The sequence below is a fragment of the Pelecanus crispus genome, chromosome 2, assembly GCF_030463565.1.
Source record: "Pelecanus crispus isolate bPelCri1 chromosome 2, bPelCri1.pri, whole genome shotgun sequence".
In the NCBI taxonomy this organism is placed as follows: domain Eukaryota; kingdom Metazoa; phylum Chordata; class Aves; order Pelecaniformes; family Pelecanidae; genus Pelecanus; species Pelecanus crispus.
The window spans coordinates 148,024,689-148,096,777 of NC_134644.1; the positions used below are offsets into that span (position 1 = coordinate 148,024,689).

The 72,089-nt window shown below is 39.7% G+C and overlaps 1 protein-coding gene across 1 annotated transcript; it reads right to left on the reverse strand.

Moving 5' to 3' along the window:
- Positions 1-14,258: 14,258 nt before the first annotated feature.
- TRIQK (triple QxxK/R motif containing) lies at positions 14,259-57,111 on the reverse strand. The gene is made up of 5 exons (XM_009490167.2): positions 57,088-57,111; positions 56,811-56,850; positions 56,528-56,608; positions 24,912-24,997; positions 14,259-14,372 (listed from the first exon to the last, which is right to left on the reverse strand). Exons 1-5 carry the CDS (start codon positions 57,109-57,111, stop codon positions 14,259-14,261), a joined length of 345 nt encoding a protein of 114 aa, XP_009488442.2.
- Between the last annotated feature and the right edge of the window lie 14,978 nt (positions 57,112-72,089).

Consider the following 72,089-nt stretch of genomic DNA (forward strand, 5'->3'; position numbering starts at 1 on the left):
GGAAACCCCAGCGGGGCCGTCCAAAGCCCACTGGCTTCAGGGGAAAGACTCCCACTGACTTCAGGGGAGGCTGCATCAGGCCTAGGTTGAAGCAGAGCCATCTTTCCTTCAAAACTTTTACTTGACAGTTCATAGGCTGGCGCTGGCCGCGCATTAAGACTTTTGGGGACTTGCTACAGTGCCTGCGAGGCGAGCGCTGACGCCACTGCTGGATCGCTCCTTTCATCTGATGCCTCAGATACGAGTGCGTCTCACAGCTTCCCTTTCCCCTCCAAATCAAAGCGACTGCAGCTGCACAGACCGGCGAGTCTGTTTAGTTTCTGTGGGCCAACAGCCACCAGCTGTAGAGGCTGCTGTGCTTTTTGCTGGATGGGAGCTTTTAATTCCAATAGACAATGTGTACAAATATTTCCCATATCAAAATTGTTCCATATCTTCCTAAGTTAATTAAATGCTAATTTTCTAATGAGGTGACAACAATGGCAACAACCTGTTATCAGCATGCTAGCTAGTGCCCGTAACCAACGGGTGAACACAGAACCCTCGTGCTGTTATTAAACTGCATTCCTATATTAATTAATTACTTTTGCAGCTGTATTATTCTGAAGCTGGACAGAAATGTGGATAGTAATTAAATGAAAAAAACACATTATTTGGAGATTGCAGAGTTGCTTTGTGGTATTGATTATTTCACAGCGTTGTTATAGAAACCTCTCATGCGTTTTCATGCCCACTGCATGCGAGTTTAGCCAGAAATGGTGGAAGGAGAACTCAGGATAAAAAGTGCTGTTCAATATATGTGGAGCATAAATTAAGATATAAATGTTTCCTGAATTGTGCAATAAGAATGAAAAAACCACCCGGAGGTCAGACTGAAGGGTGGCGATATATCCATCACATCTTTGTACTCAGAAAAGGACTTAGGCGCTTAAAACCTGGCAGAGATGGAATTTATGTGCTTACATCCAAAACACAGATTCTGCTGTCTACTCCAGGAGGTTTCCAAATTCTCCCTGACTTCAGCTGCCAGTACAAAAGCTCCCCAGACATCTTGAATTCTGGTGATACTCAAGAGCTCTTCAGTCTTAAAAAGCTCAAGTTGCCCAACATGCAGTTCAGGCACCAGCTTAGTTGGGACCCAAAAAATACATTCCTCTGTTTATCTTCCCCCAGGGCTGGTTTGAGCGCTCTGAAAATTCCTCCCAAACAGCTCTGAAATTGGATTTTACATAAAACACAATGGCAGCTATCAATTTCTTTTGAAATGTGGCTGCTGGAGTCCTCTTTTCTAAGCTACTGCAGGATTTGAATGGGATATGAGAGACACAGTTCAATGCCTCACTCCGCTCAGTCAGAGATCATTCCTCCTGTGATACACTCTAGTCAGGCGGCTTCATGTCCTTGGAAGTCAGTGTGAGATTTTCTCATCCCTTCTCACAGAAAAGGAGTGGTAATTTCCATCAGGACTGTGATTTAGAGATGTGACAGCCGCTCCACCTTTGACAGAGATGGTTTAGGAACCTACCATCAAAAGAGCGTTCAGATGGCAGGGAAAGGGACAAGTCTTCATGATGGCACAGCAATTCAAAAGCCTATTAAAAAGCCGTTCAAAAGTGGGAAGGGCATGGGATTTCAGATGGGCTCCTGGCATCCACACCTGTGTGTTCTCCGATCAGTTAAGGCATGCTCCATCCTTGCGCACCTGCATGTGCTGCTGTTCACGAGCCTGGGTACCCAGCCAAGGATAAGGGACTGAGAAATTGCATACTGCAATGCTTGAGTGTTGCAACAGGTAAAACCTTCACTGGTCTTTAATCCCCTTAAACCCTGGTCTTTGTATTTGGGAACTTCCAAATATTTTTCTGCCATCAGCCTGCATGTTTCAGAGGTACAAAGGACAGATTTTTTTCCCCACTCTTTGAGAACAAGCTACGTTAACAAAGACTGATCCAGATTTTATGAGGAATTAATTATATGCACCATGTTTAGATAATCAGGTAGCGGATTTCCATGGAGAGCATTTTGCAGCCATCCTTTAAATGGCATGAATCTTGTCACAAGGAGCAACAGGTGAGATGCACCTGTAAACCATCTTTCTGAGTGCTTCACACAGTCAGTGTAATGATGTCCTACAACTGAATAATAAAGCCTGCCAAGAAAATGAAGCTGTAATGTGAAATTCATGTTCAAAACTATTTAAAACAATTTGTTTACTGAATTCAGACAAATACCTCCACACTGTTTTCATTACATTTAGTGCTACCTGAGCCAATGCAAAAAAACCAACACTGATAATAAACTATGAGTCCATTCACATTAAGCAATAGGTAGACAAATACCTTTGCTGTATTCCTCTGTGTGCGTCTTTCTACTCCAAATGCGGATAAATAAATTCTTATTATTCACTCCTACTAGTTGACAATGATGATGATGATAATAATAATAATGATAATAGTAAAATAATTTACATTTAAATAGAATGTTTCCTCCCAAATCATTCTACAAACTTTGCGAAATGATGCGGTGGGACCACTTTATCCAGTTACTGAAATGCAGCCACCTCTGGAGCGAATCACAACATCTTTTTAAACACGGATAATATCATGCTGTGTGATAGACTGGGATCAGAAGGGAGAAGTACTATAACTAAGTCATAATGAAAGGGAAATTATTTGAGTTGAGGTTTGTAGGAAAACCACAGCTAAAAACCTTTAGCTTTGGAGAAAAGTTCTATGGCGTGTTTAGTAATTACTAGGTTTTTGAGATTTGCCTCATCTGAACAGCAACATCTTAAGCTGTACAGTTATCTCAACACCGTGCTGGAGGAAGGAAAAACCTGCCAGCGATGGGCCAGCATGGCGGCTTCCCAATGGCTGCGAAACATATTCTGAGCAAGTCTCAAGATGAAGCCTGCCAGCACCACGCAGTGAGCAAAGTGAACTGCTTTTTAAGATGCCTATATTCATCCCAACCTATCGCTTTTATCTTAATGGAATTAGTATTATTCAGCGTGGTGGATTTAATTAAAATATTTTAAAGTATTTAAATTATTAATGATTTAATAATTAGAAGGAAGTATTTTAATCCATGACTGAATAATATATATATAAAACTACTTAATTTCTTTTTTGGAAATGAGGGTCTAGGTGTGTTCTTTTCCCTATATTTTCAATTCAGAACTATTCAGAAGTTGCAACTCCGCCATAATGGCTTCCTGTAAAATCAAGTGAGTGCAAAACGTTTTATTTGATGCAGCCCAAGAACGCACACGTGTGTGGGAGACAGAAAGTGAAACAGTCTCGTAAAGTTCTGCTAAAATCTCAGTGGTGGTTACAGACACAGCTGTGTGAAAAACATCAGAAAAAAACAAGTCACAAGTCATAAACAAAAAGGATATAATTATGCCAAAGCAAATTTAGAATCTTCATACCAAAAGCTGAATTACTTTGAATGTGCCCACAGAGTCTTTCTCAATGCAATATTCATGCATATTCATGCATATTCACCCTTCATACCGGCACCAAGCATGGGCTATCCTGGGAGCAGCTGGGGACAGCCCTTCAGAGATCACAGGCCCACCAATCCGAGCAAACCTAGAAGCAAATTCAATATTGCCATGGCGTGAAGTAGGTCAGGGTGTTACCAGACAGACTGTTGCGCAAGTCACCTGTGGTCCCACTGCAGAGAGGGAGCAGACAGCCTGGAGGGCAGCAGCCCTTCGGAGGCATGTTCCCACAGCTGCAACCCCAGGCTGCCTGCGGCTCTCCAGACACTTCTGGTGTGGGCACCTGTGCACTGCACATTCAGGATCAGCCGAGAATCAACCCTGAACCAAACCAACCTCTAAATTCCCTTCATTTCTGACTGGAGCTGGATTTCGACACCGTCCTCCTGACAATTTAGCATATAGGCTCTGTGTCCCCTGGGGCTTTTGCTCATCCTCCCACGTGCATTCCTGCCTTGGTTTTGCCTCCAGGGTATTGCTTGCTCAGGTCTACTGCACAGATAAGCCCTGTCAATACTTAAACTGCTCGGAGGGCTGATGCAGCAGCAGGGAGCATCCTCAGCCGCCCTGGCCCTGCAGGGACTCAGGACTCCCAGAGCAGGCAATGCCACTGGGAGAAGTGCATCTCGAGGGCATAACCATGATGAGACTCCTGCCTTCTCCAACACAAGCTCCCTGGAGGCACTGCACCCATCTCTGTGAGCAAGGGCAATCTGTGCCAGCCACAGTGAATCAAGCCACTATCTGCGTGGGCTTTTTTTTTTTTTTAAATGCAGCTGCCATATATCCAAAAAACAAGTCATTAAGGAACACTACAGTATTAGTCAAATCAACTTTGTTTTTCAGAAGGATGAAATCCAGTGATATAATTCACAAATAGTGGGTGTTGGTGGGTGGTAGTATTACGCAGAGGTTTTCAAGTTCTCTTCTCCCATCTGAGCAAATTTTTGTTCTTGGAGAGACATCCTGTGTGATTGCTGTTGAAGGGTCACAGAAGGTTTGTTTTTCTCAAGCTCCCAGCCAGTGAGCTGGCTGAAGGCTTGGGCTTCAGATGGAGAAGCAGTGCTGCTGTTCCTTTGGGTCATGGCACTGCTGTGGATTTGAGGCTCTGGAAGAAGGGGCTGCTCCACTTGCTGGTTGCTGTCCTCGTTTCAGGACCATCTATTCATCCTTCCACATCACTGATTATTCCTCCACTGGGACATAGATAGCCCAAAGCTTTTTCCACTGCGCTTTCCAAAGAGGAACAAGTGTCTTTCCCAGAACACTTTATCCCAGTTCCACCTCCAAGGATGGCTGTGATATTTGCCGCTAAATGATTAAGACTTGCATATAGTAGTTTTTACAGAATATCCTCTTTTTCCTCCTCATTAGCCTGCAAACTTCAGCTCTTGGCCTACGCTAAGGTCAAGGAACACTTTGTGAGAGGAGCAACATAAGACAAAATCTCTCACACATGTGACAGTCTCTGTATTCCTCAAGACTTCTGAGACACAGAAGAACTTGACAGCACGTGAACATGTTGCTGGTGGATCTGGTTTTGATATTTGGCTGTAAGGCACGTAATAGTGGGATATCTATATAAGCTATAATTTAATGAACTGAGAGCTTTATTTCTGCAGCTCTCTAAACTGGGGCAGTTAGGTAGCCTGGTGTTTTGTAATCCTGTTTTACTTAATTAAAGTATTCCTGTTGGCTGGGTGGAAAGATGTGTTACCCTGTTACTAGCACATGATGAAAGGAGGCAGACATCATTAGTGTACATGACTGCTTTTTCAGACCCCATCAGAGCTAGGGCCTCTGTAGTTCCTCTGGAACAGAATTAACATATTTCTCATTGAAATGTTTTTTCTCTCCTATTCAGCTGCATAGATTTCCCCGTTACAAGTATTAAATTGTTTGGTTATCCATAATGTGCCTAGACTTTTGCAAAGGTTCATTTACAAATGAACCCCTGCTGTTACATTAGGGAAGGTTTATTTTAGCACTTGCAGTTGCTATAATCCCGAGTTGTTAATGAATTGACCAACTTTTCATCATCAATCTTTCATCATCATCCTTAGCATGAGAGATACATCTCATGATCTCAACTCTTACTCCTGAAGAGCAAGATAGCACTGGGTCCTCTCATAAGTTTTCTTGGGTTTGTGCCATTAGAGGAGGGAGTGCATAAGAAGCAGCATCTGGCAGTACATCTGCATCTAGTCCCTGCTGACATCCTGAGATCCGTCTGCCCAGGCTCACTCCTCCCTTCGTATAGAGCTTGACATATCTGGTACCCCACTGCCAGACAACCTCAGCAAATACTTCTCTCTCCAAGGGAGGCTGAGTCACTTCTTCAGTGTCTTCACCTTGTGTTATCTCATTGCTAACCTGATTGAAGAGTATGTGGTCTCTCTGCAAACTGCTCATGGCTCTCTGGAAGGAATTTGCCAAAAAGCCTTGATCTGAGTAAGCTGGAAGGCCTGATCTAGGTGCAAAGATCAAAACCATCCTTCTTCAGACCAATGACTCTGAAGTTTTAATTCTTTGTAAAGGACACAAATGAGTGTGATGTGACAGATCTGTTCCTCAAGGCTTTGCAAGGAAGCACTAAAGGCCCCCAGGCCAGCTCCATAGTTAGCTGATCAGCTGAAAGTCAGTTATAATTTTTTTCTGTTATTCTACATCACATTGCCTTATACATTACTGTACATAGCTTCTGGTTGACCCTTTCAAAGCAACTGAATAACTCAATGCTTAACAAGGATACTTTAATTTTCTTGTTTAAGTTCTGGGAAATACAAGATCATTTTTCATTCTGAGTTGGCAATGATGATCCCCAAACTAGTGGTGGAATAGGAGGAATAACAACTTTGTGGAAACTACTCTAGAGATCTGTACTGTAAGGAATGATGAACATATGACAGAGGAATGTCTACTTTTATCCTTTATAAATGTGCAATGTAATGAAAACTTCCTTTCTTTATTTGTATTATCTCTTAAATTTAACATGTTTTATGCCTGTGCACAACTTATGTGCTGCAGGAATGACTCTTGTTTCCAAATGCCCTTGATCACAGGGAGCATTTTTTCTTTCTTTTATCTGTATATTTTATGTGAAGATGTACAAAACAGAAGTTATCTTCTTCTGTACGTAGAAATTAATTTAGCAAGAGACATCTCTTCTGTGTATAAAAGCATAACAGAGTGTAGCAGAAACACTTGCGCCTGTGAGTTTGAGGGTGAAACAATCACAAGCAAAGCAGATTGTCTCAGATGCGTTGCCTCTCCATCACCCTGTAATACTGACATAGTCCAGTCACAGTAGTGTGTATACGAGAGGTTGAATAATGCATGTGAAGAGTCTCTTAAGCTTTTATTTTGTTCTTTTCAGTTGTCCTTCAGGCATTACCCACTCCATCATGATACCGACTTGAAAATTTCCTAATACAGAAGGTAAAACTCATTGACAAAGACAAATTTCAAAACCGTTGCTCTTGTTAGAGTCATAGATCTGATATTTCTGTGGAGAATTTACCAAATTTCAGCATCACAGTCTTTGGAAAAAGTCATACATATTACAAGTAATTCCTGTTTTGAGGCAACCCTTAACCAAAGGGAGGTAATTATCATTCTGTAACATTTCAGATGAGAAGCTACATTTGACCAAACTGTGTCACCTACAAACAAAGACACTTTTCTATTAATTAAAAACAGCTGATGACTGGTTTATGAGAAAAAAAAATTCTGATGTATTCTCATGAGTAACACAATCATGTTTATAACTTGTCTTTTTTTAAACTGAACTCACAAGCCTTCATGTATATAGGCAAGGACTGTGAAATGGCATTCACAAGAACAGAGCAGGTTTAAAGGGCTGCTCTTCAAAATAAAAATCTATACAGCACACTGGGAAAATTTCTCCCACATATACTGCCTAACTTTAAATGAATTTGTGGCTTTGGTAATGATCTGAAGAAGCCACTCTACTCTCTTCTCTGTTCAGCACATCCCGTTATTACTGGAGCAGCAGAGACACAGTGGCACAAAAGTACAGTACTGCCTGAGAAGAGCAGCTCGAGAACAGCTACGATTAATGAACAGATAAACACAAATATGATTGTCTGCCTTTTAAGAAGGAACAGTCACGAGCTCATTAGGGCAGTGAGAACCCATGATACTGTTGTTAAAACAGCCCTGCTTTAAGTAGACAACCATAGCACCTTAGCTCATCTTTTAAATGAGAAGCTGAAGGAAGCCACCAAAAGGGAAGCAAGCAAAAACCTGACTTTCACCATGCGGGCTGCTCTGAAGGCTCCTCAGGCAGGAAAGGCTAAATAAAGCTGCTCTCAATTCAGAATTTGCTGTCCTTCCCAAGCCAGAGCAAGTCTTGCTATATTACACAGCAATAGCTGCTTGAGGCCTTTTCAGCTTCAGCCAGGCGAAAGCAGGGGAGATGGCAGGTCGCTCCCCAGCCCCTCATTGCAAAAGGATAATGTCCACAGTTTTCCTACGAAAAGCAGTACGCATGAGCATGGCATTCTTTGACTGGAAAGCAGTCCCACAGAAGCTAAGGGAAACAACTATGCAGGAACAAGTTTCAAAGGGACAACAATTTTTCTGGCACCTCCCTGAGAACTTAATAAATAAAAGTAAAAAGCCTGAACATCTCAGCTTCTCTTTATTTGTGGCAACAAATCAGGCACCAGTGATGGTAGGAGACTCACCCTGTAGGTTAAGCTCTGCTCTGTTCTTTTTTTGTAGCCTGTCCAAAGCAATCCAGGACCGCAGTTTTACTCTAAACACCAGCAGCTCCCCACTGAGCAGGGGTGATGCTTTAGGAGTGCAGAATCAGCAAAAGGGCTCCCCTGCCATTCCCTTCCCTGTCCATTCACTCTGCAGATAGTATCACAGGAGAAGAAGGTGTCTCTAGAGAAATGGGGACATTGCCAGTACCAGTACATTTACATTTAACTCAATAACAGACGTACAAAGCTACTCTAGCTTGGTGTAATGTGACTTTTTTTATACATGAAGGCAACAGCAATTAGCCTGACTTATGTTTTGTGTAAATCCCCCAAATCCTGCTTATTCCTTACTTAAATAAATGAACCATTGATCCAATGAGAAGCTGCTTCATTTCAGACATCTTTATCTCCTCCTGGCCCTTTTTTTGCCCTATGAAAAATAAGAAGTTGAGTTAGCTCTGATTTGATATTAGAACTAGCTTTTCTTCCACGCTCCTCTTCTTGAGCAACACGGCAAGTTGTGAGGTGGTTGTCTCCTGGAAGAACTGGCCATTTGACTTCAATTTTCTTCCACTCTCGTTCCCAGAGGAACTGTGATAGGAGAATGACATCATTTTGTCACCAAACTCCATACTCACCTCCTGTGGCTTCGCTCTTTAAAATTCCTACAATCTCCTTGTGAAATGGCAAACTCCCAAAGATCTATATGCTGCTCAGTTTTTCCAAGGTTCAGCAAAATGAAGCTCTTCGTAGCTCACATTCACAACTGACCTGAACAAACACCTTTTAGGGAGAATTCAGGCAAGGCATGAATTGTGCTGCAGGGCTGTCAGCTTTTATCTGCTTTTTTAGTGATTCAGAATAAGACAACACAATCAAGCCTATTGTTTGACTAGTCATGTATTTATTTGTGGTTTTAACATGCAAAACCAGTATAACAATTATAGAAGTTAGAAAAAATATAGCACTGAAAAAAGTATTCATGCAGAATGAGCCTTCTACTTGAACTATCCTCCACAATCACCAGTTAGTCGATTTGTCCCAATATTTATAGTTCATCATTACAACTGCCAAAACTGGCAACCACCAGGATTGTTGTCTCAATTAAGGACAGTAAACAGATTGTCCCATTTTTTTTAATGAAAAATCTAAAATGTAATACTTCACAGTTTAACATGTTTATTCATTTAAACGAGCTAAAAAATAGTGGTGTGACATCTGCTTGAGAGACACTGGTACCTAACATTCTGGCTGTCTCCCCACAAATTTGGTTGTGATTAAGGGGGGATAAAAGGAAGAGTAGAGGATTCTGTCAATTAAATGCATTGATGAACTACAAAAAAATATTTTTCCACTCTTGGAAAAGTTTAGAAATACATCTACAGAAGAATGTATTACAGCAAACTAAGAGGATGATGGGGACAAGTGTTGCAAAATATCTCCGTTGGCTCTTTCAGGGAGAAATATTGTAAGGATAAGATCACAGAAAATCTTTGCCAGTTTATATATTCATCTCATGGATTCATTCCCCAAAGTGTAGGCATAATCCACTACAAAATCTTTTAAGAAGCAGTTCCAACATCACATTTCTGCTGTCTTATTGATGTGCCATATTGTTACTTTCTTAGTCATAAGCACCACTAATTATTATGCTACTGTAAGTAAAACTTGAAATGTGATCAAGATCTGTAGTATCCTGTTTGTTGGCACTCTAAATTGCCTAGTCTGCATTTCAAGTACAGTACTTTACCGAGAATTGTCCTGAATGCATTTGACCTTCACCAACTGGCTCAGTTGTGCCTTATAGGCACAATCCTGTATCAGAGCAAAATGAATCATCACTCTACCGGGAGCTGCTAGCAAGATTTTCCTTCCTGAAAGGGCAGCATTCAAAGTGTGGCCCTAAGTCAGCAGATAAGCCTCTTCCATGGCAGCAATTTTCATGGAAATGGGATGAGCGGTTTTGTAGGGCTTTCACTGTGCTTTCATTTAGTAGGGTTGTTTAAAAATCGTTTGTTTTCAAACACAACTTGTTAGGTCAACTACTCTAGACGGCACCTGAACAGATGAGTTTGCTCATGCTGTGTATGTTCGCAGTTACGTGTTGCAGTGTAATCTCACAGTCTACGTGTCGTCCCTGCTACAGCTGGTCTGATGCATGGAAGGAGCTAAGACAGATCCTGAATCACATGATGTCTACATGATATGCAACAGCGAACTTTAAATAAAGCGTTCTTCAAGAAAAGTTTAAATATATCTCTAGGGTCCATTAGGGAAATGCTTAACATGCCTCCTAAGCTTCCAGTAAAATATATTTATGGACTCTAGGAAATAGAGTTAAAGCCTTTCCTTGGCAATGTTCACCAGCAGCACTAGTAAAAACTACTGTATTGAGGCTTCTGTCCTGAGATATCTACATGCTGGTTCTGCTTTTGAAGGATCAAAGGGAAAAGGAAAACTGCTGAGGAAAGATTTACTGAGCAAAATCACTGCTGGAAGACTGTCATGCCTTCCTAGCCAGAGACTCTTCCAGATGGGGCATCCGCTCCCACCCACAGCGCAAGGACTCGGTACAGGCATCTCCAACACTACCTCTGCTGGAAAGAAATTCAGTTTACTCCACAAGCAGAGGGCAACAACAACATTGACATCTACCCTTTCTCCAGAGGTGAATATCCTTGAAAAAACCTGCCTGTTAAACCAGGGCTGCTGCACAAATGGTTTGATCATCAATCTTTCTTTGAAACAAGTGTATAAAAGTATTACTTCTATAATAAAGTCAATCTGTCTGAAGTTGACTGGAGCTACACGGAACAACTTTGTCTGCAGAAAGAGATCTGCTCTGTTGGTATTGGGTAGGGTACCAAGGGAAGTTCCCTTTATTGTCTTTTAAGTACTCATAAGGCTACGCTTAGTTTTAGTATGATCTTAGGGGCTAGAACTGCCTACAATAATCCAGATATTCTAAAACTGGTGAGTATCACTGCTCACATTTGAATATCATGCTGTTTAGATTGCTTTAATGTCCTTTCAAATGTATACATAATTCAGTGTGACACATCCAACATTAATAAGAGCACAAAAATAGTAAAAATACATTTATTATTAAAATAGACACTGAGCAACTCATACAAAGATAGGTGGTCCAAAAACCAAGAGGCATTCAATCTCAGACACGATTAAGGGCAAAATAAGCCACGTGTTTGCAAGATTAAAATCAGTCTCTACTTTAAAATATCAGGCATGGACAATGTAGTGCTCCAGAAAGCAGAAATAACTTCAGGTCAGATTCTGATTTTCCCTTGCAGTAAATCAGTTGTAATTTCAGTGAACTCAGGGGAATCATAAATTAGTAAGCTCAGAATCAGACCCCATTGCTAATATTGTTGTGCTTGTGCCTTTTAGAAAACCAAGGATGAATAATTTGATGAAACATGCGAGCTTTTAGCTTTAAAAAACTATTGACATAGTCCCATTAGAAATTATTGTACTGATAAGAGAAAAAGTATATTTGCTGCAATATTTGCCATGTATTTCTATGTACACAGAACAGAAGGCTATCCAGTTTATCTAAGCAAAAGAAAATTTTCGTGTGAACGAAAACTTAACCTAAATGAAGCCAACAGACAAACTGCAAACTATGGCATTTGTGGGCAATATGGACCGATAAGCCACAAATCAGGGAAGCTGCTTCAATCACACATATATGCGCTTCAGATTTTGTCTGTGAGTCATAATTATGGGAAATGCAATCTTCCTGTTCTAGGAACTTCATGTTCATAAATCTGACGGTAAGAATAGCTTGCTTTTTCATGTAAGTAATTCAGAAAGCAAGTTACGAGACAACCTGCATGAAGGGAATAACTACACATCATTCTCAGGCCACACATCACCCAGCGAGCTACGTGCAGACATTAACAAAGCAATCCTTCCAGCATTTTATGGAACAAGAAAATTGCTCATGCAAAGTAACAGAAGAGGTCTGCAGCTTCTGTGACATGTGGTGTGGCACTGGTGAAGTGAAAGGCATGTCACATCCAAGGAGACAGCTTGTGATACGCTTTTCTCTCCACTGAAAGTCAGGCCATGTGTCAGATAACGCTTCGCCATAAATGCAACATGTTGCTAAGCGTTTGGTCATGTGTGCGAGTATTAGCAGACTATAAGTCATATGAATGCATAAATGTTAGGATTTTGTGTCTGTAACAGTCATAATTAGAAAATGAGAAATATTTGCACATACATGTTTATGCTTCTCTCTCATATTCTTCTTGGAAGACTGTTGTACTCTGAATTTCTAGAGGAGTTGTTTTGCATTGCATAAAGTGAATGAGGAGTATGACAGACAAGAAGTGGATCCTTAGAGACTCATAATGTATATGGTCATAGTTACTGTATGGTTTAAAAATTAACTGTATTGATCTAAAGTTCCTTAAGTGGTGATAATGGGACTGTGTCAATTTAAAAGAAATATATCTTCCATTATAATATTTGCTATGATTTGTATCCCTTTGTCTTCAAAATCACTGTAAGAAATCTTAGTCAGGCATTTCTGGAACAAGTCAGTAAATATCTGTTGCAACTAAACCTAACATTCAGCCCTGAAATTGGTATCAAAGATAAAGCCAAGCTAGTTTGCTAATAGAATTTCAGAACTATGGTAACTTTTCTGAAAGTCAATCTGCCTAACTCCCTTGCCACATTCAGCACCAATGGCTCTATGCTTTTCTTGGTATCAAAGTGAACCCAAACTAGAGAAAGACTGACCACATTTTTAAAAGGATCAAAACTGAACCTTTACAACCACAAGCTCAGTTATATGCCAAAGACGAAGCAGAACAGGATGAAGCCAGAATTTTACAGCTCCCTGCAGCTGCTTTGACATACCAACTTCTTCAAGTGGCTTGTGGTTATCAAAGGGATCAGAAATGTTATCTACAGTGCATATTCTGAAAGGTACTTTGCAAGAACTGAAGGATGTCATGGGGCCAAGATTTTCCCAATTATTAGTACACACACAAAAAAAAAAGCTTTCTTAATACTTACAACTTCTCACATTAGTTTGACGATTAAAATGATTGTATAACTGGAAAGCAATTTTTTTTACAACATCCCCCTAACAGGTAGAGCAAGTTGATACCACAACCAGCAGGAAGAGTATAATTAAAATATGATTTTGTCTTTATATTAATAATAGAGCAATACACTAATTAAACCCAACATCGACTGAACTTTCTATTTACACTAGTTCAGACAGCACAGGAGGCAAAGAACTGTGTTTCAGAGGCATATGCGAATGTTAGAGCTTCTGTCATCCAGGTGCCATTTCTGACAGAACACATGTGTGCTGAACAGTTGGCAAAAGAATGAAAAAGATTACTGCAGATATATGGGCACACAGAATCTGGGATGACATAAAATTAAGTCCATATAGGAGGTGACAGACTGCTTCTAAAAAGATATTTTTTTTCCTACAATTTCTTCCGTCTTCGTGCGCGCGCGTGTGCACACATGCACAAGAAAGATTAAAAGGGAGAGAAAGGATGAGGGTTTTCTGACGTACTTTAAATACAAATCAAGAAAAGGCTTTTTATTTGGTATTTCTGCTTTCTTTTTGGGAAAGGAAAAGGAACCTAATTTGGCTATTAGGAAGCTTTGATTCCTAAATTTAGTCAAGGCAGACTCTCCTCCTGTGAAGTCAGCATCAATACCCATGATAATAATAGCACCTGTCTTTTAACATCAAAGTTCTCTGCCCGAGAAAAAAACAATGTAAACAATAAACTTCATGTATTGTACTGCTGCTCCTGGCTTTGGTATTAACCAAATACACTTGCCGGGCATGAGTGTTCTCTTATTTTGGAGATCTGGAATGTAAAAGTGACTGACATATTGCAAAACTTTCTTATGAATTTGGACTGCAAGAAATGGCATCATTTACTGTCTCACAGTGAAGGGACTGTGTGTTCCTATGTAGTCTTGTTCAAGCTGAAGAAATCTTGATGATAGATTCATTGCATCTGCTAGTTTTCATCTGGATCCAGATCAAGGTCAACTTCATTGGAAATGTTAAGATAAAAGAAAGCATAGAAAGCCAACAAAAATACCAGTATAGCTGCAAGGACAAGGGCAACTTCCTGTAGAAATAAGAGAAAAAAAAAACAAAACAAAACCTGTTAGAAATAGTATCATATTTTCAGATAAGTCAGGAATAAATATTATTTCCATTCTATAATGCACATCAAAATAACATCAGACATATATAATTGCATAGGGCATTGATACTTTAATGATTTCTTCTTTGTGATTACCATTTCAGAATGTTATAAAATCCATTCACTTAATAAAGGTTTTGGTGAGTCTGATATACTGCCAGAAATAGGATATTTGGCTTAAAGATCTTTGGTCTGACCTAGAAATAGGAGCTTTACATCCTTTTATTATGCTATTCCTTCTTTTTTAATAGAAAAGACAGAATTCACAAAGCACAGTTTTGAACACAAATTTAAGTTATGAATTTACACTGTGAATTTTGATGTTTTCTAGCAATATGTTACTGCTTTTTGCCAACAAATTTGTAATTTTTTAATGAAGCAAACACAGTATGGTGGAAGTCAATGAAAATTGCTACCTCTACCTCCCAACCTCCTGGCATGCATTACAATATGGAGCTACAAAATCCTTCAGAATTGGACGAAACTTTTCTTCCTTCCCCTCTGCAATAAGGCAAAAAGCACAACAATTTGCACTTGCACTTGCCTCTCTTCCCATAAAATATTGCAACTTTCTGCATCTTCCTTAATTAACATAAAAGAGTCTTCCAAAGTATACATGATTTATAGCAGCTTTCAGAAGCAGAAAAATGTTTTTGTACTACACGTCATACTCATTATGTGACTGCCTATCATCATATTCTATCTTAAGGCTGGACTCTGTTAAGCTCCAACTTTAGATCTCAGACATAATAAATCATAGTATGATCATCCTCTTTATAACACTACTTCTTTCAAAGTCACAGTATTTCACATTTTTAAGTTTTTATTTTCCTGGAAAGCACAGCACACTTCCTATAGTGTTGACTCTCATTTTGCTAGACAATGAAAGAAGAAATACAAATTTGAGAAAAATCCTTATGTTCCTTCAGCTCACAGAAAGTGCCACTTCCACAGCTAACAACATGCACTGTTTCATTCCTTATCATCATTATATATTTTTAAAATCATGCACTGAGGTGCTCAAAAGGAACAGGTTAGTTTGTAACCCCAAAACCATTTTCCCTCTACAAAAAGAAGCAACAACCTCCCCTCCAAATCTCCGCTTCATGTTAACCTACAAACCATGTGCATCAAAACAATCCAGCTGTATACTTAAAAGGAGAGAAGAAAAACAGTCCAGTGACTTTATAATAACTAATCTGAATTGAAACAGAAGATGCCACATCAAATCTACTCTGCCAGTGGGACTGAAAGGAGATGCCTACACCGCACCTAGACAAGCAGACACCCTTTACCATCCAAGGAGAGAAGCTGACACTCTTTGGTGTAACATTCATTGTGCCCTCTAAAAGAGGTCAGGTGAATTCTTCCTAAAAATGCCTGTTTCCCCCCTTAGACTAGAAGGGGAGTGGAGATGCTATCTTTGGTGTGGAGACCTGCACTGTAGGATGAATTCCATCCAGTATCTCTAGATTGGTGGTGTCTTTGTGACCAACTTTGTGTGTCCACCACCATGAAGGAGTTAAAAGTGTGCCAGCTTCATTTTTTTTAAAGTCTAGCCCATAATCTGGCATTCTTCTATAGAACAGCATTTCATTTGCATTTACATGAATGCATTATATAGTTTATCAGAATGTTGGATCAATAATTCAACATATGCCATCTAATAAACTTTGAAATACTACTGCCTAGTTGGCGTATGCTCTATAGGAGTCTTTGTTCTATAGAAAGCTTTGCTTTACATTTTATATGGATGATTAATTGAGATGTACTTTAAATTTATTTTACCACATTAAAATTGCTCCTGTAAATTTGCTGAGACTGTTTGTTACAGATTTCAACTACATTTTCCTCCTAGAATTGTATCATCCTCTGAACCTCATCCTCCTGATTTCATATGATTTGATTAAAAAAAAGAAAGTACATCTAATTCACTAATATATTAAAGGAAAGTGATTTTTGCTTTGTTGCAGTTGCAACACGTCAGTATCTCACAAAAGGGCATGGCAGCATCAGACAGGTTTCATTTATTTCCTTGTATCCACAGCTGTGCTCCCAGACCCATCTGGCCACACAGCTACTAATCTTAAGAGGATGTAATAAACAAGTGACATACAACTGCAAGCTCCATCTGCTCAGGAGAGTGGACAACAAAACCGTACAATGCAGGCACCGTTCACACTTGACACAGAGAGCAAATTCATTCCAGTATTAAAAAGTTTTTTCCCTTGTTTGGATGCCATGCTTGCCACGTTTTCTGCTTTACAATAGGCTCACCTTCCCTCTCCCTTCTCCCCAGCCTCCCTGAAACGCTGTGGTAGCAGCAGCAAAATCTGGGGGAATGTTAGCATTAAATATTTGTTTTCTAGGAAGTGGAACTGGGAAAATCTTGATTTTTATTCTCAGGCTGCCCAGTAACTGCTTCGACGGGAGTAGTTCTTTAATTCCTCTGCCTAAGTTTTACAGTGAATAACACTGAGATAACAATACTACTTTCCTTACACAGGCATTAGGAACTGGGTGGCTGGACCGGTATTTATTAACCCTGGGAATGAAAAGCCTTATTGAAATTCTAGGTTTGTAAATTATGCAAGAACCTTAATTTTGAATTACTGAAGAAGGCAGAGTAACAAAAATCTAAAATAAATGGCCTAACAAAGGACACCTGGCTCTCAGCTAGGGATATACAGTCTCTTAAGAATTGCATCCGGTTTATGAACTTTTATAAACATAAATTTTGCAATGTAAATAGCAAATGAGATGCTACACCACTATACTGTCTTTGCAACAACAGTATATATTGTAATTTTAATTTGTTTTATACTTATCAGGCCTTGCTATTTGTATTTAAAGCCATGCATAGAAATGAAATGTTAAAATTCTCCCTGCTCAGCTCCCTTTCTCTTGCACTTTATGGATCATCCCTATCATCCCTCTGCCAAATCCATTTACTCAGAGGATTTCACCATGAATAATTAACCAATATAGAAACAGTCCTATAGAAATAAACTTAAAATGATCACAGGGCTTTTTCTCCTTTTTTCTTTTATAACACGGTACAGAACTCTAGGAAATAACATCCCTGCTCTCAAATCCCAAACTACAGTCAAAGAAGCCTTTAAAAGGAACAGTATTTTCTATTATGTTCTCTTGTATTTAGAATAATGTCTGTAGAACCCTACTGATTTCAGCTTGGTTAAGTTTTTTCAGAAACTTTTACATAAAGGAAACACATGCCATTACAGCATACCGTAGATTTAATTGTCCTATCATTTTTTGTCAGTTTTATGTCTCTCATGCCAAAATACTTGGATAATGTCCTCAGATTCACCCTGATGGAGCAAGTTGCAGAGCTGGGATCTAAACAAGACTAATCAGGAGATGAAAAAATAGGGGTGAGGAGAAACTGTTGGCTATAATAACACAAATCTGGACACTGTGTATGGCAGCATCATATCCTACACATACAGGGAAATATCACACTTTCAGGAAATTTTGGATTTTTTACTTATTTTTTATTGTCCCCCAAAGAGAATCGTACCTTTTTTTTTATCTGAAACCAGCTTAAAACTAGGTGAAAGAGTACCACAAATTGCTGTCTTTGAAATGCTAAACTATCCCTAGCTATTTCTGAAAAGAGATGAAAAGAAAATCATGCTAACCAAGGATACCTGTAGAAATAAAACAAATGTACATGAACTTGACAATCAACGTTTTTATCCCATATAATTTCTAACTGGAAGACTTTATCTGGACATTCACTGTGACCATTTTTTAGAGTTTCAACAAAATCGTATTTAAAAACGGATGTTTACTTCCTTAGTGCAGGACATTCTACATCTAATTCAAGGTAACAAAAACAATTTATTAACTTTCATCAGTAATTTTTATGTTATACTTTTTTATTGTAAAAATTTCAGATGGAACAAAGATCATTATTGCCTCAAATAATGAGAACAAGGTACTATTACAGAGTCATCTAAAAGGCCTGGCTATATGATCACAAAGCAACAGGATTCATTTTAATATAGCTAAATGCAAGATAATACATACAGGTATCAAAGATGTAGATAGTACTTACAAACTGGAGGACTCTGCCTTGAAAAACTGTGACTCTAAAAAGGTCTTTGGATTTAAGGGGTAACCACTCCCTCTGTGTGATCTCTGGATGTGCAAAGGCAGAGGGATTTCCAGTAGGGGGATGAATGGTATTTATTTTATCATAGAGAAAAATGAGAGGTAGCTTGGTTACAGCATATAACTATATATGCCATACACCTGTATTTAAGTAAGGCGCTTCACAGTGTGGGGTCCTTCTATCTTGTTTACAAGAACCTCTCAAGGTCCAGCTGCGGTTAGATAAACTCAGTCTTGAAATAAGATGCCATTTCCTAGGAGTAAGAACGATTGAACATTCCAGTTACCTCTTGGGGAAAATATGGACTTCCACGGCTGTGAGTCTTTTATGGTCAGATCTCTCAAAACCAGCATATTTTTATTTAGCTATTGGGAAGAATACTTCAACTTGGGCTTGTGTGAAAAGGAGATCCTGGCTGCCAACCTTGGAGTTGGCAAATTCAGCCCTCCAGACTGCTCCCCTCCTTCAGGGCCCTGGGAAGATGGGGATTACTTACTTGGTCAGTGCTATATTCTGAAATTCTGAAGTACCAGATTGTTAAAAGTAATGGCACCTCATGCTTCAGTGCTTTAGACTTTTCTATATAGGATCAAAAGAAGTTTCCTTCTTTTTCAGGAAATTTTCCTCCAATTGTATTGATTTTATTTCTGGAATTTGAGGTTTTGTTGTTGTCAACTATCCTTTGAAGTATTACAGATTGGTCATAAGTAGAGACCAAAGCCTGAGAAAGATGGACTATGGCTCTGAGATGGTACAGAAAATCCTCCCTAAGCTCCTGCTTGGTGCACCTTGTTCACATGCTCAAACCACCATGACTACTGTACTTACGTGTCCCGGTCAGGTCAGGGTCAGATGGGAGCAACCTGATTTTGTTTTTCTCTTTGTACGGGTTTTTTCCCCTCTCTTCCATTTCAAGGTCAGGGATCACGGTCTGACTACTGGGATCACTGGGAATATCACACTTTGTTCATTGGTGGCACATTAAGCTGCTCTGCTCTTTATGTGAGGCACATAAGCTGGTTTGAAGACCCAGTATTTTGGCCATTGTAAAGTGCTTGGACTTCCTAGAAAGTATTTGGATGAAATTTCATGATCTGTAACATATAAAGAAGGCCAGATCAAATGATCTAATAGTCCCTTGCGGCCTTAATTTCTGCAAAGCTATGAAACTATATTCCCGACTTATCTTGGCAACACTAACTTAGCAGATTATGAACAGCGTGAAATCAGAGAATATCCTTTGCCAAAATACACTAGGAATGTCTTGTTATCTATTCATACATAACTTGTTCCAGATGAGATAAACTCTTAATAGTGAGCTAGCTAGCTACACAATAGATTAAGCAGATATGCAAAAGAATGACAGACAGTAAGCTCTCACATTTTTAGGAAATATTTTTTCCTTAGCTCAGTTGATGTACTACGTTGCTAATAATTCTCTATGGAGTGGTATTCTGCAGTCAATTATGTCTTTGCAAGTGGGTGTAAAATACTACTGTTCAGATTTGTGTCTACCTTTCAACAAGAGAGAAAACTTCGTCCTCTATCTCACGGACCACTGATTTATTCTTGCAGCCTGTGAAAAAAACCTCTCCCCAAGAACTCCCATTACTCTCAGCCTCCGCATACCAAACCCCAGCTATCTGGGGCTGAGCTTCCACATTCCTCAAACCATTTTCTGCTTGCCACCCTCCTGCTGGCACCTTTTCCTCACCCACTGAGAGCAGAGTTAGCACCGGTGGTGCAGACCCCTTGCTGCTCCACCTGGTAAGGACGAGCAGGTGGGCTTCCACCAACACGAGCCCCCCATGGGGGGACAACAAAACAACCACACAGAGAAAGTTCAGAGGCTCCTTTTTTGGTACTGCTACAAAGAATTTTGTCTTATCCAAACACCAGGAGACATGCAGCATACTGCTTTCGCTCCGAGTTGTTTCTCAAGACAGGGGTCCTGCTTTTCCAAGAGACACCGTATATTTTGGCACTGTCTGCATTAGTGTCACATATACAAACAGAGCCAGCACAATAGCTCTGCTACAATATTTAATTTTTAAACATGTTTAAAGACCAAATATTACACGCCAAATACTAGCATGGTCACCCTGCTTGAACTAACTTTTGATAGTTATTAGTGCTTAGCTGCTTCTCTGACATTATCAACACCGATAAAATCTCTCATTGGGGAAATTAAAAAGTACTAAATGCTGGTGACTGAAAGAAACTTTGTTACTTTAAACCTTGCATTAAAATGACAAGGCAATCAAAGTTTGACAAGACAAGCTAATTAGTATGCCAACGATGAAATGTGAAGGATCTCCAGGGGATTGGTTTTGAAAAGTTTTATGTCATTTATAGGGCCTTTTTTTTTTTTTTAAGTGAATGTTGTCAGCTCTCATGGTGAAATATACAACAGTTCAATTTCGTTATCTTCATAGAAATTAAGGACTAAAATCCCTTCACTATTTTCCAGACCTCTTCCCCCCCCCCCCCCCCCAAATGCTACACCAAGTCTTAGTTTACAGCCAGGAATATAAGCTCTTCACGACACTAGTGCAAAACAGCTCCAGAGGTATCAATGAGCACTAAAAATCCTATCGTTTTACGTGGTAGTATGGTACTTACTATGTTAGGTATTTCACAGAATTATAAAAATATTCCTCTTTCACAGAGAGCTTGTACTTTTACATGTATGATAAGGATATCCTTCGTCTACAATATTTTTATTAACTGCAACTTAGCTTTTTATAAGAAAATGTTAATATATTTTGAAATGCTGCATAGTGCATCATGTACTGAAACCTGGATAAACAAATAAAATATATGGTAAATACACATATGTATGTGTTTTCTCAAAGATTTACAAGAACTTTGGACATTTCTATTTAAAGTGTTGCCTACTTATTACATTGCACTGTGGTTACACCACTTTATTTTTCCTCAACACAGACTGAAGTTAATCAACTTGTCATAGCACAGAATTGGGGCCTACATCATATAAAAAGACTAAAATCCTAGCGTTTGGAAGGTGAGTCGTGTTGCTTATCACCATCAGAAAACTTTGTTAATATGCAGTGACAACTGTGATGGTACCTTCCCAAAGGAAGGTCTCAGGCACACTCAAAAGCTCTGAATATTAGGAAACTATTAAAGGAATGCACACTCAAGCCTCAAAACAGTTTCACGGAAGTACATAACCTGACGGGACCTCAACTCTGCTGACTCTTCGGACAGCCACAGACATGAGGAGCAGTTTAACACCCTACTGTCACACTACGCAGGAGACTTGAAGAAATTCTCATTTCAAAATTTATCCAGAAGACAACGGAAGAGTATCTGGGATAAGCGTGAAGGATGAATGTAAGAAGATTTCTCTTGGACAGCTGGAGGAACTTAACGACGGACTGAGCAAAACAAGCCCTGCCTGACAGAGCGGGAGAGGTTACGGTGCTTCACAACTCAACAGCCTCTCCTGGGGTAGGGAGGGCCATTTCCCTGCAGACACTCCAGGCATATCCACTGCCCACGGTGAAACTCTGCGGAACTGGAGGGATAGAGCAGGGTGAAGAGTTCTCACTGCGAGACGGGAAGAGGTGCAAGTTTACCCCGAGACATGAAATAAGCCTTGCTTCCATGCTGAGCGCTGCAGGGTCTGTCAGTAGAAGTGCAGAGTTTTATTCTACAGGGATTGCCCACTTTCTGGTAGAAGTATTGTAACATTTAGTAAGCCTGAGGTTGTTGGCATTAAGCAGGCTCAGTGAGAAGGATGCATACAAAGGCCCTGCTTTCCTTCCCCACAAGCATATCCCCCGAGGGAAAGGTGCCCAACTTACCTTCCCTTTTGCTTCAGCTCTGTCAGCTTTCTCAGCAATTAGGAAGTAAAGCAAATGACTATGATCTGTTTGGGGATGATCCAGAGTCATAGAATTGTAGAATCATAGAACAGAATCATAGAATCGTTTAGGTTGGAAAAGACCTTTAAGATCATCCAGTCCAACCATTAACCTAGCACTGCCAAGTCCACTCTAAGCCAATCAAGCGTAGACTAGACTAAACCATGTCCCGAAGTGCCACATCTACCCGTTTTTTGAACACTTCCAGGGATGGGGACTCCACCACCTCTCTGGGCAGCCTCTTCCAATGCTTGACTACCCTTTCTGTAAAGAAATTTTTCCTAATTTCCAACCTAAACCTCCCCTGGCACAGCTTGAGCCCATTTCCTCTCGTCCTATCAGTAACTACTTGGGAGAAGAGACCAACACCCACCTCAGTACAACCTCCTTTCAGGGAGTTGTAGAGAGCGATAAGGTCTCCCCTCAGCCTCCTCTTCTCCAGGCTAAACAACCCCAGTTCCCTCAGCCGCTCCTCATAAGGCCTGTGCTCCAGACCCTTCACCAGCCTTGTTGCCCTTCTCTGGACACGCTCCAGCACCTCAATGTCTTTCTTGTAGTGAGGGGCCCAAAACTGGACACAGTATTCCAGGTGCGGCCTCACCAGCGCCGAGTACAGGCGCACAATCACCTCCCTGCTCCTGCTGGCCACACCATTCCTGATACAGGCCAGGATGCTGTTGGCCCTCTTGGCCACCTGGGCCAAGTCATATTTTAAGGTCCAGTTGTGCAAAAAATATCACAGCCGGAAGACAGTATTTTAAAGAATTTTTTTCTTGTTTTTTTTAAAGGCAGAGACAGAATTGCAAATCTGAGACATTGCACGCTGCAACTAGCAGAACCCCAGGAACAACATCCCATGACCTGGAGAACACGGGTGTGCCCTGATGGCAAAACTCATTCTTACCTAGAAGTCAGCTGGTGTTCTGCTATAACATGTAGGAACATATCTGTACAAAATAAAGTGTTCTTGATTTCTTTACTCGCTAATACTTGATTCTTCATTATACATATGATTACACATATGCTTTCCTATTTTCCCTCATTTTTAAGTAACAGCTATTTAAGAAAATAAGGAGACAGAACTGGTTTTGAAGGACCAAGGTTCATATTTTTCTCACTTGCCAAAGACATACAAAAAACTTGCACATTTTAAAAAAACTAGGCTGTACAGTAAAAGTCTCCAAGTAGAACATCACTTTTAAAAGGTCATGTCATTGAAAGTAAAATGAAAAGAAAAAGTAAAATTTAATAAGAAAGGAAGGAAGAAACATTGAACTCAAAAGGTTAATAATCTATCCTTTAAACAAAAAAGGCAATCTACTTTTTCTCATTAAAACCTGACACACAGCACTAACTGAGGAGATTATGTTGTGAAAACATACTGCATCGCATGGTAATGCTTGATCGAGATCAGCAATCAGGAGCAAAAAGAAAGCACTGTTTCGTGATTATAATAGCAAATTCTGGAAGACAACCAAATACATCATCTGGCAGCTCAACAGCTGTTACAGCTTGGTAGTAATACCTTGGCATTTGCTATAAGCTATAACTTGAAAAAATTGATTTCTCATCTGCCAGAAACAAGAAAATGTTCTCCTTTTAACATTTCTGCAATTTCTTTCACTAGAATAGCCAGGTATCTGATGCACTTCTTTATTTTGCTTGGTTTTTACCCTTGCTGCTAAGCTAATTGTATATCAATTTGATTCAAAAATAAGTTTGAGGGAAAAATACCAGATGCAACTTAAATAAACAATGTGCATTCAGATAAATCCCGTTTTGATGACACACTGCGTAGTAGATAGCACAAAATATTCCAAACTGTCCTCCTTGCTCATATTCACAGCTGTGATCAAATAGTCATTATTATACTTCATACCAGCCTGAAAAAGGGACATTTCCAAAATAAAGTTCAGTACCTCTCCATGTGTTTTGCTGTTAGTTAAGCTTTCTTTATCCCCAAGTCAGACGCAATACACAAGGATGTACGCTGAGATAATAATGCTAAGAATTTGTATTACTTAACAAACCCAGACTTTAAATTACTCCTGGGTATAGGATAGGAGGAGGAAGAAGGAAGATATTTATTGTAATTTTTATAACTACTTGAAATCATTAAAACATTCATTCTGTGTGTAGACAGGCTCCCTGAAAAGATCAATTTTCTAAGTATATAGTACTTTATTGACCTTAAAGTAAGTATACATCATAACAAGGACATGAACTGCTTAAAGTCTTTTAGCAATTCAACTATTCTAGTTATTTTAGGGTTAAGTAAAAGTAATCCATCATAAATATTTTAGATTCTGGCATTCCACTTAGATTTTGAAGTGTCATAATATCTCTCAGAAATCAATATTCACACATTACATCTATGGGGAAAAGAAACAACATATACACAAAGGTGGTATAAGCTATCAAATAGATCTCTACCTTTACGCCTAGTGCAGTTTTCTTGGCCTCTGCTTTTAATCTTGTAGCTCTTAACATAGGCCTGGTTTTCTTATAATCTTGTTTTCCTAGAGTAGAAAAGCACATTTAATGAAAATTATGCAAAAAGAAGATAAAGAACATCTGCAATTATTCCAGTTGAAAAGTCAGATTTAACATTTTGAAAACATCCCACAGCCCAGCACTTTAAGCAGGAGCTACTCTGTAAGACAGGGGCCTGATCCGTGGCACAACGGTCCTTAACATAGACAATAACAGCAACAAGCAAGAGTTGACAAATCAGCACAGAACCTATTACTCCAGACATCAAAATACACGTACGGATAGCCATCCACTAGTACAGGTTTATTAAATTGTTCAGTAAGCATCAGACAGCAAATAAGTAGATTAAAGGTGGGTGACGTTTTTCCCCTCACATTTCAATCAAAACCAAATTTTCATTATAATTTTTGTTGGTTAGTGACTTCTAATGCATATATAAATGTGTAATACAGGACACTATGGTGAGTGTAAATGTTTCATCATTCTGAACCGGAACAATATTTGCAAGCTGCAGAACTCGGAGACATGCAACTAGTCCAAGTAAGCGCTAATAAAACCATTGCTTCACACCATCTGCTTGTACAAACATGTTACACAGAATCTTCTAGAAGTGTCTTAGATGGCCGTTTAAAGGTTACAGGGACTACCTCTTGCAGTCACAAAGAGTGCAGCCAAGCGTGTGGTTACTGTGAGTCTGTATGAACTGAGTTCAGAGGAGGACATGCAAGTACTTAGAAATGGCATAAATCATTTATCTCAATAATAAAGCATAAAACACTTGATATCTCAGGGTTATTTTTGCTGTCTGAAGGGCCTGTTACTGCTGTACTATGTGCTATTAACCACAGCTTCTTCAAGTCAACAGAAGTCAAGGCACAGATACAGTCACAAAAGGAGGAGAAGGAAAAGAGGGATTTGTGAAGAAACTGCTCAGAGGGGTAGAGCCTCAGTACAACCGCTTTGGCTTTTCAAAAAAGTCCTTTCCATTTTTCCCCCCTTAATGCATGTGCCTTTTTGTCCTTTTTTGCCTATTTCTGAGCTACAATGCTTAAAGCAGAAAGCTTTGGCCATTTTTAACCACTAATTTTACCCAGTTTTACATTTAGCTTTCGTCATTGTTACATTCAAATACTTTAACTTTTTCTCTAAAACTCTGCCCAGTAGTTTTGTGCATGCCACACTGCCATTTGCTCAACCAGATGTGGTTTTACATTCACAACCAATAGTGCAAGCTTCTTGTTTTATGGTCACCTTCAAAACCGGGATATTGTAGCGCAGTGGTGAAATTCTGAAACATGGACTGGAAAAGAAAGGTCTTCTCCACTGGATTCATGGAGACACACCTCTACCTTTGTCCACTCCTTCTATCACTCTGCTCATATTCAATATGGAGCTCCTCTCTGTAGCATACGGTGGATGCTGAACTCGCATTATGAATTTGCTTTCATTGTATAACCTCTCCTCAGCGCTAGGGATTATATACTGTGAAGGTCTCCATGTTATCTTTTGGTCAGATATTATTCATAAAAGACCTGAAATAACTTAGAAAATAGTCAATGACAAAAGGAAAAAAATAACTGAAACCATGTCTATTGGGGAATAAAAAAGCATATATCAAAGGAACCCTGGGGACGGAGTGAAGAAAAGATGACAGAATGACTAGTTATGTCTGATGCCCCAATGTATTCATCCAGTCAATGTATCTCATTTGCAGGACAGGACCACTGCAGCATTATTCTTCAGAAGTCAATTATATCCAATAATAGGATGCATCAGGAGTACAATATTTTTTTGGAACAGTTAGAATTGCAGGAACCACCAAAATGGCTAAGTCATGAGACAAAGCCAGCCAGAAAGAGAACGTGTACTGCAGTCGACTTTTGCTATGAAATAGTTAAAAAGCTGTCAGAATTTCCATTATAAATGGCAGGAGTTTATAACTCATAAAAATTCAGTCCAGGCTGAAATTTGGCATAGATATACCCCAGCCTTGAATTTTTTTGTTTGTTTGTGAGAAGCCAACTTTCAATAAAGTGACGCAGCTGTTCTTACTTACTTGAGAACAAACTATAGAAATTTATCCATCTGAGATGTTTTAAGCATGACAAATACCTTTGTTTAGAAGTATATAACTGACAAGGACTAAGTTCAATTTCAGTTCTCATAATTCGGGTTTGCTGCTTTCCCGTCTGGAGTAAATAAAGCAGGACAGTCTGACGTTTCCCTTCCAGTGATGCAACAGAATTAGATAATGAAAACTAGAAAGCTTTGTAAGGCTCATAAGAAATGGGAAACAAGTCAGCTACTGAAACCCACCTCCCTTTCCTCCCATTGCCCAGTCTCCCTCCTTTCCAAGGCTCAACTGTGAAGGTGACATGAGCAGGGTTAAACATTGCACAGGCAACCCAGCCTATGAACTCGATCTATCTGTAGGACCAAGTCTACTCCTAGAAAAGGGAAAGCTTATTGGTGTTCTTTCCCTCGGTTTCAAGCACTCTGGTACTATTTATTCCAGTATTGTGGCTATGGCTAAGACTGGATTCTACTTATCTAGAGAATACTTCCAGATTTATATTGAATCTGATATGAACAACTAACCCCCCCTATATAACAAATAGGCTATTTTAATAATTACTTTAGAGCTGGTAGTTCTCCAAATCTATGCACCTGCCATTAATTTACCACTCTCCTTGCTAAATGTGATAGCCAAAAGGAAAAAAAAAAAAATATGGTAGGGAAAACAGTCTGAGTCCGCCAAGTGCAAAAGTTTAAAAAGGGCATCTGTGGAGTCCTTTGTAATGAAAACCAGATTCAGCAATTGTACTAAAAGACTCTTAAAGCATCTGAACTTTCTGAGGCCTTGGGAAAGACATCTGCACTACAGGACTATAAAGAACTATGAAATGCAAAGTCCCTACCACGTGAATACTGATCGTTACCACCTGGAAAACAAGCAAAAATAAGTAATACAGGCTCCCTATGTTCTTTTGTGTCTGCAAATTCAACCAGTTGGAGTACGTATATTCACACTCCCAATGTCTTCTAGTTTTATCTCACTTATCCTGCAAGCTTTCTTGTACATTTATCTGTCAGAGTCATCAGCTTAAGCTGTTTCTTCTTCTTAGGAACTGACCATCAAAGCCAGTCGAAGCCAGTTAAGATGGACTCATCAGACAAAGCCCCATTTGTCTGCTTTACCCAATGTCTATTCAAGACAGGCACTGAGTTTTCCTGAGGGAATGCAGGAAGGCAAGAAGAAGCTGCCAAAAAGATAGAATTGGAAAATTTCCAGACCAAATTTTGTATTACTTAAGCAAGACCCTTTCCTCTTCTACTTCACATTATCGTTATCAATTCTTCATCTCATCTCTTCTCTCAAACTCCAGCGTCAGCTTTCCTTAACTTTTTTTTATAACTACCCCAATTTCCATTTTCTTTTTTACAAATTTGCCACTTCTTTCTTTAGAACTTTTCCCAAGTCCATCACTTGCTTTCCATTTTTAAGGCCAAAGATCTAGTCCATGATAAGGCAACTTTTCTTACTGACTACAGCCATCATCTCCCTGCTTGTCTTGCCTCCTGCCAGTCCCTCCCAAGACCAGGTGCAAAGATCATCCACCTTTCCACTTCAGTGCCTGAAGTTGCCTTTGCCCTTCAGAAGCTCTCCAGAGCTCACCTTTCATCCCACCCCTTCCTTCCATCCTTCTTGCACAGTTTTTTCTACTCCTTTGGCGGCAGAGTGACCTCAGCAGCAGCTGAACCAAGTTGTGCCCTTTTTACAGATCCTGCTTTGAAGACTTTCCACAGGTAGAAATGAAGACTATTCTACTAGCTGTAGAATGAGAAAAGGGTGAAGATAAGGGTGAAATATAGGTACTTTTTGAGCTACTAGACACAACTGGATTGTGAAAAATGCCAAAGTGTCTCCCTCAGAGTAAATATTAGGGATTCACACAATATGCAACATGAGTTTGTTTCTCCTCATGTAACTAGGATTAAAAATCTACAGATTTATCTCTACTCACAAGGGAAATTGAGATCCCATATATCTTCTATTCAATAATTTTAATAACAGATTAGAGACAACCTGATCTTGTATATTCAGTATTCTTTTTAACAAAACCTCCAATGACACCATGATTAATGCAAAACTTAAACCAAATAATACATATGAGCTAGACAAGTTCATTAAGTTCTGGGTGACCATTTTTTTTTTTAGTCTACAGAAATACTGTGACATTACCAGGTAGTATGCGTAACATTGTACTTTTGCATACATACCAAGCTCTGTTATACATGTAACTGAGAATATAACATGCCGAGCACTATATTTAAGAAAACTAACTACATTTAAGATTGTGTTTAAAGATGCTGCTGTTTAAGATACAACCTGAACAAATCTTCTATAGAATAACGTCACAAGAAAGAAAAAAATCAGATTCCCAATACTTCTAGATATTTACTCTTTCATTCTAACAATAGCTCATTACTGGAATTGAATAACAGACTAAAGACTGCCTCTCTGCTTTTCAATTCATCAGGCTTTAGCAGAAACAGGACTGCATCTTTGGCCTTTGTTGATGCTGCTGTCCAATCTTATTATCATATGAATATCTAGTTATTGTTTTATAAATGTTCACATTTCGGGAGCTCCCTGCTTTCTTTTCTCTCAGTAGACTTTACAATATCCACCTTCATTATCATCATGTGGCAGCATTGCTCTCTGCCTGCATTTGCTACTTTAAAAATTAATGCACTGCTATTTTTTGAATACTGTACTGTGTAAGCTGCTTATGAGTACATTATGCTATCAAGCAAGCGCATGCAGAAAAGCTTCCTAAACTGTTATTCTTTCAATGAAAATACAGCTGGTTCTGCTTCAAAGGCACTTCTTTTCACCTGCAAATGGACTCGCTCCTACACTTATTCCTCAATTCATTGTCTTTTATTTGTGTCTGCAAATCTTTAATTGCCTTTAATTAGAAAAAAGTAAATTCACTGCTTTAATCTTGCAAATACATTCAATCATAATTCTGTCTGGGATGAATACCAAGTGCTATTCACTGACTGATCTTTATAACAAAGGTATATAAATTTATTGTCCGTTTATATAGACCACACCAATTAAGCCACAATGGAAAACCAAATAGATAAGAGTCAAAATATTTGAAATGAGAAATTTGCAATCTAAATTTAATTACTCAGACAAATTATTTGAAGATGAGTTATTTACAGCATGCCAAAAAACCTGACAGATAGTAAAATTTGCTAATCAACATTACAGATTTAAAATTCCTTTCAACACTTTCACTATAATTCTTAACAACCAACAAACTACTGTCCTGAATCTTTCTGTGCTGGTCTTATAGTCACAATGAAAACATTAGTAAGACATCTTCCATACAGTAGCAATCCATTTCATATGTTAAAGTATTGTTTAAGTTGTAATAAAACTACAACTACTGGGTAAACTTTAGTTACCAGTAGTAGTTTAACTAAAGTACATTTATGTAACTGATGCTGAAACCTATACTAAAATGCATACTTACTTACTTAGAAACTGGAGACAGACGGTGGCAAGCTTTACTGACAAACTAGAAGTGTGAAATCACACACCTAGTTAAGCTGAAATCAATGTTGTTCTTACGATTATCGATCTGAATTAGCAAAGGTTCCAGGAACCTTCCCACAAAATCCTATGGAACAAACACAGAAGAAGACAGTCCTCTGGTCTTTTCAGGGTTTCCACAGTCTCACTTTGAGCATCGCCTCCTTTTCCCCACTGTAACAGGGGGAAGGGAAAAGTTAGATCTTGCTGGCAGGGGCGAAGGTCAAAGATGGAGGAAGGCTCAGTCACACTATCCTCCACAACCTCCTTACATGCAAGACAGAGAAGGTCACAGCCATTGCACCTGACTTCAGTTTTAGGTGATTGCTTGTTTAGCTCTCTCTACTTCCCATAGAGAGACTTCTCCAAAGAGTGAGTGACAGCAGTCCAGGACAGCCTAAAGTGCTCCCTGGCAGCACCTATTTTATTGCCATCAACAACAGAGAGAGCCTAGAGTTGGTTTCATCTCTAAGATTAAGCACAATGAATCTGAGCCAAGGAAACTAGATCTAAAAGACAAGTGGAGAAGGAGAACTGGTTTCCTACATGATTTTATCTGGACTCAAGACATTGGCAGACATGGCCAAATAATTACCTTTGAAGTAACTATAGTAATAGTTTACTATTATTAGCACTATAGAGAGAACATCACAGAGCCATGAAGGGAATGTAAAATGCATCTAAAATCACAGCTCAGCTGGTGGTTCCCAAGCCAGTTAGCTATGCCTGTACCACAGAGCCACTGTGGTGAAGATGTACCATAATTATCACACTGCTTCTTCAGAACCATTCCTGTGTACCAGCTACGGTCCCTGGTGTTTTAAGCTACAGATGCACAGGATGGTTTGGGTTAGAAGGGGTTTCTGGAGGTCATCTGGTCCAACCCTCATAACAGAGCCAACTCCTAAACTGGATCCAGCCTGAAAGTTAGCTCCAGTTGCTCAAAGAACTAGTGTAGCTGAGCTTGTCTAGCTGAGTTTTGAGTATTTCCAAAGGTGGAGATTACACAGCCTCTCTGAGCAACCTTTTCCAATATTTGACCATCCTTCCGGTAAAAACATTTTTTCTCCTACCTAACTGGAATTTCCATGTTCTAACTTGCCTCTTGTCCTACCATCGTGCACCTTCAAGAAAAGTTACGCTTCACCCTGCCTGTAGCCTCCTATTAAATATTTGTAGACAGTAATAACACTTCAGCTGAGCCTTCTCTTCTTAGAGCTGAACAAACTAGCTCTCTCAGCCTCTCCTTGTACATCCTGTGTTCCAGTCAGTCATCTTGGCCTTTCACTGGACTCACTCTACTATGTCCATGTCCTCCTTCTAGTTTTCCTGAAGATGGGCATGGTATTTGCCTTTTTCCAGTCATCAGGGAACACTTCGTTGGAACCAGCTAAATGGCTGACAACTCAGGGAGAACTTGGCCATAAAATCACATTGTCTGAAATACCTTAATGTAACTATAGTAATGTAACTAAAGTGCACCAAAGGAATTCAGTAGGGTCTATAAACAGCAAGTCAATGGACTAAAAAGTTGAAATCAGATTGTACTTTCAACAATTCCATAACTTTACAGTAGTTTGTTTTTTAATAGGAGGGAATATAAGTAGGTTTTTTTCCTACATGCCCTGGGACTCCTCAAAACGGGGCTCTATCATCTCATACACAGTAGCAGAGTTTTTCTTTAAGTGCCTTTACTAATGCCAGAAAATTAGGTGTCTGGCATGGGGAAAGAAGTGTTTTGTAACATCACCCAAATCCATAAAGGTACCCATGCACTTAGCTTCTAAGGTGCATGTACGGAAGTATATGATTGAGTATCTTGGAGAAATTTTAAACCAGTCACTGTGTATTCATTGAGTAACAGAATTTCAATCCAGTGAAACTCTACTCACACACAACACATCTTAAACATGCATGCCTCATCCATAACACTGTAACTTTAAGACTGGAAATAACTATTTATTCAGGACGTTGGAGGAACCTCAGAAAAACAAAATTCCAAAGGAATTTCAGGCATAACCTCAGTTAAAATCAGACAGCAAATCACACATCAGTAACAGTGTTATAATCTACGTTTGAGAACCAGCATCAGAACTCCGGCTCACATCTACAGAAACAAGACCAAGCTCTCAAGTATTTATTATTGGTTTTTGTCCGCTTAGTGTCACACAGATGTATTCAATGACCATGCTTTTCCTGAGAAGCAGAAGTAAGTTTTTCTTATTTTTAATTGCTGTGATTCCAAATGGTGGTTTTTTGAGTCTTAGGTTAACAGAAACATTTTGATATGTCTTATACGTACTCAAGAGTATGTCTGTACCCAGAAAAGGCATGAAAACCCCCCACAGCCTCTCTCTTTTTTATTCAGGTTTAATGGCAGCTCAAATCACTGACCATTTTTCAATCTTGAGAGACGGAACAGCTTGACACTAATAATACATTTGCAAAGGACACATCATCATTTAACACAACATTAAGTGCTCAGGGACAACTTTTTACCGTAGACACAATGTGCTCTGAGCTCAGGGTTGACATTTAATGCTACAAAGATAATCCAACCAGTCATTCATGAGGGGTAAATTAATTTTCAAGCAACTATATTTCAGCTTTAAGCCAACAAGAAGGATGCATTAAAATGAATAAGTTCCTTCTATGCTGCATGCAAGATTAAAAAAACCCCAAAATATAAAGCATCCTTAAGTATACCAAAATATACCCATTTAATTATTGCTATCTTTCCCTGATTCCAAACCAGAAGTCTGGTAATATTTGTTAAATGTAATATCCTGACTGGAAACAGAAAGTCCCTCAGAATTTGCCATGAGTTGCCATGAAAAGCAGCATTTCATTAAAAAAATGCTTTACATTTAAAATTTGTATTAGACATACGTTGACTATAATGAGTAATTAAGAACATATTTAAATTAGCACCTTTTCCTGATACTTCTTTTAAGAACTATTTTTAAAATCTATGTAAGTAATTAAGAAAAGAAATTCAGAAAACTGGTTATCAATAATGTACAAAACAAAAAATAATATCAACACTTTAAATCAGCTAATTAGTGAGGTAATTTCACTGTTTTCTATACCTGTAGGATATACTCAATTAACTGCAAGACCATAATAAAAGATCTGAAAAGCAGCACTAAAAATACTGATGCTTACTAGATACTATCTGATGGGCAGTCCTTTTTCACGCCTTTCAATGTTAAATCACCTTTTACAATCTTTTGCTCAAGCCCAACAGGTGCATGCCTACAGCCATTAAAAAGTAATAGCTCCACATAAAAGGAGTATCTTCAACACACATGAAGTGTGTGGCAGTTCTTCAATTAACCTTTCCAACAATCTCCTTAACATTTCCTACTCAAATAGACAACTATGAAAACATTAAATACCTTTCTTAAAATAAATTAACACAATTAATTTAGAACAGATCACTGGGTGGGTGTTTTCTTCTCCACTTACATAATATATACACGCACTAATATGCACATGTAGCTTTGAGCACGTTTTCGTTACTTTGCTATGGAACAACTACTAGCAGTTGCACTTTCATATAAACAACCATGTTTTAGTATAAATTCTGAAAATGAGAAAAGCAAACCAAAAATACTACTGCTTAGAAGTGAAGTACGCACCATTAACACAATTAAAAGCCATATTTTTATGAAACGCTTGATTAGGTGATTTTTGGACAACGGAAACTATCGTACTATTTCTTTGATGATGAGCAGTGTGGAAAAGGCAGCATAATGTGTGGTAAGAGGGACACACAGCACACAAAGAGTCTTTCTGCCTTTCTGAGACAGACTGTGCCCAGCTGCAATTTGGCTTACGCTGATTTTATTAACTTTGTTGGCTGCAAACAGAGGAAAATGTGATATACCCTGAAATAAGTGGAAACAGACTTGTGGTCAAAGCTTTCTAGGAAGACAGAGGTGGCATGCAGCGCCATCGTTCAGCGCTGTGCAAGTCCTAAGCGTGCTCTTCTGGTCTTTGCCATCTCTGTCCCTAGAGGCCTCAGGCTTTTTTTTAATATATCCTGTTTGAAGGTGTACTCATAGCTCACTTAATAGGGGAAAAAGCTGAACGGGAGGGGATCTGCCAGAGGGAAGCGAAGGAGCAAAGACAAGAGAAAGAGAGATGATTACATTGTTGTCACAGATACTGACCTGGAGGACACATCCAGCAACGATGTTCCACGCAGGGACTACAGAGACACAGAAAAACAGGTCCTTAAAAATGGAGATGGCACAGCCTCACTAGCTTTCCCCCGGTGCTTCACTAGGTTTATCATGAAAAGTTTCCTCGTGTCCAACATCTAACTCAAATCTCCCATACTGAATTCTTAGCACATTACTTTTTGTCATATCCACCACAGACTTGGAAGACAGTTGATTTATCCCCTTCTTCTTTGCATAAGGCTTTTATATATTTAATGACTGCCATTACATCTCTAAAGTCTTCTGCTCTCCAGATTGAACCAGTCCTGCAGTCCCAGTCCTTCAGTCTTTTGTTTTCTGGGCTCCTCTTACTCTCCTCTGGACTTTTTTTCTGATCTTTGTACAAAATTGAACACAGCACTTCATCTGAGGCCTTACTGGTATCTTTTATGTGTATACTCTCCTTACACATTCAATCACAGTCTGCCTGTGACTCTGTCCACTGTTACAGACCCTTTCTCCAAAATTATTGCCTAAGCATGTCTTACCCATATTCAGTCTGTAGGTTGATTATTTATACCAAAGTTAAGAATCCTGCCCTTTTCCTTGTTGGATTATATTCTATTTTTCCAAGCCATTCCATCGATGTCTCAAATTTAGTTTGAATTTTAATCTTAAAGTCTTATCTCTTTACTGCCTCCCTTACTGGTATAATTTGCAAACTAAATTCATCATCCCACTTGCAATTAAAATATTGGGTCCAGGACAGACCACTATGAATTCCTCCTTACACCTTTACAAACAGACAATAAACCATTAATAACTACCGAGAACAGCTTTCATACCAATTTGGTATCCATCTTGCAGTAGCTTCATATTTATACATCTCCAGTTTGTTTACCAGAATACATCGTCAAAAAGCCTTGACAAGTTCAAGGCATATGGCACCTCTTCCTCTTCCCCATCGATAAGGTTTGCTACTCTGTCAGAGAAGAAAATTGAATGCATTTGACAAATCACATTGGCTGTTGCTTACCTCCTTGTTGTACTGTACAAGCATACAAGACGCAGTCTGTCCCTGTCCTGAAGAGCTTACTGTGAAGGATGAGGAAGCTGCATTCAATATTTCTCAATATTATATGTCTCATCTGTTTGCTTGTTACTGTGATGTTGGCTTTATAATTACTAGAGGTTAGCTCCAATAAAAGCTAGCCTGTGCTTAGGCAGGAAGGTAGAAAAATACTACTAATAGTTCTCCACTGAGAGCACTTAAAGACAATAAAGAAAAATATAGAGACTGATGACCAGGTCATCCAATTCAGTTGCTCACAATAAAGCATATCCATGTAACAGATGTTCCACAAAAGATCTTCTCTGTTCTTCTTATCCTCGCAACTACATAGCCAGAAATTTCTCCCATAGTCTTACATAAATTGCTTTTTTTTGACCTTAAACAGAACAGGAGCAACTGAGGTCACAGGAGAAGTCAAAGATTCCCTACTGGGGTATTTTTTTAGGGAAAAAACCCAACACACATGTAAATGATTACAAGACCGTGATCAAAAGGAAAGCAATACCTCCTTCCCTCTTTCTGCACCAAAGAAAACCCCTTCAACAGCCCTAGCCTATCTGAACCAGCAAGAAACTCTTCTAGACCACGTCTCTGGCAATAAGTTTAACCTCTTGAGCACATGAACAGAACCAAACCAAACACTACCTCAAAAATGTTTTCAATACCAGTCCTTTGAAATTTATTCCCAATCACTCTGGTGTATATCATGCTACTACCAGACAACATCACTGAGTCATTCACAACAGTGGTTGCTGACTAAGCACCACAATATCACCAAGTAGGAGAAATTTCTTCACGGAAAGGGTAGTCAAGCATTGGAACAGGCTGCCCAGAGAGGTGGTGGAGTCACCATCCCTGGAAGCGTTCAAAAAACGGGTAGATGTGGCACTTTGGGACATGGTTTAGTCTAGTCTAGCCTTGACTGGTTTAGTGTGGATTTGGTAGTGTAGGTTAATGGTTGGACTGGATGATCTTAAAGGTCTTTTCCAACCTAAACGATTCTATGATTCTATGACTCTTAAGTACTGTAATAATAATATTAAACTTTCTGGATAAAGGGCCAGTGGTGTTTCAGGAGAGGAGGATCTCTCTCCCTCTGCTGCAGTTAACCCCACACTACTTGACATGTCCAACCTTATTAGGCATCCTGGGCCTGTCCTTGGGGGATGTCACCATGGGACTGTGGCACCACATGCATCTGGAGTCATCCCTTCGTCCTGTGCCCCTGCTCCTCCATGAGCACCCTCCCGGGAGCCACAGACCTCCCCAACCAAACCTGGCCAGCTGTTCTGCTGTGGGACTTTGCTTAGAGGAGGGATGGGGACAGCTAGGCCAGGAAGGGAAGGACACAAGCTGTCACCCACAGCTTCCTTCTTCCCAGCTGGAACAGCGAGGTCTTGGGTGTGGCACAGAAAACCTGAGCAACTCGGGGCACGGACGAGGCCATATGAAACAGGGTACAGGACTTCCACTGCAGATACCACATTGCATCCACGTCTAACAGTTTCACAGTTTTCTGTTCTCACATACAATAGGATGGCAGTATTTGAACAGTATTAGTACATCACCCAGCATTAAATCATGTATCTGATTTCATGGAAAATGAAAAAAGCCTTGCGGCAAAGAAAGAACATTGACAAAGTCATACAATGAGCCAGGGACAGAGCCTTAGAGACAGTGCAGTGCAGGAGAAGCTAGGGTCACTCCTCTCTTAATGCCTGCCTTCTTCAGCTGAAATCCCTTTTAACATTAGCCTGCGTCCTTGCTGCCAAGATTAAAAACATTCTTTGCTTCAGATTGACTCACTATTAATTTGCCACTGGTCACAATGTGCTAAAGAAAAGCTTCCCAAGTCTGAACCAAACCAAGCCTGGACTGGAGCTAGAACTTGCAGGTAACAGACTAAATTTATGGATTTAGTCCAAGTATAGGATTCATGGCGTTCACCTAGGAGCGGAGAAGCTGCAAGAGCGGAGGGGGGACACCCTACGAACAATCACAGCTACATCACACTCCAAGGACAATGGCACAGTCTAAAAAGGGAAAGAGTGGGGCAAGGAATGAAAGACATCTGGGTGAAGAGACTCGCGTGAGGTCAGGCACCAGAAGTAATGGCACAACCGTGATCCTGAATGCCTTAACTCCTGATCCAGTGTCTTATCCAGTGGATAATGCTTTTCTCAGAATTGAAAATAAATTGGATGCTGTCTGCCAAGATGCAGTAATTCCTCACTAGTAAGTCATATCATTCTGGACCAGCTGTATATTACAAGACCATCCCAAAATACAAGTTGTAGTTTATTAATTCTGCCTAAGTAAAAGGTTTCCAGTAATACCGTCAGCATTTGCAGTTCTCACTTCAATGAAGCATATTGCAAAGGATGCTTTGTCAGACCTATATATCACTGTCACTCCAGGAGTCAATGCACTGACAGTCTTAGCAGAGGTGGATGTTACAGGATACTGTGAAAATGATTATATAAGATGGAAAAGCAGGTTATTGGAGTCTCACTCCAGCAATGCAGAAATCAGAGGCTTTTAATGGAATTAGCGGAGAAGGGAACGTCTCTTGTACACATCACCATTATCCCTTGGGATCCTAAAATTACTTGTGAGGAATAATCTCTCCAACTCACTCATAATTTTAGCACTCCTAAGAACTACATATCTTCAGTTCGCCCATAATTTAAACTTCTTTCCTTCAACAGAAACACCACCTGACAGGTCTTAACTACAAGTGAATGACAGCAATAGCAGCTTACTTAAAAGTGTAAAGGAAATGCATATTTATGAGCACCCAGAGTAATGGTTTATGGACCTCAGAACTAAAGGTGTAATAATGTCCTGAAGGCACATTAGGAGACAGAATTTTACCGTCAAAAGCCAAATTGGGCTAGAGCCAGTGATGAGATCCGTGTTTGTGTTAAGATAATAGGATAGAGGAGCCTGGCTAACTTTAAAATTTATCTTTATTTTCCCAGACATACTACTCCATCCTTTTCTTTTCTCTTTCTGAAGGCTCATAGAAAAGGAACTACATGTGAATGCATTCAGTGTATTAAAAGACGTAAAATAATGGCACCTTACTCCTGACTTCAGGACTGGACTGGCTGACTTACAGGTGAATGTCCAGTATGATTCACAAATACTGCAATCTTCAGTATATAATGAAGAATAGCTGGGCTTTACTTCACATCTTCTCTTTAGGCATATAAATCTGTCAAGTAACTTAAATGCTGCATTTTTCCGATCACTTCACTATCAGCGTGATGGTACTGAGTTTATCTGAGACCCTTTGATTTTATTTTGTCATTCGTACCACCATCAGTGCTCTGTTGATGTTTTAATGAATAAAGTCATTTGGTTTCAGTAATAGTATTATTTTGAACATGACTATATTATAAACAATAAATAGCAAAATACATGTATTAGGGCAATTTATTCAAAGAAACAAGGTCTGCTCCCAGCATCATTTTTTCGGAAACTTTTTTCCACAGGATGATCTTTTAAGTACGATACCTCTTGCAGGAAACGTACAAAAGCTGGAGAAACTGCTGAGGAAAATAGTCTATCATCTGGAAAAATATTCAGTTAGAGCAGATAAAGCATGGAGCTGTTTTCTATTCCTGAATCTTCCATAAAATTACTGTATGACCTTAGGAAATCTCTTTTCCTTGCAAGACTTTGGTACTCATCAAAAACTCTGAGATCCTGATCTAATGGTGTAATAGAAGTGAAAAACACTCATGAGTGTTATCTATTAGAGATGATTCTCTGATGGCCTATATTAATTTATTTTTAAAGATTTTAGAATTACATTTACAAATATAATGAGAAACAATTAAAAAAAGTACCTGAAAAAGTAACCGAATCTGCTAGTGACCCTTAAAGTCAATTTCTCATTCATTAAAAATGCGTGTTAAATATTTATAAATGCACACACAAAGCAATTTCAGTTCCTGGAATTAAAAGCATACAAAACTAAACAGAATTAAAGAGGAAACTAACTTTTAGCTATGCCTGTTTCCTCACAAACTGTTTATATGGGCACTGCTCTGATCACAAAGGTCCTACGTAACCCCACACCCCCTTCTGTCTTCCCTTGCTGAAGAAGTCCCTCTGTGTAGAGTCACCTAGTGTGGTCTAGCACGTGATACAGGACACAGAACTTCAGCCATGCACCATTAGGTGACCAATGACGTGGTCCTAGTTCAAGTGCATCTCCTGTGGGAAAGTCCTGATGTGCAGCATCAGCAGAGAAAATCCCCCACCTCCCGTGGTGGTGGGCTCCCAACAGACAGGACAGGTATTGCTCAGGACAGATGAGAGAGGTTATTTGTAAACTACCTGAACAGTTCTCTATTAATATTTCTTGCTCTGGTTGATTCTGTTCTTTAAACATACCAGAAAGGACACATTTATTACACATAGCATGCAGAGCGAAAAACAGTCAATATATGTCTTTTTCATTTTTCAGTTCCTCACAACCTAGAGGTTTATCTCACATTTGGAATGTATTGTTTTTCTCAGTGTCTCATTTTGTAGATAGATACATACAGAAACACAGAAAAAACACAAAACAAATCCACACACCCTCCCTATAGCCTGTTTTTCAACATTTCATTTCCTCAGAAAAAAAGAGACACAACTTTACTTTCAGTAACAACTCAGTCCTTATGACAGACATACTTTTCCTAGACCCAAGAAGAAGCCAGTGGATCTGATTATGTCAAGTTCTAAGAATTTAGCAAAGGGATTTTGCATATGCAGAATAGCAGACACTAAATTATTAAAATAAAATTACTGTAACAAACATTTGAGTGAAACATGCATGAAATGAAGATTTACATCGAGTTACTTAGTTCTTTTGGCGCAAAATCCAAAGGTGTGGCAGAAATACAATGCTAATTTAATGCTCATGTTCTAATCAGTAATTTTTTTTTCTTACAATAAAAGGGCTACAGAGTACAGCAAAAGGACTCACTGACAGTTCACTCCATGGTGTGCTAGTGCTTTATTTTTTATTGTTTTTCTCCACAGAAATATCATAGGAAAAATCTTTAGGCACCCACCTGTATTTTTAATACAGATATGGGTACTAGCAAGGTTCAAAGGCAGGCATTGAAAAGTCAAGGCATAAATATAAAGTTGTCTGCTCCTAACATATACACCAGAATACAGAATTCTATTAATTTTTATCATTTTATGATAATATATGCTGCACAGAAGCCCCTTCCTCTTTCAGTAGCTAAGTCAATATGGATAAGACTCACTGATCATGTTGTATGAAGTGTAGTAAATGAGGAGCGGGACCAATGGAAGATGACAAATGCATTTATGGTTAGGGTAATAGATGAGGAGCAGAACATCTTTTCATCTCTCAGCCACATGTTTTGGGTATGACCTTGGACAAGACATTCACATTTTGATTCATCAAATGTGCCAGCAGTCCTAAACAAGTCTTCCTTCTTTTGGGTTAGGAAAAGTGCAGAGATTTGATGAGGTAAAACATGGCAATAGTCTTACCTCATTCTTCTCTGAGGCCAGCAACCCACACCATGACCAATTGGCAGACTTAATTGATATGTCACTGTGATATGTTAGTGACCAATAGTCCACATAAATACATGCGCCTTGATCACTTTCTACCCCAGGTGTTTACCCAACTATAACCCACTAGCCCACGCATCGACCTATTCCAAGACATACTGGGAATGAAGTTCTTTCAATGCACCCCATACTGGTATGCGCTTCCAAGATCTTAATGCCAAAGATTTCAGTAATGCTTAGGGCTGCACACCCACATGAATGTCTTTCAAAACGTACTAAGCTAGGTTAAAATAAGTCTTAGAAAATGCCTGATTTTGCATATGCTGCTCAATAAATAAATAGATAGGTGGAGAAGGAAAACTCTACCTAAAGAAAGCACTTTTGCATATGCAGAATAGCAGACACTAAATTATTAAAACAAAATTACTATTACTTAAGTCAGCGATATATGCAGTGGAAACAGCCCATATTACCATGCCCTTATTCCACAGCTTTTGGCACCTGCTGTAAACTGTTTCCAAACTCTTCCTATTTACTTACTGAATGAAATATGTTCCCAGGCTCCTTGACAACCTACAAATACTATGTGTTTCTCTTTTCTGCCCCCCTGGAGATGAGCTAATTGCTAGAAGTATTTGGTATGAACCATTTTTCAGTTTCCTACTGACATTTTTTGATGACAAAAATGCCTGAGTCACATCCTGTCACATCCTACCAGTGTGACATGTTGCAACAGCTAGGGCCAAGGGGTGGCATAGGAAAGTCCTGTCAAAGGTGTACAACTGGGGATCCTCCAAGAAATTGCACACTATACTTACTATTAGACTGCAGTACTAGACTAATTAGTAGACAGTATTAGACAGTATTAGACTGAAGTACTGCACTTCTATAAAGTAAAGAACAAAAATAGCAGCAACACCAAATGCACACCCAGCAGTTTATTAAAAAACCCCACAAGCAAACAGGAAAAGATGGTGCTGTGGAAATGTTTTGATAGTTTCACCACGTTATGTTGAGAGCGCAGGCACTGAAAAACAAAGGTTAATGTTACAACAGAAATGTGCCCCTTTTCCCTTGTCTCTCCTTTCAGCCTGGACTTTCAGCATTAATTTCATATTCTCTTCAACAAAAAAGAAAAAGCCTGTGAAATTCAAGATTATGTTTTCAGTTCTCCTGAAATCTTGATTTTGGTGAAAATCCTCAGTATTAATTTTTCCACAAGTAAAACTACAGTCAGAAAGTTATGGTAATCCTTCCAAATGCATTTTCTAGCTATAAATACCTCAGAAAGCTGCTCCACTTCACAGTGAAACTTTGTCCATATGGAACATATGACTAGGAAGGACTTGGTGAACTACTGAAATCCAGTACTCTGTTAGTGAAGGCACCCATAGCATTCAGTTTTGTTCATAGAAAACGATCAGCTGAAAAAACAAGTTAGAGCTTTGGGGGTTTTTTTTTGTCTTTAGCACTACAAGTAGGACATTACTGAAGAAGCTCAACCTCCTATTGATAAGAAACTGCCTTCTAATTTCCATCTATGTTTCTTTACGGAAAATTTATACACAGTTACAGACTGGATATATATGGACTGTTGTCTTTCCCAAGTGTCTACTCTCAAAACATTCACTGAGAGGAACTGTATCTGTCTTAGTTTGTGTTCAGTTGTGCTAAACACGGCTCTTCTTGGTCATCCTAGTAGTTCTTTCAGCATCTCTTTTACTTTCGATTCATCTTTCTTAAACATGGGTGAGCAAAGCAGTACTCAGTAATTCAAACGCACTGTCTCCAGTGCCCTATTTAATGGCTTTAATATTTCTTACCTCTACTTTAAATACATACAAGGATAAATCACACTTTTTTTCATGACCATACTTTGGATGACCATCAGAAACAAGGGGACTTTTCCTCTAAGATTTCCAGCTGATGAACTGACAGCATTGGCATCGAGCTAGCTGGTCATCAAAGTAAAGATATAAGCCATGTTTTAAGATGCTGATGCAACCCACCCTGACATTCCCATATAGCGATGTATGAGAAGTACCATATCATTAGTCTTCTGTTTCTTCCTCTGCCCGTGCAAAGAAACATACTGAGCAACCCTGAGAACCTTTTCTGTGGTAGGACTCTATGCCAGTACCACTCTAAGCAAATATTCCCAACATTTCAGAAACAAATGAGAATAATGGCAGACAATGTCAGAATAATTCAGGATGGAAGGGACCTCTGGAGGTTACCTACTCTAACCAGAAGCTAGGCCAGGCTAACTTTGAAGTTAGAACACGTAGCCTAGGTCTTCGTACAATGCAGTTTCAAAAGATTTCCAGATATGGAAATGCCACAACTTCTCTGGGCAACCAGTACTGGTGTTTAGCCTCCTTTATTGTGAAACTTTTCCAAAATTATTACTGTTAGCAACATGCACAGTTCTTTGATAGTATTTTGATAACAGACAACAAACAAATCATGAAGAAACATAATAAGCCTTTCCAGTATCTAAATGTTATTCATTTTATCTTCACACTTACAGACTTGATTTTGCTCCCAGTTACAAGGATGAGCATCTGAAATAACTCTGCTAAATTCAGTAGTGTGATACCTGTCCCAAATATCCATCACCATAAAATCCAACCTTCCTACTCATGGCCTCTTGACTGTAGGAAGTGTTTCTCTTCAGACTAAAAATTACCTGAAAGGTAGCTGGATAAAGCAAAAAAGTTAACACCATTATGCTTTTTAATTTCTCTTTTTGCATCAGTGATAGAAGTAAGATGAGGAAGACAACCCTCTGTGGACTACATTTTTTTCTGCTTTTGCCATAGCCAAAGTATTTTATTTTCCCTCTCTCAACAGTACATGAAAGCACTTCCCCTTTTGTCCTTTTCATGATGATTACTCATCAGAATTTGAGAGTTTTCTCTACACAAACACAACAGGTCATATTTGCTTTTTCCATTAAGCCATTTGGACAGAAACTCTTCCATGGAATATATGCTATGAGGTCTGTGGTTTTCCAAGCTGCCTATCAAGATACACAGAGCCTCCTGTGTTACAGACATGAGTCTGATTTTCTTGTAACTCTACCAATCGTTTCCATCTGGTATTGTACTTAACAGGTTGATTTTCTGAGACACTTCACACTATGAAGTATGTTAAGGATTGTACCTTCAGTTCTATTTGATTTGCAATTTATTCAATGTTTCTCCCTGTGCAGTTCATTCTAGTTTGCACAGTCCCCATCTATTCCAGAAAAGACGCAGTGGACCGCAGCCTATCTTTTCTGGAAAAGTATTTCTTCAGAGATAATCCTACTAGTCACTTCACTCCATTTCTTTCTAATGTTCAGTAGGCAAAATACACTGTACTGTACCTGAACATTATGGGAAAGGCTGTGCCAAAAAAAGAACCGCATTCATTTTTTTTTTGTGCCTTCCACATATATGGAAAACAACATCATTGTTCACTGCAGACAGTGTACAATACCTCTAAAAATACATGTATTTAAACTATCATAGTTATTATTCATAAAGTAATTCAGCCAGTAGGACTGATCTGACCTACAGAGGCCACTGGACTAAAATCAAAAGTGATTCCAAGAAGTTCCGGGAAGCCTACGCAGGAAGAGAATCCTTCTTACACTTCCTAATTTGTTCAATCTGCATGTTATACGGAATAAAGACTCTGTCTAGCCTCACTCGAGGTGTGGCTTGGCTTTGCAATATGTTCAACAGCAATACTGGCTTATGGCACTTGTTGGCCTGAGTTTTGCCACGCATTTCAGTCCCTGCAGTGTGCTGTCCTGCTCTTCAATGCGTATTAGCTCAGTTTGTGCATGCAGCCAGATGATGAAGCAGATTAGGGAATTGATTCATCTGAAAAACTGCCCAGCACATCTTTTTCTTCAAGCTGGATCAAAATGGCATACAAACAGCTGTGCCATCCCAGAGGATGGTATAGTAATACACTGTGACATGGGAACAGGAACAAGTAGAGAGAGGTAGGTGTTGCTAAAGGTCACTTTGTAATGTCAAACTGTACCCTCTGGCTATCTGGTTGCTGGTATACCAACATAGTATACAACGCCAATAGGAACTGGAAGTCAATGGTCCGCACCCTCCAGTTGTTACAACAGTCCCTGGCACAGTTTGTGCCCAGAGCAGCCCTTTCCCAAGCAATTGCTATACATGGCTCAAGAGTTAACACAGGCCTGGAGCAATTTTCAACAGGCAGTCTGCAAGCAGCCACTCTGTTTTAGAGATAAAACAGTTTAACAGTATGGTCAGGGTCATCTGATGCCAGCTGGCCCCTGTGCCAGAAAGCAGTAGCAGGCTTGTTTAACCCACAAGTGCAGACATGAATCACCAGCCCAAACTTTGTCAAAGAGAAGCCTACAGAGGTGTTTCTTACACATCCCCACTCAATGCTGGCAAAACTCCTAGGAGGCCCCACCTGCATTCTACTTTTACTTAAAACTTCTTCCAGCTCTTCAGTGACAGTGCCTGAAGGTCCCTCAGGCCAGGTCTACACAAACAGTTGCACACTCATTCTGCCTGTGACGTGAACTGGTTAGGTGCAAGACAGCTTCAAATCAGGAGATGCACTGCCATAGTACACAGCACCGTGGCCACGTTAATTAGCGCTGCTATGAGGCAGGTCAACACGAACAGTATGCTCAAGAGGTCCAACGCTGAGGGATTTAACGCATCCTCTGAGTTCAGACTCAGAGGCAGCTGACAAGAGCTTCAGTGAATCTGGGCCATGCTCTCATCAGTATACCGTAACCTTGAGCTGAAGGGACCATGTCTAATGGTGAGGCACTGTTTCACTCCATATGCTAGTTCATTATCCAGCTCCTCTCTGTTTTGACTGCCAACAAATAATGATGTTTTCTAACACTTCTCCACTAGGAACTGAATGCACAAACATCGCATCATAAATGCCACCCAACATCTGCCAGGCAGTTACCATCTTCCCACGACTATCACCTAGGCTGAACCTGAGCAAGTGATTTAGTGACGAGCTGTGTCAAAGCCTCTTACCTATCACACCCTAGATCATCCAAACCCCAATTCTTATGAACAAGAAAGCCCACAGGTATTTGGTTAAAATACCATAGGAAAATTAATTCTAACAAAAAACTCTATGCATTCTAAAATTACTCTTACTTTGTTAACAAAAAATCAAATATCACAACTGAGGATATCAGTATCGCTACAAATCTTACAGCAGCAATGCAGATATGGTGATAATGATAAGATATTCACAGAAAATAAACTAAGGAAAAGGCAGGCTTTTTCCACCTTTCCTCTTTAACAGGCAGTCAAAACTCTTGAAAATATTATTATTTAATATATGAGTTATTTTAGAATAGTACCAATAGCTTAGCAGAGCAAAACTCACTCAGTTGGTCTCATGGTAAACAGGGTACCTATGTAGCTGGGATGACGACAAGGACCAGATTTCAAGTAAAGTATTTCAGAGATTAAACAACATATTAGTGGCTTGCCTTATACTATCTGTAAATTTATTGACTGCAACCAGAGTGCTCAATCAGGGCAGAGGATTTGATTTCCCACACTCCACTTCTTATTGTAGAGCTCTTTGTTCACTTCATGGTGCTTTGCTGTACTGATCCAACTGCTACACAAATGAAACATCTCAAAATAACTTTGAATGTGTGAATACTTTCAATAGTGCTTATTTTTAATCAGCCTGTACTATTGAGTAAAAGCAAGAGCTAGTCGCATGATGTTTGTGATTTCTGTAACTGTAATTCAAATTAAGCAATTGCCTTTCTATATTTTCATTCTAGCAGTCTGAGCTTACTAAGATCATTCTCCTGCTGCCCTGTTACTTCATTTCCCATCCAACACTTAAAGCCTGCAAGTAATATGTAGGGCCTAGCAGACAATCCCATAAATAGTTTAAGACCTTGAAAACCACAATGTAGCCAGTTCCTAACTTTTTTCCAAAATAAGGCATAATAGATGCAAAAGCTCCCACTAAAAAATATTTTTAATACAAACCAGTTACAGAAATCCCTGACAACATGCAATTAATGGACCACATGACAGCAAGCACCAATGTGAACAAATTCATTGCAAAAGCCAGATTACTGTTCTATAGTCATGCTTACCCTGAACACAGACATCTAACACATTTCTAAGGCCATAAATAGGTGCAATACCTGCTGAACTACATAATGCACATGGTCACGTCCTGAGGCATGAAATACAAAAGTCCCTTCAGTTAAACCTCTTGAATTGAGCCAAGGGGACTCTATGCCTTTCTTCTTAGACCAGTACCCCCTGCAATGCTCACCAGACTCCTTGCTTCCTTCATTTCTGCTAGTCCAGACTGTGGAGGAGCAGCAGAGGTTTAACAGACTGCCACCCTCCATTGCGGGACAATGGCTGGATAAAACTTAACTGCATCAAAAAAAGAGTGCTACATCTTACAGCATTGTAACTGAAGAAATACAGTTACAACTATGCATTACGGCCACCTTAAACACCTATCAAGCACATCTTTATAGATGCATGTGCACTGGGCATTTCATTCTTATGCCTTCTGCGCTGCTGCCTTGTGATGAAGTACAGAAAACAGATTTGTATTTCACTGCCCAACTCTCCTTGCATTTATATTGACATAGTATTAACTACAAATATAAGCACATGAACCACACGCAGAGAACGCATATATATGAACATTGTATACACAGAAAAATTATGTCTGACATTTTTTAGAATGGGTGTCTAAAGTTAGACTTACAGACTCACACTGAGATACGAGTACTTTTAAGTCTACCCTTCACACATAGAGCTAAGATTTTCAAAGCCTGGTGAAGGAATTTCTAAAAATGTTAAACTGCTCTGCCTCTGAATGCAATACATACATGCTTATGTGTCTATAGTGAAATTTTTATGTGTTTTGGAGAGGATGCGAAGAAGTTGTTTTAGGTTGATTTTTTTGACTGCAGAAGTGAATCCATTGAAGAATGGATCAGAAGCTGAGAGTAAGTACAAGCACAAATATGTATCATTGCAAGAGCCCTGTAGACACCAGATAACTTACAGGAATTGCAAGTGCTTGAAATAGCACCATGCTGAAATGCAGTTCAGCAATCGGAAACAGCGTGTCAAATTTCACTCTCATTTACACCTATAAAAAAATTCATAGCAACTCCACTGAGTGAAATGGTGATATTGTTGATGAGACTAAAATAAGAGCAGACTATGGGCCTCCATCTGTATAAAAGTACTAAACAAATGTAGTATAAACGTATAGTAAAAGTAGTATAATCAAAAAAGTTCAAAAGAAACTCTAGGCCTTTGCTGTGGAGAGGGGATGGGAGCCAAGGGTTAGATACACCACCTTCCTCCTCGGCACCTCTGCACGGTGCACGTACACACTCCCACAGCCCCCTGGCTCTGCAGCCGCCCCTCCCGCCCCATGAAATACAAAAGTCCCTTCAGTTAAACCTCTTGAATTGAGCCAAGGGGACTCTATGCCTTTCTTCTTAGACCAGTACCCCCTGCAATGCTCACCAGACTCCTTGCTTCCTTCATTTCTGCTAGTCCAGACTGTGGAGGAGCAGCAGAGGTTTAACAGACTGCCACCCTCCATTGCGGGACAATGGCTGGATAAAACTTAACTGCATCAAAAAAAGAGTGCTACATCTTTTATTTTACAAAATCTGTAATTATCTGTAATTAAATAATATCCACGCAAACACAAGTACATATCCAGATCTACCATCACCTTTTATGCTCTAAGCCAAGGCAATAAAACATAGCTTTACTGCTTTGGACTTTAAAAAATAAGTGATCACATACTGTATGTGCCTAAAATCCACCATCAGCCTCCACAGAACATATTTAAAAACATCCCAATCGTCACAAAATGTGGATTAAATTAGTACAGCCAGACCAGGCTTCACTTTACAGCAGTGTTTTTTCCTCAGCTGCTCCTGCTTTAGATTCCAAGAAGCGATGCCACTGGCACAGAACTGAAATCAAACCAGCAATCACTGACCAAAAGATCTAGTTCAATTTTTGTGACAAAGAAATCCATTCTTCATAAAACCTCCTCCCAAACAAAAGAAAAAGGACTACACGTGGTATCCGTGGCATATCACTCTAAAGTACAAAACTCAGCACGGGAAAAGATTCCAAAACTTGCCAACAGTCACACATAATAGCAAAAGGAGGGTTTTTTCCCTACTTCTCTTTATTATGTGCTTAATAGTACATTTTTATTAGAAAAATTCAAGAGAGTAAATGTAATGTTCCACATGCAAAAAAAAAAGGGCATGCGTGGTGCACTGGAACTGCCTATTTCTTCAGTTGTTTTTACACTCTAAGTAAACAGTAAGAGAGGTCTCTTCCCTTTTTGTCTCAACTTAGAATAGCAACTATTTGTTTCTGTACTCTTCCCCTCCCTACCCTTCCCCCAATAACTAGGTGGCTGATATCAAATATGGGGAAAAAAAAGATGACTAATTAAAAAAATAGGGTGGAGAATTTTCCTTCCATTGACAGCAGTCCTGCTACATCTTTGCTCGTGACGGTGGAGAGCAATCTCGATGATGCAAATGCTGCCTTCTGGTCCTGTGCCTTTTCATAACAGACAAAAGATACAGGAATTCCTGTTTTGTGACAAATGGTGCGATTTTGAAATCTTCAGCACAAATTCAGTCCAAACGTTTTTTGTTGTTGCTGCTGTTGCTGTTGTTTCAGAAATGAAATCTAAAATTTTGATGCTGATAACAAACATTTCCTGATCCAAAACAAAACAAAACAATCACATTTCACTTCAAAGTATGCAATATATTTCAGAAGAAAGTAACAAAATGTAACAGTTTTCCTTTTTTTCGGCTGGAAAGGAAGACTGCTAGTGGCCAGTTTGATTTGAGTATGTAATGGCGCTACTCAGGATAAGGAAGGCAGAGGGACATTAACTCTGTAAAAAAAAAATAGAGGTGAACAGTAACAGAAAACGGAGAAAAAGGTGAGGTGGCAGAGAGTAAAGAAACTTCTTTTAGGAGCGGGGCAAGTGGAGATGGCACTCTGCCACAAGAAGGGCTTCCCTCTGGAGACAGGAGGCAACAGGTCCATGCTCACGACTGAGCTGGCAGCTGGAGGGGGGAATCCCAGAGACATTCTTGCTGCTGCTTGTCCCCACCCATTCATCATCCACCCACCCACCCATCTTGCCAAGGTCTATTCCTTCATATCGTCCGTGCAACCGTATTACCACAACCGACTCCTGGTTTGGGGGACTGGGACTGCTTTCCTTCGCAATCACCCCTCTGAGAGCTGAGCTACCCTGCGCAGGAGGCTGGGAGGCAACAGAGCCCAGCTCTGCCCACCACGCTCGTGCTGAGAAGCAAGCTCTTCTCCATCCCATCAGGGCTACAGTGGGACCACAACCCTTGGCGCTAGGATGAGGTGCCTTTCTTGTGGGCAAGCCACCAGCTCCCCGCACTGTGGAGTTTTAAAAAAGGGGCGACTTTACCCATAGGGTTTTATCTGTTGGTTCAGGTGGGCAGTTCTCTCTCCCCTCCTGCACTGCTACAGCTGGGGTCTGAGGACTCCCACCCAGTCCCCTTCACTGCCCCATCGCTCTGCGTGTGCTATGCCAATGAGCACCGCCTCCACCACCGAGCCATCATGCTCAGCCTAGCACCTTGCGCTTTCTAAAACAAAAAGAGAATTTATTTTCATTCATAATTTCTACTCCTTCCCGAGGGATGCGAGGAGCTTTGTTTACTCCAGAGATCCCCTGGGCTATGCCTATATAAGCTCCAGCCCCTAAAGGATCAAGCCGGCAAGTCAGAAGACACAGAGCAGACAATAAGCAGACCTCTGAGTCTACAAATTGGAGGTTGAATGATTGGCAAACAACCTCTCCTCATGAAAAATTATGCTACAGCAACACAATAGTAATGGGAGCCAAAAGTATGTCTATTCCTGATTTGTAGACCAGGTTTTAGTTATGCTATAATCCTCTCAGTATGCCTGCTTAGGATCCCGCAATCACACGAGTCATGAACACTACCCACAAATCCTGCGGCTTCCATGCCGAGCAAGCGACACACCAGATGAAGAAGGATGGAAAATATACATGTGGAATTGTTCTGGGAACTTAAAGCACACATAACAGTAAACAAAGCAAATATGGTGCAAAACCTGTTGCTATTTTCACAGCATTTGCGGAGCAAAGCTGCATAAAAGCAGAAAGATGCATACTGCCTCACACCTTTCCTCCAATCCCAGCAAATTAAGCACAGCAGCACAAACAGCAGCAGTGAGAAGGAAACGCTATGCAGAAGAGCTGCCCCATTTGCTGCTGCACTGCAGGTATATGTTTGGGTATGTGAGAGAGAGCTGAATAAAGAGCGTTAAAATTACTTTTCCTCGTGCCTCCTCCAGAGCCTCGGCTGCTCACAGGGAACTGAATGGGGAGAGATTCCCTTGGCGCCGTTCTCCCTCCTCCAGGCACAGTCTAAGCCAGTTTGAAAAGGTTACTGCTGTAGTTCCCTGTCCCACTTGGGGACAGCCTTCACGAAGCCAGTGCCAGTTTTGTCTGATAACTAAAATGCTGCCTCTGCTCCCCGCGGAAAAGGCAGTGCCGCTGTCGGATACTGGAGCTCTTGCTGAACGAGAGGCACTACAGACGAATTTTGGCTGGTGGCAGGAGAGGTGGCCGAACGCCAGCTGACAGAGAAGAGCAATATCAATCTCTATGCTGGGGGAATCCTCTGAAAATGCTACTGAAGCAAACAGCAACTGCTAACAGCACAGCGGCAAACAAGACATGAGCGATCCTGAGCTCACGGAGGAGAGAAAAAGGCAAACGCCTGAACTGAAGTGATCAACATGAACTTGAACCATGGCACAGGGCAAACATGTGGTATGCCGTATGGAAACTCAGAACAAAACAGAAAGCTTGGAACAAAATGAAATTAAAAATCTGCTTTTATTTCAAATTACTCCACTAAACATCTAACTGAAAATTGTGTTGAAGTTGACGTGACTTTGTGACATGTTGTTCCTTGAAGACTGCCATTTTCCATCAAAAAAAAAAGGTAATAAAAACATTTCAGTCTGGTTACCTTCTATTCAGCAGGGCTAGAAAACATTAAATCATGAGCTAAAAAATAACGCCGCACCATTAGTCAGCAAGAGATAGCTGTTCAGTTAGCATCCATCATAATATTTTCAAGAACCCATAGATACCAAACGCCTGGAAAGGAAGGACTGCAATCACTCCAAACATGGATTTAGAACTTTAAAAGGGTTTGAAAAATTAATTTTTGTAAAGACAGGCCCCATGCATGTCTCATCCTTTTGCCCACTGTTTCTAGATATAACCTGTCTGGGAAAGGGTGATCAAACGTCCATCTCCAAAACAGATGAGCCTTCTGTCTCTTCTCCTACGAACAAGAATGACCCTCCCATAAGCTACACAGTCCTGGAGTATGACGGCATTCTGTATTCTGGGAGGCCTTCCACTGAACAGCCTCACACTAACGCATCCCTGCAGAAGTACCTAAGCTGCCAAATCTAGGGCTTATTTGACAAACTGATTTTAAGAAAAAATTGAAATTCTTCCTGTATAATTTCTAATAAGTATCTGAATTAAATCAGATCATGAAGAATTAGATCAAGGGGAGTTAAAACTAAGGATCTGGAGCATCTCTTCTATGAGGAAAGTGTGAGAGACCTGGGAATGTTTACCCAGAAGAAGAGAAGGCTCAGGGGAGACCTCATCAATGTATATAAATATCGGAAGGGAGGGTGCAAACAGGACAGAGCTAGGGTCTTCTCAGTGCCCAGTGACAGGACCAGAGGCAAACGGCACACACTGAAACACATAAGGAAAAAAAACTTTTTACTTTGAGGGTGGTCAAACACAGGAACAGGTTGTCCAGAGAGGTTGTGGAGTTCCCCTCCTTGGAGATACTCAAAAGCCATCTGGACACTGTCCTGGGCAACTGGCTGTAGGTGGCCCTGCTTGAGCAGGGTTTTTCGACCAGATGACCTCCAGAGGTCCCTGCCAACCTCAACCACTCTGTGATTCTGTGATAAACAGATGAATTATCATCACTGTTGTGGTTTAACCCGGCAGGCAGCTAAACACCACAGAGCCGTTTGCTCACTTGCTCCCCCCCCAGTGAGATGGGGGAGAGAATCGGGGGAAAAAAGAAAAAAGAAGTAACATTCGTGGGTTGAGATAAAGACAGTTTAATAGGACAGCAAAGGAAGGGAAAATAATAATAATAATAATAATAGAAGAATATACAAATTAAGTGATGCACAATGCAATTGCTCACCACCCACTGACCAACGCCCAGCCAGTCCCCGAGCAGCGACCGCTGCCCCCCAGCCAACCCTCCCCCAGTTTATATACTGAACATGACGCCATATGGTATGGAATAGCCCTTCAGCCAGCTGGGGTCAGCTGTCCTGGCTGTGCTCTCTCCCAGTTTCTTGTGCACCTGGCAGAGCATGGGGAGCTGAAAAGTCCTTGACTAGTGTAAGCACTACTTAGCAACAACTAAAACATCAGTGTGTTATCAACATTCTTCTCATACTAAATTCAAAACGCAGCACTATACCAGCTACTAGAAGGAAAAAAAAAACCAACTCTATCCCAGCCGAAACCAGGACAATCACTTATGCAAAACTATACAAAAAGAAAAAAAAAATAATCAAGAAGTAATAGCAAAAAGATTAAAGATTTCCATATTCACTATGGCAAGATAAGTTCTTTATTGGACAGTATTTGTCAATAATACACCTATTTGTCCTATATACACCTAAATGCATAATGAGACTAGAGGGATAGCTCCATTAAGCTCAGCTACCAGGTCTAAAGCTAGCCCAAAATGCTTATACGTAAAACCCAAACACGCCCGCAACATTACAGTATAAAACCATATCCATAAATTTTCAACTCCCGCCTCTCACATTCATAAGTTCACTGGTGAGATCAGAGAACTAATTTCCACTGGCAAACTCTGTGCCTATATCAGTGAATGACCAGAGTGGGAGCTGAAACAGCCATCATCAGAGCAAAAGGCGATGGATAGTCTATTTTAGTTCTTGCTCTCTGTCCTCTAAGGAATACTACAATCACAGAAACACCTCCTAGGCTACATAGTTTATTTGCCTGCCAGTGTGAGATTCTTTCCTATGATAATTTTTAACACTTGTTTTTGCCAAGTTAAGAGCAATGCGTCGCATCTGAGGAAAATGAGCTTATTATGAGACCCCTCAGACACTGTATCTTGCTGTACCAAGTGGATCGCAGTGCTGCATCATATAACATGGAAGGTGTCAAAGTGTTCAGACAACATGCTAGCCCAAAAACAGAGAGTCAGCTACATAACAGGATCCCTCAGAGTGCTGGGCCCCAATACAAATACTCCTGCCCCCAGTGTCCTCTCCCCTGCTCAAGGCACAGCTGATCAGTCCAGGCATCTCACAGGTATGAGATGTGCAACCATGGTGCTGCATGGTAGTAATATGCAAGAAATAGCCCAAGCTGTGAAAAAGCAGGAGGTAATTTTGTGAGTGTCATACTTAGATGCAGCTTTACACACCCCTGGTGCTCCAGCAGCCCAGCCTGCTCTGCAGGGATCCCGCTGGAGATCACCAGTCTCTTTCACCCTGACAGAACTTCAAAAAACAACTCCAACCGTGATCACCTGAAGGCATTCACAAGAGGAAGAAAAGCAACCCTAAAGGACATGGCTGAAAAAGAAGTGACCGCGATGAAAAACATGTGGAGAAAATGCCAGAAGGCTGATGCAATCATCCTCTCTCCAAACACACAGTTATATGGGATGAGTTGTCCTGAAGATGAGCTGCAGGGCTCCCACTTCTCACCAAACCTATTTGGGTGAAATATTCGCGGTGTCATCTTCTGCTGGGTAATAGTTTCCTTGCAAGGTTTTCTACACAAAAACTAAATCGCACAAAAGCAGAGAGCCCATCTATTTAAACATTTTTCCAGTATATCTGCTTCCCATCTGTAAAGGTACTCAGAATTTTTCAGCCATGTTTCTAACCATCTCAGAGAATGAACTGAGGAAGTCAGCCACACAAACTGCCCAAGATTAGGAAATATAGAGCATTTCACAGCTGTCTAAAGCAAATAAAATACAAAACAGTCCCTTACTTTCAACTTTAAATGCAGAAAAGACCATTAGAACAGTTATATTAAAATAATAAGGCAGCACTAAAAAAATTAAGACATGATAAAAATAAGATTGTTCACATACCCCTAGCTCTTTCACCATGAGAATGTACATTATAAACAGCCTTTTTTCCCCAGACACTTGCTGGTTTTCTGCATATTTAAACACAGATGTGGGTGCTTAGCAACTGTAAAACAAAGTCATTTACTTAAATAACTGAGTATAGATTAAGGTACTTCATTTTATATACGTATTTTTAAAATATTGTGTCTGTTTTATAATATTATTTAACACCTAGAGAGACAGAATCGTCATATATGGATTCCAAAAGAAGTCACTTACCTTTGCATTTAAGTGAAGAAATAGGGATTTGAGTGTGCTATGTAGGTATCTGCGTGAGTGTACATGTGTGTATTCGTGTGTGTGCATGTGCGTACTTTGCATACCAAGTTACCTACATATACAATGGGTAAGAACAGAAAAAGACCTAGGAAAATAAACGATTAACATGCTAAAAGTATTCCATTAGTGTAAGAAGAAATGCAGTTATACAACATTAAGGTCTGTATCATGCAGTGTATCAAAAATTGTTATGAAGCAAGAAGAGTGTTTTGTTAGAAATATTCTAAACTGGAGACAAAAAGGAAAATCAGGAAAGTTCCAACAGTTCAGAAACATCGTGGAGCCACTGCACTGCAGTATTTCACTAGTATTTCCAAACACAGAGCATGGACTTTTTCAAGTTACTCAAAACACTGTCTTCATAAAAGGTTTTGGTGAATGAATTACTCAACAGCATATAAAAAACGTTTCCCTGAAGCATGCATTATTTTGCACCACTCGCAAGCAAAACAAAGTTTTTGAAAAGGAATAATACATTTTTTTACACTAACTGGTCTGGTTGAAAAAAAACAGACTTTTTTAAGCACACAAACTTTTCTTCAGATCTCTTACCTATTTGTTTCCTGTACTGGTCAACAGGAGTCCTTGCTGTAGAAGCATCTTTTCTACCCATTGTTTTCAATCCAAAAATCACTGTCAGTATCAAAAAAAAAAAAAAAGGCATTATTCCTAAATAAGTTACTAAGAAAATCAATGACTTGTAACATCAGAAAAAAACGGTAACAAGCAACATTTACATGATTATACACAAAGACATAAGCCTTCCCAGAGTACAATGAGACATCGGAGTTAATCATCACTATTCTGAAGACTATTAGATAAATTCTAAACATACCTTTTTCCCCATTGCATGGGTTATTAACATTACAGAATGCCTGTTAGTTTGAATAAAAAAAAGAAAAAAAAAGGATTTAAATTGATTGCACTGTAATTCAGCGTTTGGTACCACTGAATTACATTCCTATATAATTTTTTTCTTTAGTAAACCAGGGAGTGAATGTAGTATTGTGAGCTGCTTCTATTGTTGGCAAACACATTTACACGGTGCCTGGGAGTCTGAGGCGGGACTAGGCATGTGTGCATCCACAGGTGTAACTGCTCAGGAAACCCACCTGCAGACGCAGCCCTCCAGCCATCCTGAGCAAAAGAGAGGAACAGATACCTAAAACATGGATACCTAAAACCCCACACTCTCCTGCCTTCCCGTCACGGGCTCTAGAGATGTGCAAATGAACAGAAAGTGGAGAATAAAGGTGAGAGCTGGGGCTGTGCCCATTTTACACCTCTCAGCCAAAGTACTGAGAGTTTAAGTCACCTTCCATGCATTTAGGTAACAACCATCCTGGCTCTCGAATGGGCTCCTCACAGCGCAAGCAGGTGACACGAGGATTGCACAGGGAACTGCACTGTCATTCATCCAAAGACGCTGGTTTTGGTACTGTGGTGCTCCCACACCATCCATGGGACTGAACAAGTGTCATCTGAGTAGTGCTCTAGCAAACCCCCGAGACACCCATTTAATGTGCAAAACCTTACGGCCGCCTATTCATCCCCTCACAGGGCTGCCGCTCCAAAGATACAGTAGGATTCTACAAACATGCTCATTTCACCTCATTTTCCATAGTCAAAAAATACCTGGCTTTTATAGTCACGCCTCAAAACACTGGGTTTCAATCATTTTGGCTGGGCTGAAGGCATCGCTCATCACAGCGATGACAAGCCCCACTCTTTTACCATCTTTACGGCACAAGCACCCCAACGTCAACCCCTGCGCTCACAAGAGGACTGACATTTTCCAGAAGCGTCCGTTTTACCATCCGAGGGCAGAGGATGCACGACAGCCAACACTTGCTTTCTCCCAGCCGGCCTCGGGGAGCACAGTGCCAAGGGCAAACTTTGGCTGAACTGTCCCGGGTAGCGACAAACCGCCTGCAGATTGAGCACACATAGCCTCAGAGTATCTGCAAGTTTTACTTTTCATCATCACGTTTAAGGCATCACAACCTTAAACATCTGATATTATTTTCTTTATAGCTTCAAACAAGGTTTAAAGTATAGCTGCAGGAATGATCCCACCAGTTATTTGTGCATTTTAAAACCACAAAGTTTTTTCTTTTGTATTTATCTATTCTACAAGAATTATTGGCATTTAATGTCAAGTGACAAATCTGGAACAGAGATGGAACTAGGTTCCTTAATTTAAAGTGTGGGACACAGGGCATAAAATGAAATCTGGTGATCAAAAATCAGCAACCTTTTTTAAAGGTATTCAGGAATAACAACAAGGTACAGAAGACTGCCATTATTTTTTAATCCAAACTGAAAACTCAGTTGTAGTGTTCTAACGTTTCCATACATTACTTTGGTTTAATTCAGAGAATACCACCATTTTATGTAAAACACATAAGCAGTGAACTGTAATCCACTGGGTTTTTTCCCCTCTATTATGTTTCCCAGCTATTCTCTCGACTGAGTTGTATTTCTCACATAACATTCGCATCAGAATAAAGAGAGTGGAAAATAAAAGTCCCATTTGAACTTTCAGCTAGTTGAGGATATAACAGATACATTTTACACTGCAAAACTAGTTCTTGCCTTTTTTATGCCGCTGTTAGGGACTGGTTTGACTTGCTTTTTGCAATTTCAATAGCCTACCAGTGTTTTGTAACAAAACGTCAGCTGTGAAAGATGTTTGCAGTTTTAACAGTGCCAATGAAACACAAGAAGAAAATGCAGGCAAAAATTATTTCCCAACTTAATACGAGCCACAGAGATGCTCACATTTGCCCGCGTGGCCCGGTGTCACCGACTCCCGCATCTAGAACCTCGACTCCTCTTTGTTCTTCAAAGGGATGCAGTAATCATCATTCATTTCCACCGCTTTGATGCTTAGATAGCAAACGCCCGAGAAACCCATGGAGACATTAGCACATACAGCTGCAATGTCTAATAAGACAGCTATTTGCATAAAAGATCAGCCACAATTTAGAATGTGTTGTGATAGATGTGGAAAGGGAATAACAGATCTATATTAGCATGTACGAAACCGAGATTGTTTTCACAATTTAATTCCTCGGGGACTGCGGCTCATCACCTTCTCTTGTAAAGAATCCTGCATTCCCTGAGGGAGCAACTTGCCATGAGCCAGAGTTAAACTAAAATATGGATTAATAAGAGATAATATTTATTATTTATGAGCCTTGCTGTAGGAGTGGTTTCCAACGTAACTTTCTGATCAGATTTCCATAAAGGAAAAGCCTGGAACCTCTATGAGTCACGAAACGATTTGAAAAGTGCCTTTTCCCCATTTAAAACAGCAGTGGTCATCCTACAATAATTGGTCATCTTCACCGTAACCAAAATTTGTACTCAAGTCTTTCCCAGCAAGGGGAGGATCTGGCCTTTCCTCCATCTCCTTGCCAAACAGAAGGCATAGGCAGCGTGCCGTGCTGGGTGCACCCCGAGAAGCCTTCAGGTCCCTGGAATTTTAATGACTACAGAACTGTTTAAAAAACACGTAAAGGAGCTTGTCAATGCTCTTTTTACAAGCTACTAAAAATACTTCAAGAGTAATTTCAGATCATTTGAAGGCAACATGAGCCCTCCTCAACTTTCAAGCTTTTACAAAAGATGGTTTTAAGAAAATGAAGCGAGGCCCAATGGAATTTTTTGTTTATTACTATTTTAGAGATACTACAAGGTCAAAAGACATCTTTGTTTTTGTAGTTCCCTTCCCTTCACCTCTTTCTCTTCCCTTCTAGTAATTCACCTCTGAAGGCTTACACCCTCGGAAGAACACATGATTTTTCTTTTATTCATAAGCAGTGACTGATAATAATTAATACACACAATAAATTGCCTATTATCACCTCCCACTGTCAATAGCATTTTGTGAGATAAAAAACAGTTCTGAATGTCCATTCAAGGTCTGGCTGCAGGAGTGTTTAAATCCCAGCTCACTATTCTTGATGCATACACAGCCTGTATCAACCAAAAAAAAATTAAAGCAATTACTTTAATGAAATAGAAAAATACCGTGAATGGCTGTAGAAATACTAACAAAAAATAAGTACAGGGACTATACAGCACAGAGATTGCACTTTGTGCATTTATGGTGCAATACAAATGATTAATAACAGTGATAAGACTTAAAGTGTGAACCAGTGAACACTCAAAGATCTACATATGTGCATGTGTACAAATTTTCTTAGTGGTGATATTTGATAGTATGTCTGTATTCTTCAACAATAAGCTGACTAAATATTAATAGAGGGCACATAAAAAAATAAAAACAATCAATGAAATTACTCATTTTGTAGCTGAAATATAGCTAGTCAGTTGAGAGAAAAGCAAGTAAAACTTCAGGATAGAAAAGAACCACTACAGAATGTAGAAGTACTGGACCAAGTCTTCAGCTGTAATAGAAAATGCAGGTGAATGCACAGTGAATATCTGCATATACGCAGAAGTACCTTATCCTTAATTGCAAATTGAGAGCTAACTTAAAAATCCTTTTGTTTTTTTTTTTTTTGTTGGATGCAATGCAGGTTGATAATTTGAACTCATAACCCAAATCATTCTTTAATATGATTAAAAGCTGACTGATGTCAGTGAAAGAACTAGTCTTTCACCACTCAATTCCATAGCTCATAGTTTAATAAATAATGGACATCAAAACCCTTACAAGCTACAAGAGAGCAAAACCAGCCTTTTATCCTCCTCAGGTAAAATCCAAGGAGCACATCAGATCCTCTGCAAACATTAAGTTATTCCAAAGAACTAGTAGCACTACATCTACCATGGGAAGCTGTCTGCATGCAGGTATTTCGGAAATCATTGCTGTTGGTTATTTTAATTGGCTTTTTTTGGTGTACTGCTGAATTACAGTCACTACGCTCTGTCTGTACAGCAGTGGAAGGAATGCAGTGGAAGTCACCTGCAGCCAAAATTGCAAGAATAATGCAGCTGAATACTCCAACCACACTTTAGCCAAGAGAAAGAATTTTAAAAACTTTACTAATACTACTTAAAAAAAACCATACAAACAAACAAAAAATTTGAAAAAAACACCATTCATATTCTATTGATAAGTCTTACAGTAGTCTTCACCATTCCTCTGGAAAGTCTCTCTCAAAGGATGAGACTATTATTTCAAAGGAAAGAGTACCTGCCAATGGTGCTTCTTGCAGAATCTAGCTCTACTTTCTTTGGGGATTTATTTCATTTTCTTTTAATAAAAGGAATTTAACATTTCTTTACTTAATTTAACCTTGAAAGCAGCAGAGGTGATTTAAATTCAGTTAAATTTGGGAAAATGAATCAAAAAACCAGGATCCATATCTCCAGTTGGAACAAATATGGTTAAAATAATCTTAACTTTCTAGACAAGGACAACAAACACTGTAACATATTACAAGATTAAAACCATCTAGGAATTACAACTTTTATTCTGACACGCCAGGCTGTTTCATAGCTTCATGTAAGCACTAGGAACAAAATGCACATTGTTACTTCCAGTAAGTGCTTTGCACTCTAGGGAAAGGAGCTGCTCTGTTGTTAGTTACACAGTGCCTACAAACCCCACGAAATTAGCTCTAAATATATTTAGCAAAAGTAGTGTACAGTTTATATGAATACTCGGCATATTCTCCTGGATGTTTCAAAATCCTTAGGCAATATATTGTGAAAAATAAATTTCATCAACAATCCAGGTTAGTTACACCTGATTTCAGGAAGGTAAGTGAGACACCCAGGTTATGCAGGAGGCCACCTCCACTCCCCTTTACAGTGAATGAAGAAAGAGATACACTGGTAAGGAATCCAAATCACCTCTGACAATCTTGCTTTCTTGCTCTGCTCCTAAACCTCCCCTAAGTACCTAAAATTTGGTGGGATTATTTAGGACCAAATACTTGCATTTGCTCCTCTAGCAAAAAGCCTACTTACTTTTGCTAGATGTAAAACGTTTTTAACTATCTGAAGAGTTGAAAAGATTATCATGAAATGTATCCATGACAGCCCGGAAAAAAGTGAAAATTTCAAGGGCTGCAAAACCTGACTAAGATTGTTTTAAAAGACTTCATACTTATTTGGCTTTTTTAAGCAAAAAGAGGCTATTAACAATGTCAAAGGTTTCTTCCATTCCCAGTAGAGTACCGTTTGTCACAGCTTCTACCGGAAGAAGAAGAACCAAAATGTACTAGGCCAAAACTCGCTGATAAAAACATTACTTACACAGAAGATATCTGTTTAGCAATTGGTGTTATACTTGTTATAAATCAGTAGGACATCAGTAGGACATGAAGAATATTCCTATTTGTAGCGATCCTATGCACCTTACATTTACTTTTCATTATTAGGATTTGTTACTTGTCTTCGGAACCGAATTCCCTACTCACTTCAGAGCCGAGTAGAGCTATGCCATCTGTGAAACATATATTCATTTTAATATGAAGACAGATCTTCATCTGAACAAATTTAAAATTCCAAACGTTCAAAGATGAACTTTTTTTTTTGGTTTTATGAATATATGACGGCATTGGTGTGTCAAGAAAATATCCTTAAAGAAGTTCATGAAAGAAAAAAGCACACATGTGATTCCATTCTGCCTTGCCAGACAGTTCAAAATGTAGTATTTCCCAGAGGAAAGAGTAATCTCTGCTAAAGGGAAAATTACACAATAAATGACACCATATGCAGTATTTCAGAACAACATTCTTCAAAATAACAGAATCCATTTAAACTTTTTTTCTGGGAGGGGACTCCACGGTAGAAATCAGAGGTAAAAAGGGTGGGAAGAGAAAGGGCATCCAGACCACCCCAATGCCCAGAGGCACATCCACCACCAAGGATGGGTACAGCCTGCACGGGAACAGCCGCAGATGCTGTACAAACACCTCTGTGGTCTGAGGGTAAGCATGGAGGACACCCTCACCACCACCACTACCACGCCTGCACAAGACGGAAACGAAGCACACGCTCTCTGCCTCGCGAGTTGAAAGTTCATCGAGTCAAGAGCAAAGACGAGAAACAATTATTTGCTCCGTCTCAGTAACTGAATCATAGAATCATAGAATCGTTTAGGTTGGAAAAGACCTTTAAGATCATCCAGTCCAACCATTAACCTATACTACCAAGTCCACTCTAAGCCAATCAAGGGTAGACTAGACTAAACCATGTCCCGAAGTGCCACATCTACCCGTTTTTTGAACATTTTTTGAAGCGGCAGCAGCGAACATTTTGCGGTTCAGTTAAATCCAGGCAGTTTTATTCCTTCTTTGATCCCCACCACACACCCCTTCAGCACTCATTTCCGTTGATGAAGTAGGGAATAATTAACAGGTATCAAGTTAGAGGTCATAGACCTTAAATTTGAAAACCAGCTAAGTCTGCCTGAGCACTTCACTTCTGATATGTTATGAAGTTACAATTCTTGAATTTAATAGAGCGCCACATGGTTTCAGAGGTCTTATTCCAAAACCCCAGAAATTTTGTTTTGCCATGACAGGTGCTATAGCAGGGGAAGAGCAAGTTCTTTCCCTTCTTTAAATCAGAAAATAACCCCTCTACTCTCCCCTCTCTTTAGTTTTGGGAACTGACAAAAAATCTATTTTTTCCAGATGTTACTCCTTTCCTGGGACAGCCACAAGTCATAGCTTGCTATAAACCTGGGTGCTTTATACACTTGTTAATTCCTCATTTGTAGATTTTAAACTTAGGCTCATTTTTGACAGAAATAAAATTCTTATTGCTTCCTCAAGTGAGAAGAAATATTTTTGGCATAATTATACTTCCGTTTGGCATATCCATCTTAAACTACAGTTCACAACCATCCAGAGCACAGAAAGTCTGTCTCATGACGGTTTCAATATTGCAAAATGGGATAATGACCTTCAGTGAGAATAAATCTTGTAACTTTTGAAGTTATTCATACACAAAAAAAATTTTGGAACAATAAGTAATTCCATATTGATAATTTTTTTTGTTTGTTTCTATTGTGCTTTTTTTTCCGCTTGCATTATCTTGGACCATTAAAAATAAAAAAATTCTGAGTGAATTACTTAAAAATTGAAATAGTTTCTTTGAAGTAATATATCAAAGCAAGACAATATGAAACTGCTAGAGTTTTTCCTTTCTTCTCAGCCTGTTTCTAAAAAGAAAATGCTTTTTAAAGTATGTTAGGCTACGTTTCAGTTTAATTTTTTCCCCATTAATTCTCATATTGATATCCCATCTATTTTGACTCCATTTTCATTGAAATTTGTCTATCATTCGAAAAGAAAACCAGCTCTCGGCAAATACTCTGTTCCTGCTTGACAATCAACCTAATAACTGAAAACCAGAAGAGGAGCAAACAGCCACAAATAAGCCACACAGGCACAAAGCCGGGAGGCAGACAACTGTGCCCTTCTGTTATATGTTTCACTGTAGCACAATACGATGTCCCATCACACATGACTTCAGGTCATAGTAATTGCTAAAACTGGTCACCACGTTTATAGCCTAATGATTGCCTCACTTCTTACCTTGAGCAAGCATGCAAACATTGAAAGCAAGCTAAAATGACAGCAGCAAATAACACTTCAGTACACGTAGAGCTAATCGTAACACTTCAGCAAAACTGAATTATTAGTTCCATTACTAAACCTGGTGTTCGAAAGGACTTAAAAGGTAATCTTTCCATCCAGTGTTCAGAATGAATGTAGGGTTTTTTTTTTTCCTTTCTCTGAAACTACTGCAGCTCGATAAGTATTAAATAGACTGATCTATGAATGAAGAAAAATAGTTTTATGCCACTTTTGTTGTCTCACATGCTGTACTAGGCATTCAGGAAAGCAACTCAGCTAAAAAAAATAAATCTATTCTAGTCGCCAGGCAAAAGAAACATTAAGTGTAAAGAGTTTGAATTTGGTGGTTTTGGCATTTATGTTTTCCTCTATTTTCCAATAACTGATTAAACACGGAATAATCTGTTAATCTTCCCCATAAAGATCAGAAGATAAAGCTGACATGCATTTCTTTAGCCTTAACACAATACATAATTTTTTGTATTTTTTTCTTTAAAATTGTCTGAGGTGAAAACCAGTAGATAGCTTTGTGTTAACATATCAAATATAAAGTTCAGCCCTACAGCACTTAATAATGAGCTTAATAGTCAGGCTTAGTGAACAGACCCATAGATGTTAGCTGCAGCATTTTCAAATCCAAGTCCTATTCTATTGGTTTTGAAGGATTACGCCACAATTGGGTGAAGAGTTTAATACGGCTTAAATACTATCAGCTCAGTAGTTTCCAAAGTAGTTCAAAACAATAGGCCAAGCACACTCTGCAGATTACATCTAAATTGCTCAAGACTTGGCTCTCCTGAAACCTACCTAGAGATCCCATTAAAGGCAACGATTTTTAAGATAAAAAATAAAGTAATAGCATACATGATACCATCTCTTGAGGAGCTTTATGTTCTATTTGGGCAAAAAGGGAATATAAGATCATTGGTATCTATCAAAAATCTGAATCTTGAACAAAAATGGAATTAAAGGAATGGATCAAAATCAGGCTAAAACCTTTATATGAGCCAAATGAAAAAAATAAGTTTTGATAGCCATCAGAAAATGTGGTAAACTGTTTATTTGCCTCATTTTAAGGCAGAGGAGACGTGTGGAGTGCAACTGGGAAGAAAAGGCAGCAAAAAGAAAAATCATCAACTAGCAAACAAGTATCAGTTGAAATAGCAGAAAGTCATGTGAACATCTCAAGGTCCCGGATGCAACCAGTTTTGCAAATGTCTGCTTGGCCTCTTTTCACGGCTTTCTCCGTAAGACCACAGGATGGGAGGAGACTGTGTACCCACCTATTCCCACTGCTCCTGAACAGTGTGCATGTGTCACAAGGAAGAAATTTTGGTGCAGGGTTCATTGTCCAGGAGAATGCCAAAGGAAAGAATGGCACCAACTGAGACTGAAACATTGAAAAAAAAGTACTCCTTTGGATGTTTCAAGTCACGCAATCCATGTGAAATTCTATTTACTGTAAAAATATTAGTGAAATACAAAATTGAACATGTTTTCATGGGTTGCTGTTTTTGGAGATGGCACATTTTTAAGATCCTGGGTTCTGACATGTGAAAGGTTGGCCTTCTCTGGCCTAAAAGATACCTCTGATGAGAGATTCCTACACCCCAAACTAGTCAGGAATGGAATGTAATAGTTACAAGACTCCTAAAATGCATCATTTGATGAGCAGCTATCAGCTTGCGAGTATTTCTTCAGAAACCCTAGCCTGAGATAAAACGGCAGTCAACAATCCACTCCATTCGCTGTAATTTCCTGAATGCATCTCTCTAAGCTCTAGGGGTATGCACATGCCCTTGGCTGGAGTCAAAGGAGAATGTACGCTTCAGCACTGCCATAAAGTTTTATGAGGAAGACGGGGATATACTGCCTGAAATCTAGCCTTGCAGACTGCATACAATGAAAAAAAACCTGCTAGAGCATACAGTAAATTGAGTTCAGACCGGTTTTCATAAGAACAGATTCAACACCAACGTCACAAGAAACTGCACGTCTGTTCTCTTCCTGCTACGATTGCTCAGTCAGGCTACTACTACACCAAAAGCTGTACAATCCTGTAACCAAGCTTAAAAAGTTTAAGGAGAGCTGGGTCAACTCTGAAAAGGACTTTAGCTAAGTCATAGAATCATAGAATCGTTTAGGTTGGAAAAGACCTTTAAGATCATCCAGTCCAACCATTAACCTAACATTACCAAGTCCACCACTAAACAATTACGGGTAGAGTAAAATTTCATGTTTCCTGGCTTGGTGGCTGGGTTATTTATAACGAAAGTAAAAACTAGGAATCATTAAGATTGGAAAGGATCTCTAAGATCATCATTCCAATCATCAACCCAGCACCACCATGCCTACTAAACCTTGTCCCAAAGTGCCACATCTACCCATTTTTTGGACACTTCCAGGGATGGGGACTCAACCACCTCTCTGGGCAGCCTGTTCCAATGCTTGACTACCCTTTCCGTGAAGAAATTTTTCCTAATATCCTATCTAAACCTCCCCTGGCGCAGCTTGAGCCCACTTCCTCTCGTCCTATCACTAACTACATGAGAGAAAAGACCAACACCCACCTCACTACAACCTCCTTTCAGGCAGTTGTAGAGAGCCATAATGTCTCCCCTCGGCCTCCTCTTCTCTAGGCTAAACAACCCCAGTTCCCTCACCCGCTCCTCATAAGGCCTGTGCTCCAGACCCTTCACCAGCCTTGTTGCCCTTCTCTGAACACACTCCAGCACCTCAATGTCTTTCTTGTATTGAGGGGCCCAAAACTGGACACAGGATTCCAGGTGCGGCCTCACCAGCGCCGAGTACAGGGGGACAATCACCTCCCTGCTCCTGCTGGCCACACTATTCCTGATACAAGCCAGGATGCTGTTGGCCTTCTTGGCCACCTGGGCACACTGCTGGCTCATGTTCATCCGGCTGTCGACCAACACCCCCAGGTCCTTTTCAGCCAGGCAGCTTCCCAGCCACTCTTCCCCAAGCCTGTAGTGTTGGGGAAGTCACTTCTGCTTTTAACTTCTGAAATACTCTACCCCAAGTGCTCAGCTTTACAGCCATCCCAGTTGTTTCCATACTGATTTATTTATTTGTTTTTAATAAGGTGAGTTAATGAAAATGTATACCAGTATAGTACAGGGGAAACATCTTTCCAGCTCTCCACTTTTTGCAGCACTGACAGTGCTTAAGTCTGAAGGCTCAAAAACAGACAAGAGACAACTTTAGTCAGTGAGCCGTTGCCCTGAGCTTTTTCCTGCACACACCATTCCCTCCCTTGAAGGTCTCCTCAAGGTACAGCACATATTCTACAGAGTCCTTCTATGGTCAGGATACAGAATTGAACCGGGCCTATACAATATACATTACTTGTGTGCAATAAATGACAGAATGCAAGTGCTTTGAATTCTTTACTCTGCATATATGGCTATGTTTTAGTATGGTACCCACATTTAGATCATAATTTCCATGGGTCTATATAAACAAGCATGAAGATAAACAGGCTCTCTTCCCATGTAGAACTGGAAGAATTCATCCAGAAGCTTTGCTTTGTAAATCATTTCAGATGTATTTTACCGAAGCCATAAAGGATATTAGCAAGTGCACTGGGACCTTTTGTTTTAAATTATTATGATCTGTTACTCTAACATAAGTTACTAATACTATTTAACCCCGCTGGTATACTTAAAATGAAAATAGTTTGAAACTTTTTAAAATAGGTTTTGTCTCTATAGTAATCATTTTTCCAGAATACCCTCTTCCTATTTAGCCTGTTGGTCTGCTGCTTTGTATACCCAGAAAGACACTGAAATAATCCAGGCTTTCAAATTATCCTATCTTTCAGCACAAAAAAGTAAGCAGCCATCTAAGAATGCTTTGTTAACCTTTTCAACCCCAAAATATGAAAAGATTCATTCATGAATTAAACAGCATACATCAAGAAATTCCAAAGAAAGCAACATCCATCCTTGCTCTGACCATTTTATGACTGCAGAATCAAAAAAACCCCAAATTATTAGCTGCTGCAATTCTTTGTGGTTCCACTAAAGCCATACTTAAGTTTAAGCACACCAAAGTCTAAAGTTGGAAAAAACATATTCTAGAAAGCCTTTAATGATGCATATATACAACAAAAAAGAAACAATGCTTTCCATGCCCTCTGTAATGGGAAGAAATGACAAATCCTCACAGATGCAGCATAGCCTTGCCTAGGACACCCAACACTGTGTATGTAGGAGGGCCTCTGCAGCAGCCAGGTGGGAAAGCCAGCTAATACAGCTTGTTGAGGTCCAACATGGGTGAGGTAAGGTAGACGTGTGGTCAGAAACATCACGGCAAGCTAGAACCCACTCTTAAGCCCACCTACCAAAGGTAATACCATTAACAGAAGTAGGTCTGTGTCTTCCAGGACCCTAATCGTGCTTTTAAATTTTTCAGGATATGTTTTTCATAGAAATTAGAACTAGATGCAACATTCCAGCACTGGTATTATTCAAGGGATTTATTTAAATAGCCCTCCTACGTCTCCCACCACTTCTACCAGGCAGCACCAACCCTTCTTGCCACTGCTGTGCGCTTGAATCCCCTTTGGCTACAGGTGCTTCCTCACAACCCCAAGTCTTCCCACAGTCACAGCTTTACAAGATAAAATCTTCCATTCTGCGCACACATCCAGCATTCCTTCTTCCTCGGCACATTTGCAGACAAATTACATTTTAACAGACTCACATTTCCACGATCTCAGCCATGCTTTAAACTTCATCCCTTCTTCATCAATCCAGCAATCACTGAACCATCCATAGTTTGTCACTATTGCTTTTGTGTTTACACCCAGACAATTGACTAAAACAGCAAAAAGCATCATACCCGACACAAACACTGGGGAAAGTCCCCTCAAGCTCTCAGCTGTTGACAGTGGCCTCCAGCCATTACTTTTGAGTGCTGGCAGCTCACCAGCTCTTTATCCATTTTATTGTTACTGTACAGTCCTAATTTTTAAATTAATTTTAGCTGAGTAACAGTAAATCAAGGACCTAATCATGTTTAAATGTTAGCTATACAAATAGTGTACTTTCAGTTTGACAGCCAAGACACGAGAACAAAACAAGTAATACGCTGCTTCAGGCTAACTGCTTCCTTTTGGCAAGAACGCAAGTAATACAAAACTGTTTTAGCAGTGAAGTGATGTAATCTTAATTGCAGGCACTGTAATCAGCTCTACACACAATGAGTGCCTACTGGACAATTTCTGTGGCATACATACTACATGAAAGAAAGATCTATGTTTTTTAGTATGAGCTTTCAGGCCTGATCACCTTTAAGAACAGACAAAACCATGAGGTGAGAGTTTAAATGGAGATGGTGACATGGGAAAGCCAAGTACTCAAATATCCTCCACACTGACTTGGTACAGTAACAAGTTGAAAATATAGGGAATTTAAAACAAAGTTTACAACGTGTTCAGCTTGAAACTACACGGGAGTCCCATAAACAAGCTTTGGGTATCTGAGAGGCTTTAAAATGTTGCTGACCCTGGGTGTTTAATCACCTCTCAGCCAGGGATGAGCAGCCCGTAAGAAAGGGCAACAAGGAGTACGTTCTGCCCCCAGGACCCCGTTCCCAGCCTATGCATCAGCTCAAACCACCCAAAAAGAAATGTGAGTTAAGGTGAGGAAAGCAAACTCCAGCGACTGAGGTGGAGGTATTGCTGGCTCTTCGTACAGACTGCAATCTGAGGGGTGTGGAGATGGCGACCAGCTGGCAGCATCTTAAACCATCACATCTAGGGCTTCCAGAGCACATCTGTCAGAGCCATTCGTGAATAAATTTCAGCATAAGAGTTTGTAGAATTGAGAACTTCATATGTAAAGATGACAATGAAAACACAACAGATAAAAGCTTAAAAAGCTACAAAGGCTGATTGATAATATAAATGTGAGATGGAATTATCATGGGTAAACTTAACCTTTTCTTCATTTACACCACACAGCACAGCCGGAGAGAAAGCAATTCAAACTTTGAAGTCTACTACATTTCCAACCCAATCTGTTTCCCCACTATAAAAAAAAAACAGTTCATAACATAAAAGGTTATTTTGTTCCATTATTTATTTTATTTCAATGGAAATACATGAGGACAAATTTGGCTTCCTGGCTAGAGGCAACCAACTACAGGCAATGTAACCCCATCTTTTATTTTGTTGTCTTACTTAGGAATAAACAGCATTAGTAGCTGACAACAAACTTGCGTACAAAATGGTCTGCTTCAGTTTGCCCACTGGATTTTAACTTCCCAACACCATTCTCAACGTTAACCTAGTGCTAACCTTTGCTCTTTCCCTCTCTCACACTTGCCCTTTCTGGTGTAAGTGACTTGTCCACCGTTAAGTTTCTGCCGTCAGAACAGTCCTTCCCCATTTATTCACTTCACCAGCTCAACATCTCTTCTTTTATTCCTCCCCTGACTACCTCCCATCCTTCTTTACACCTGCTATTGGGTTTACATTGGCTAATTCATCACAACGTATCCTTCCAATTCCGTCGAGTTTTTGATGGTAAAACATACCGGGTGAAGGACGATGCGAAGAACAATCACAACACATGAACACGCAGTATTTTGTTGACACATGAATTATCATATTTAACATTGCAAAAAGTCCTGCAACACAATAAACTGTATTGTATAAAGCTCCGACGTATCATTGCAATATGTGGTTAGAGAGGCAAAATCAAACTTAAAATCACTAACGCTGATTTTTAGCCTCGCTGCTAAAAGAATGCAGAAGAAATGGGAAACAAAGGGATTAGCACTGTCCATGTCAAGAATGCCTGGAGTAATTGTTTACTCAGCCCACTGAATTACAGGGGTATCTATGCACAGCTAGTGATACAAAAGCACCTGGGGTGCCTTGACATTTTCCCATGACCTTCAAACATAATTCTAATGAATAAAAATGTATCAGGAATCATAGGCTGTTGTGGATAATTTTGAGATATTAAAGCTGCATTAATGCCAGTCCTACTTGGAAAAACACATGCAAGTGCTTTTTCTCCTCCTGTAGCAGTACCACTGACCATCTATGTTTGTCATTACCTGAAAGAGAGATCCTTAAATGGCAAACACCCCAGTTTTTCTGGAACTATCTTTCCTTCTTATCTTCTTCCCAACGGGGAAAAAAAATCTTACCTGCTTATTCTGCGTGTCAAAAAAATACTTCAAGACTAAAACTGATTATTAAAGAGCCGTAACATAAATTGTGTTTCTTCATCTCCTCTACCAACGACACCATGATGTTTATGTTGTGCGTAATACTGCAGTGATATACGAGATCATCAGCTTGGTAACACAAAACAGTTTCACTGTGCCTGTGATTGATAAACTATGGAAGTATTAAAACATTAAAAATGTTAATCTTTGTAATAATCTCCTGAAAAATTTTTACATTAATTTAAACCATCGATCATTTTAATATTTAATCATTGCAGACTTCATTTGAAATGAGGATAGCCATTCACTGAAAAGCACTTCATTTTTTATTTTAAAAAATGATC

Excerpts from the sequence above, each read along its gene's own strand:
- TRIQK (XM_009490167.2), bottom strand. The coding sequence starts at position 57,111 with ATGGCTGGAGGGCTGCGTCTGCAG. Across the intron at positions 56,609-56,810 it reads CCCATGCAATGGGGAAAAAG|TGATTTTTGGATTGAAAACA; the intron begins GTATGTTTAGAA and ends TGATACTGACAG. Across the intron at positions 14,373-24,911 it reads AAACTGCACTAGGCGTAAAG|GAAGTTGCCCTTGTCCTTGC; the intron begins GTAGAGATCTAT and ends TTATTTCTACAG.